The following is a 72089-nucleotide window of genomic DNA, read 5'->3' as shown; positions in this document are numbered from 1 at the left end:
CTTGTTTGTTCTGGTTAGCTTCTGTGAGAGCGGACAGTAGCATGCTGTCAGAGGTCTTCGGGATCTCGTTCCGCACACTGTAAGCTTTGATACTTGGTTGTCAATTGTCGTGACAGACATTCAACATCCAAGTACCAATCTCAAAATCCTAGCTGTCCCCAGCAGCGCAGTTTTTGGGGCTTGTTCTGCTCTCATGTCAATTCCAGATTGATTTGCATTTCATTTCATCTTCCGACCGGATCTCAGCCAGAGACCTAAGGCACGTATATATTAAATGGAGAGAAACTTCCTGAGAACGTGGGCGGTTGATGTCAACACAATTTTTTGAGTCTCATAGATTGTTGGTTCTCAAGGGCTCTTGTCAAAAAACTTGTCACTGCCTTTCTTGATCATTCTCAGGGTATCTACGACAAGAAGGATGGTTTTGGTTTTTAATTGCCACGTTCTATATACCTCAATCTCAAGGTCCTTATATTTCGACGGTTTTTAAAATTCCTTTGCTGAAATGTTTCTATTAGTAAGTACTGTCATATCAATTAACAGGCATGTTTTTGTCTTAGGTCCTTGATGACGATATCTGGTCTGTTATCATTTATTTACCTGTCTGTATGTATCTCATAATTCCATAGGATGGTAACATTCTCTCATTCAGAGATTGGCTCTAGATGATGTTCATACCAGTTCTTAGGGTGCAGGATGTCATAGTGACAGTATACGCTCCAGTGAAAGTATTAGCTAACTCGATCATGCCTGGAATTATATTCTGTAAGGGCAAGGACCGAGCAACCGGCAACAATGTGCTCAATACTCTCAAGTTAGTCATTTCAGAGTCTATACTTTGTGTCTACATCATTGTGTGTGACATTAGCTTGATAGTTCTGAGTGAGGATACTCTGATCTTGTGCCGCTAGGATAAATCCTTATGAGTTCTTTTCATATCTACATCAGCTTCCCCAGTTCGTTTGAGGTATTGTCCATGCAATGGGTTTTCTTTCCACAATCTCGATATTACCTTCAAGCTTTCCTGTTTGGTTTTTGCTTTACTCATTTTTGCTACTTTAGTAGTGGTGTGTCCTCCTTGTAATCATTACAATCAAGGAGGCTAAGCTCTCGCCCCTAATTATATGTCTCCTTTAAAATAGAATGTAGTTTCTTACTCTGCTCATGTTGCCTTACCAGCTGTATTACTCAGTCGGTGTTATTTTGGATGTACACTTGGAGAGTTATCGCTGACGTTTTATAGGACGTTTCAAGTTGGATTACACATCTAACGCCTTCCTTTCGTGGGAGATAGAGCCTATGGACGTCTGATTTTGGGTGGTGCATCCTGTTTATCGTCTGCAGTTTCCTAATCTTTATGTCAATACGCTGGAGTTCACTCAGATTCTAATTGATGACATTAAGGCTATACTGGACAACTGGTACCACAGGGAGTTTTATAGCTGCAATTCTATTCTAAGAGTTCAGCTCAGTATCCAGCATCATTCTGACACATTTTTAATACTTTTTCCTGATATTCTCTTTCATTGATCCGTGTTAAATCCCTTCTCCTTCGAGTACCCCAAGATACTTATAAAAATCTTCTTGATCCAGGTCCTTGATAGATGTTTCATGATCTAGTTGGGTCGTGGTAATAGCTGTCAGTTTACCACGTCTGAACGATGATTTTGCACTCTTGTTAAGGCCAAATTCCATATTGGTGCCATCGCTGAATTTTTTCACTGTTACCTGTAGCCCTTTCAGGTCATTTTCTTCTTTTGCAAATGTTTTCAGATCATCCATGTAGAGCAAGTGTGAGATGATCTTGTCAAACATTTTGTAACCGTGATCTGTTCTATTCAGCTCGTGGAACAAGGGAATGAGGGGGAAACATAAAAGGAGAGGGGAGAGTGAGCCATCCTAGAATATTCCACGATCTATTTTGATGTTCCCTGATACACAGTGCCTTTCTCGTGGTTGAGAAATAATTTTGTGTTCCACAGTCCCATACTGTGCTGTTGAAAACATTCCACGAAAGGAGAGCTCTTGTATATATTTAGTGTCTTTAAGATCCGGCTATGTGGGACACTGTCAAATGCTTTGCAATAGTCAATCCAAGCTGTGCTAAGATTTTTTTTTTTTTCACGAGCAATTTTCGAGTGTCACACGGTTTATTAATAGTTGGTTTTTGCATCCATAGGACTTTCTTTTGCACTATTTTTGTTCAAGGGGAAGAACGTTGTTTTCATCGAGTAATTGGTACATCCTTTCGGTGAGGATGGATGTAAATGTTTTGTACATGGTAGTCAAACAAATGATCGGCCTGTAGCTTTTGGGGTTTCTTGTGTCGCTCGTTTTAGAGAGCAGGTATGTTACCCCTAATGTTAACCAGCTTGGAGTCTTTTCGGAGTTTTTGATGATATTAAAGAAACATTCCATTAACTGACTGTGTGATGTTGAAAGGCTATTAAGTTTAGGATTTCATTATGTCCCAAGACTTCCAGTTACGAGTTTTAGACAGAGCTTAAGCTAGTTCCTGCTTTGTAATATCAGCTTCCTTGTTGAATTCCTTTCTAGCGTTCCATATGCGTTTCCAAAATGTCACTACTTCTCTTATTTCAAGCGGGTCTTTTACTTTGATCGGCCGTTTCCCTAATTCACGGTAGAATTTCTTAGCATTAGTTTTAAATATCGTATTTTCTCTATAAAATGTGTTTTTCTTATCATACCTGCGTAAGCATTGGGCCTTAACCTGCATATTTTGTTTAACTATCTCTTTTGCTCTCAGGGCTTCAGTTATGTTTGTTTATTTATTTATTTATTTATTTATTTATTTATTTATTTATTTATTATCATAATTATTATTGTCCTTATTATTGTGAAGGCGCATGGCTTAGTGGTTGGGGCAATCGACTCACGATTGTAAGGTGGTGAGTTCAATTCCCGGCGACGCCTTGTGTCCTTGAGCAAGACACTTTATTTCACGTTGCTCCAGTCCACTCGGCTGGCAAAAATGAGTTGTACTTGTATTTCAAAGGGTCAGCCTTGTCAAACTCTGTGTCACGCTGAATCTCACTGAGAACTATGTTAGAGGTGCACGTGTCTGTGGATTGCTCAGCCACTTGCACGTTAAATTCACGAGCAAGCTGTTCTGTTGATCGTATCAGTTGGGACCCTCGTCGTCGTAACCGACGGAGTGCTCCTTTTGGAGGTGTACTGGCCCAGTGGTTAGGGCAGCGGATTCGCAGTCGTAGGATAGCGATTTCGATTCCCAGAATGTGAGTGTTTATTGAGCGAAAATACCCAAAGCTCCACGAGGCTCCTGCAGGGGGTAGTAGCGAACCCTGCTGTACTCTTTCACCACAACTTTTTCTCACTCTTTCTTCCTGTTTCTGTTGTACGTGTATTTCAAAGAACAAAGCCTTGTCACACTCCATTCTGATATCAGCACTGAAAGTATACACCGTATCAACGTGGGAACTGACTTGGGCTTCATCTTTACCATAAAGTTTGAGGTCATCCATGAATAACAAATGGTTGACTTTTTGTTGGCGGCTTTTGAATACATACCCAGCTTTTGCTTTCCTCAGAATCAGTGTTAGTGGTATCAAGCACAGTACAAAGATCAGTAGGGACATGCAGTCCCCTTGGAAGATGCCCCTCCTAATTTCGACTGTCCCTAAACTTCTTCCGTATGCTGTCAGGTCCGTCCTCCAATTCGCCATACTTTTTCCAAGCAATCGTTCAACATTCGATGTAATGCCAAATAGGTTCATACACTCCATATTACAAGAGTGTGGGATCATATCGCTCGCCTTACGATGGTCTATCCATGACATGGCTAAGTTACTTTGCCTCCTCTTGCAGTCTCTAAGTACAGTTTTGTCTATCAGGAGTTGATCCTTTGTATCTCTGCACTTACGCTTACAACCCTTCTGCCCATGTGGCAGGACTCCATTTTTTTTACCAGATGTTCGTACATTGACTCTACGAGTATTCCAGTCAATAATTTCCACATAAGTGGCAGGATATTGGCCTGTAATTGTCTACCGTATTGCCTTTTTTTGATGTTTTTCAAGCACAGCACTGTCCTACCCAATGTCAACCACTCTGGTGTTACTTGGTTGGCATTTAACAAGGTGTTGAGTTGCGCAGCTATTCGTGCATGACATTCACCAAATCTTTTGATCCAGTAGTCTTGAACTCCATCTGGTCCCGGGGTCTTCTAGTTGCTCATTTTTTGCTGATTTACTTCACTTCCCTAACTGAAATAACTAGTTCTGCCTGTTTTAGACAGACTACTGTTTGTTTCAGTTCTTGCAATCATTCAGCATCCTTCTTGTGCTCCTTGTCTTTGCTCCAGATATTACACCCAAAACCTTTGACTTTCAATGTTATCTGGTATCAACTTTTCATCTTGTACACTCTCCATTTATTTCTTTATAGAATCTCTTCTGATCTACTCTGAATAACCTATTTTGGTGGTAGCCCTTCATTCTTTGGTCGTATCTTACCATCTTTGCTTTCTTTGCAACGAGGCACTGTTTCAGTTCCTCTATTACTATTTTCAGGCCCTTTCTTTCAATATTATACTTCCTGTTCAGCGCCCTGTATTTTTGTTCGCTTTTAATCTCCCTTTTCTCTTTTCAGTCTAACACAGAGATTTCCTTCGAAAGCACGTCTAACCCTGTCTGGGTTCTTCTTTTCCACCATGGATCTTTTCTTTTGTCACTCTCAATATGTTTCTCTTTCTTGACATCAACACCCACGTTTTCTGCTACAACAATACTTGCTGCCTTGATCAAATTATTTGTTTCTGTGATGTTGTTTGTTCTGATGTATTTCAGAATTATCTTGACATTTTTCGTTTTTTGGTTCAATTTCCATCGAACAACCTTTTTAAGATTGCAAATAATGTCGTTATCGTTCTCCTGTAATCTTAACTTTATTCTGTCGTAGACTGCCTTCTGTTCATCTGTCATGTCGCTATTAATTTTATTGTCTTCTTTTAGATCATCTATTTGTCTCTCATCAAGTAAACTACCACTGCTCCTTTCCTGTGCTATGAAATTACACTTATTAGTAAGAACCGTATTTTCATTGTTATCTCTGCTGCTATTTTCCATGACCCGTCTTTTGATAGCTTCGAGCTCTACTTTTGTGAACCAACAATTTTTTCTTATTGCTCTAGCTTGATCACATATTCTCTATTCCGTGAGTTGAAACAATCCCTTTTCTCTCCAATGATCACACATACGTTGTCGGTAACCCCTAATTTGAGCACCATTTTCATCTACCGGGCTGCTCGGGTAGTAAGACTCCATGACCACAACATTAATTTGCTTGCTCCATGTACACCGTGTGTGGTGGTTCCTTTCTGAATATCGACAGGCTGGAGCCGGACCAGAATCTCAGAGCCTACCGGGTGTAACACTGTCACCATCATTGGCTTCAGTCTCATTACCACCGTTATTCACAATATTTTTGTTTTTTTCACTGTCACTCATACAAGGTAGCGATTATTAGGCTACGCAATTTCCAGTATTTTTACTGTGACACCATCACTAGATGTATCATTAATCAGCCCATGAAGTGGCTCCACTCGTTTCCTTTCATTATTATTATTATCATCATCACTGATATCACTGATATTATTGTTTTTATGTGTAGTAGCAGCAGTGGTTGCAGCAACAGCAACAGTAGCAGAGGTGGGGGTAGTGGTAAGGGTAGTAGTTGGGACTCAGATTCCTGTGCTATCATATTATTATTATTATTATTATTATTATTATTATTATTATTATTATTATTATTATCATCATCATTATTCAGTAGTCTTATTTTTATCACATGCTTTCACTGCACTACCGAGCGCAGCTCTGTGTACCTTGGGTATGTGCTGTGGTTTGTTGTGATGCTCTTATTTTTACTGTATTGAAAGTGTTTTACGTAGGATGTGTGCGGTGCCTAGTAGTGCTATTTTTTGTATGTTATATATACTTGTTGATCCTGGTGTTTTTGTTATGTATTTGTCTGAATATTTGTTATCATACCCAGTGCACCTACTATGATAGGAATTGTTTCTGTTTTTAGGCTCCACATTCGAGTTACCTCTATTTCCAGATCTTTGTATTTTGAAAGTTACTCCGTTTCATTTTGAGTAACATTGTTGTTATTATTATTTTTTATAATTTTCATTAGTATTTTCTTTCAATTCTGTTTCCATTTCTTGCCGAGTGTCTTCCTGACACCTAGGTCAGCGAAACGTACTGTATACATTAGTAGGCCATTAAAATAAACACACTAGATTGTTCATTTACAAAGTCATGTGATAGAGAAGAGGGGAAAGATAGACAGAAAAAGGAAAAAATAAAAATGTAAAATAAAGGGGAAAAAAGGAAAGAAAATTCACAGCGACAATGCTGTATTATTATTATTATTATTATTATTGAGTGAGAGAGCAGTGCATGCCATCAAAGTGACACTGGGGTAAAATATACGAAGCCCAATATATCCATCATGACTACCCGTCTGATAAGGGTACACCAGGCACATGCATCACAACCATATGTGCGCGACATGGTGATCTCATATCAAGATAAACAGCACATGACCTTGCAGGTGGGGCCCAGTTAGAATTTTCTTCAGGTTGAGTAGTCCATCCCGCTCAAATGGTCCCTGAATAAGGATTGTTTAAGGATGTTGAAAGAACCACCCATGTTTCCAGAGGTGAATTATTCAAACCCCAAAGAATCCCTCTCAACACATGGCTATGATGCTCCCCCACTACTTCTGCTCGTGATCAGAGATGCACATATCGTCAGCCACTGAGGGACATGCTCAACTGGTTAAGGTCAAACAACTGACAAGCAAATCTGTGGTATTGAGCAGAATATTTGCTGTAGCTCATCTTTTATAGGAAGACAAAACAATGTACATGATAACACTTCCAATCAGTTAAGATCAGAAGCCATGAGAGCCACTGCCTGGTACTGCATCAGGGCATTTATTATTATTATTATTATTATTATTATTATTATTATTATTATTATTATTATTATTATTATTATTGTTATCGTTGTTGTTTTATTATGTTTTCTGTGTCAACAAGCCCTACTGTACAGATTATTGACCAGCAATAAGCGTCGTTGATTTATTTCTCATCGAAAACCAAATTAATACAATGAATGGGAAAATATATATAAAGTCAAAGCGGTATTTTAAAAATTACTACTACTACTACTACTACTACCACTACTACTACTATTGTGCGAGTGAGCAGTGCATGCCATCAAAATGACGCTGGGGTACAAACATACGAAATCCAGTATACCCATGCATGACTACTCGTCTGATAAGGGTCCACCAGACACATGCGTGACATGGTGATCTCGTATCAAAATAAACAGCGCATGTTAGAATTTCTTCAGGTCGAGTAGCCGATCCCGCTCACAAAGTCCCTGAATAAGGGTTGTTTAAGGATGTTGAACGAAACACCCATGTTGCCAGAGTTGAATTATCCAACCCCAAAGAATTCTCAACACATGGCTATGATGCTCCCCCACTACTTCTGCCCGTGATCACAGATGCACATACCGATTTCTTTATTACCCACAAGGGGCTAAACACAGAGGGGACAAACAAGGACAGACATAGGTATTAGGTCGATTACATCGACTCCAGTGCGTAACTGGTACTTAATTTATCGACCCCGAAAGGATGAAAGGCAAAGTCCACCTCGGCGGAATTTGAACTCACAACGTAACGACAGACGAACTACGGCTACGCATTTCGCCCGGCGTGCTAACGTTTCTGCCAGCTCGCCGCCACATACCGTGAGCCACTAAGGAACATGCTCGACTGATTAAGGTCAAACAACTGACAAGTAAATCTGTGGTATTGAACAAAATATTTGCTGTGGTCCATCTTTTATAACAAGACAAAACAATGTACATAATGACACTTCCAATCAGTCATGAGAGTCAATGCTTGGTGTCTCATCAGGGCGTAATCAGAAGTTATGAGAGCCGCTGTTTGGTACTGCATCAGGGCATTATCAGAAGCCATGAGAGTCACTGTCTAGTACAGCATTAGGGCATGATCAGAAGTCATAGCCACTGCCTGGTACTACTACTACTACTACCACCACCACCACCACCACCACCACCACCACCACCACCATCACCATTACGATCACCATCATCATCATCATCATCATCATCATCATCATCATCATTATTATTATTATTATTATTATTATTATTATTATTGTTATTATTATTATTATTATTATTATTATTATTATTATTATGATGTTATGCCTTCTGTATCAACGTACTCCACTGTACAGGTTATTGACCAGCAGTAAGCATCGTTGAACTATTTATAATCGAAAACCAAATTTATACAAATGAATGGGAAATATATATATATGTTGCTGTTTTGTTATATCTGCTTCGTTTATGCTTTCTTGTATAAAGAAAAGAAAAGAAAAACAAAAAAACGTTACAAAGATTTCATGCAAATATATGACAAAATTTGGAACTACCTATGCGTATGAAAGTGCGGAGTGAATAGGCACAACGAAATAAGTAGACAAAAAGAGAAAACGAAATCTTTTGAATCAGCAGTTAGGTGTGTCAGCGGGATCGTCGATCAACCAGTAGTGGTGACGTGAGGTCAAGAAACTATACTCTCTCAAACGTTGCTATTCCACTACTCTTATACTCTTTTACTTGCTTCAGTCATTTGACTGTGGCCATGCTGGAGCACCGCCTTTAGTCGAGCAAAACGACCCCAGGACTTATTCCTTGTAAGCCTAGTACTTATTCTATCGGTCTCTTTTGCCAAACCGCTAAGTTAGTTACGGGGACGTAAACACACCAGCATCGGTTGTCAAGCGATGCTAGGGGGACAAACACAGACACACAAACACACACACGCATATATATATATATACATATATACGACGGGCTTCTTTCAGTTTCCGTCTACCAAATCCACTCACAAGGATTTGTGGTCTCTTGAGAGAAGAAAAGGGAAAGTACATTAAGTATCGGTCTGAGCTCCCCTGCGTGTGTCTTAATGGTTATGAGTTCGATAAAAGATATATCCGTGGAGAACAACTTTAATTTAATTTTAATTAACACTCAACAAGTGGAAAGCTCTGGGGCCTGTTTCAAGTGCAGAAATACTGAGACACAATAGTTCGTTCTTTTCGGTTTTAAACGTTACGGTGTATTTTATGATAGGTTTAGTTGCCCTCTCTCGCAGGTCGTGAGACCGACTTTTTATGTCTTATCTTACTGTCGTGCCCCCATGGAGACAAACAGTTGCGATATCAGATATGTTGACAATGCAGGTTAAAATGACTCGAGGGAAAATGAATGGAATTTTTGTCGTCAGTATGCAAATGTACACCAGTGAAGAAAGCCGGAGGAAAAAATCTGGCGAAAATTTTTAATACTTCAAGTGGTTGGAAGGATTTTATAAAGATCTACTGGTCGCTCTTATTTAAAGATCTACAAGTCGCACAAGGCCAGTAATTTCGAGGAAGGTGATAAGTCGATTACATCGACCCCCCACTGATCAATTGATACTTATTTTATCAATCCTGAACGGATGAAGAGTAAAGTCAACCTCAGAACGTAAAGACGGAAGAAATACCTATTTCTTTACTACCCACAAGGGGCTAAACACAGAGGAGACAAACAAGGACAGACAGACGGATTAATTTGATTATATCGACCCCAGTGCGTAACTGGTACTTATTTAATAGACCCCGAAAGAATAAAAGGCAAAGTCGACCTCGGCGCAATTTGAACTCAGAACGTAGCGGCAGACGAAATACTGCTAAGAATTTTGTCCGCTGTATAACTGGTTGCTCTTACATTAGAATAGCAAAGAGTATATTTGCTGATTTACGAAAAGTTTTGTCAAACTAGAATAAGCCAATTAAAAGTGAACAAAGTAGCGTTGTATGTAATATAGTTATGTACAGTAATATTTAACATATTCACGTATGGTTATCTTTCGTCAGACTTAATTTTTTGCAGCTTATTTCCTTGACAGAGCCGCAGTCCTGGAAAAAAGGAAGATAGAAACAGAATACCAGGCACCTAAAGTTCATCAGTCGCTCACAGCTGTCTGCCAATAATGTAGTCGGTAAAAGTTCCGCTCTGGCTTTCCATGGATTTTCTACGGGTTAATGGCAGTCAAGAGTGACCACCTTCTCGGTTGGACGTTGATAAAAATTAACTAGATAGTCTGTCCCGAAGGGCATTCGGATCAGAGCGTATGGATAATTTCCAGAAATCCCTAATTTGGCCGTGTTACGGGAAGATGGATGCATCGTCGTCTCGAGATAAACTCTACAGGCATGAAAGTGCCCTCAACTCGGTATGCACACAGAGAAATGAAACTGTTATTCATTCACTCGTCTAAATCTCTAGCATGTCCAATACCTGTTACCTTTTGGGCGGATTCGGTTATCAACTGAGTCTATTAGGAAGATTATTCCACCGCCTTCTTTTCAACCGGGAATGATAGGTAGTTTTCATGTCTAGGGGCTTTAGCGAAACTGTCTGTGTGGTGGGCAAGACTGAAAAGGTCGATGACAGGCATCTTCTTCTTTGACCAAGTGCTCGTCAACTTGTCCGAGTTTCATTTGAAAAGGAAAAGGAATGTTGAAAGGTGGATGAGAGTGACACGCACACACACACACACACGCACACACACACACATACACACGCACACACACACACACACACACACACACACACACACACACACACACTCACGCACGTAACGAATAGCTTCCTAGATTCTTTATCAAGATTCGAAACCGAATCAAGATTTTTCTGCCGGTTCCTTTCGCTTCTTCTTGGCTTTTGCACTCAGAAATTATGGGAGTCAGCTTCCACACTTTTCCTACATTCTTAGGTTAAATACAGTTCAAGAGAGACAAACACATTACTTCTCATTGTTCTCCGACCTAAATCCGGCTTTGAAACAAATATAAATACAGTGCCCGAATTTAGTTCTACCTCTTCCATTTGGCCCCTCGCTAGAAGAGCACATCTGCCTGTCTCTCACTTCATGTATGCCCTGTCTGTGCGTGACAGTATAACTTTCGCCCTCTCTAACCCAGAGGTAGACTCTCTCTAACTCTTTCACTCTCTCCCTAACTCTCTCTCTTTTTCTCCCCAGTCTTCTAGCAGTCAACAAAACATGAATTTAATTACATACAGCTGGATAACAGAACGGCAAATTATCATTGTATAACAATAATTTGAAGAAGTGCTCGTATATTGTAACGATAAATAAAGGGCCATTTCAATCTATATTCTATTAAGACTCGCTACTCGCTTGCTTGCGTGCTTGTCTGTTATTTAATACAACCAAACCGGTGCATAATGGGAAAATACTCTGAATTAAGATACCCCTGAAATGTGAATACAAACGGAATAAAACAACTTTCACGTAAATCGGACAACGGATTCCCAAGATTCGATTTTGATGGGGTGTGGTATACCTTCATAAATACCCAAAACGGTGCATTATGGGAAAATACTCCGAAAGTAACATAATCCTGAAAGGGTTACTCTAACCTTTTGATTAGCGAGAGACATTATGATCAATGTCTTCTGTATTTTGAAGACAAACTTTACGACCTGGACAAAGGTCTTAGTGACTTTAACTTGCCAACGAAAAAATACGAGTTGTTTTTACAATAAATGTTTATATTTTCGCTTATGTTAAACACAACATTTTTATCATTTAGAAATATTTTAAAGTCAATATGATTTGAAAAATACAAGTTGTCTGTGACACATAAAGCATTAACAGGAGAAATTTTAAAGAGATTATATACCAGTATTATTTGGTTTTTATGGAGACTTCTACTTTTTCTTTTGCTTTTGCTTTTGTTTTTAACTTCCGGGTATAAACTTGGCGTTATAAAATTTATCGCTGAAATTTCAATAGAAGGGTAAACAGACTATATATGTATGTATTCAGGTGTTTGTAGCATGTTGGAACATACTTCTAACTTTGCTCTCAATAATATCGAGAGTGTAACTTTACTAGCTAGTACAAGGGTTCGACTAACACAAATATCATTGTGGTATATATAGATTGATTGATTCTAGTTTCAGCTCATGAGCTGTGGCCATGCTGGGGCACCGCCATTTATATATATATATATTCTTATTCGTGCTATCATTATTGTTTTTACGTATTTTTGTATTTTTATTCGTGTAACATCGTCCTTTTTCCTTCCCTGTGTTGTATACATTCGAGGCTTTCTTCCAAGGAATCTAATGCGCTTGGCTTAGATTTCCCTTGGGGGCTGCCCAGATCGGAGCAATCTCAAGATTAATCAGCCGAAATTGCGAAGATGATCCGGTTCTTGACTGATGATTGAGGGCTTCGAATGTCCCGTCCGTGTTTTTTGTGTCGTCTTCTAAATGTTTCACGTTCTTGTCCCAGTTTGTATATTTTTTTTACTTTTACATATATATATATATATATATATATTCGAGGGGGTGCTGAAAAGTTTCTGGCTTTAAGAATCTCGTAAAAGGCATGGTTGGAGGTCCAACCTTCCCAGTTCTTTTAGAAAAACTGAAGGACCGCTGCAGTATGTGTGTGAATCTGAGAGGGGAATATGTTGAATAAAATCGTAATTAACCGATTCTCCTGTATTTAGTCGAGTTAATCGACCCAGAAATTATTCTTTGTAAGCCTAGTACTTATTCTATCGGTCTCTTTTGCCGAACCACTAAGTTATAGGGCCGTACACACACCAACATCGGTTGTCAAGTGATGGCGGGGGAGACAAACACAGACACACAAAGACATACATACATACATACATACATACATACATACATACATACATACATACATACATACATACATGATGGCTGCCCCCTCGTTATCGAGTATGGCCATTGCACGAAGCTTAACTGTTACTGGTACTGTGATCGAATGTGACTTTTTAGCCCAGCCAAAGATCTACAATGTCTTGTACAGAATTGGCAGCTAAAACCTTTACCGGTAATAACCGGCTGTAGTTGTAACTGGGCTTCATGTACCTTTGCATGTCGTTTAAGTCCTCCTGTCGAATTACACTCTCTTCCACATGCCTGACATATATTATTAGTATGGTGTGTAACACCACCACCAGTGGCCAGATTGTCACTCATCTGACTCGCTTTATGACTACGAACATGGCTCTTGAGTCCAGCTTTACTGAGGCAGGGTCTAACACAGACACTGCATGTCAGTATCATAGGAAGACCCTTCCCATCTGGAAGTGTAACAGCGATGCCCTTCCTGACATCCCTCATTACTTTCTTATACATACATACATACATACATACATACATACATACTACATACATACATACATATATATATATATATATATATATATATTATATATATATATATATATATATATATATAATATATATATATATATATATATATATATATATATATATATATTATATATACACATACATATATATTAATAAAAGGAATTCCAACTTTGTCTGATTTTCACGTTTTATTTACAATCTTATAATGATATAATATAATATAATATAATATAATATAATAAAATAAAATAAAATAATAGAATGTTAAATGTTCATTCTGATTTGAACTAGTACTTTCATGCATTAAATTATGCAATCTTCAGGTTCATGTAGTAGTGGTGACAATCATGCTTCACAATTTTTGACTGTCAAAAATGTGAAGCATGACTGTCACCACTACTACATGAACCTGAAGATTGCATAATTTAATGCATGAAAGTACTAGTTCAAATCAGAATGAACATTTAACATTCTATTATTTTATTTTATTATATCATATTATCTTATATTATATCATTATAAGATTGTAAATAAAACGTGAAAATCAGACAAGGTTGGAATTCCTTTTATTAATATATTCTTCTATACACAATCACACACACCCGTATATATATATACATACTAGCAATGTCTCCCGGCGTTGCCCGGGTCTTATGAACTAGAAGCACATTGTATTATTTGGTCCTTTCTTATGGGCAGAATCGGCACAGCTGATATATAGATCGATACTAGGGTTATAATTATGGGTGACAATTTCATACGACACCACAACGGAAAATGGGATTTTTTTCTAGCGGTGTCAAATGAAATTGTCACCCATAATTATAACCCTAGTATCGATCTATTGCATTTCAATCTATTTTAGGGTTAGGTTTAGAGTTATGGTTAGGGTTAGAGTTGGGGGAAGGGTATCTTTTTTTCTTTGCAAATGTAAATAAACCCAATATGTTTCTTAAACGAGTGACATATTCATACAGCACGGAATGTTGTTTACGTCAATGGAGGTCAGCGATTGTTTAAAACTGCCGAAATGCTCGAAATTAAAGTCGAAATATGTTACAACATATAGAATTTTCTCAATAAAGCCAAGAAAAAATGATGTTTTATAAACACATTCTACAAGTATACAAAGTTTAAAAGTGTTTAGTTAACTAGAAATTGTGTTGAAAACTGCCGTTCAAAAGGAAAAGATCCCTGTTAAAAAAGAAACATTATCATGAAACTAGTTAAGAGTTGAATAACAGGTCTGTGATTATATTGAAAGAGCCCCTGAAGCTTTCTACTTTGCCAAGTTTCCGAGTTTGTTATACCAGGATAATATTTTTATTTTCAGATATATTTGCGAGTATTGTGAACGGTGTTAAATGAGTCAAATCTTCATGCTGGTATTACTTGAAAGTGAACGTTGTTGTTTGAAGTCCAAGCCGCAAGTAAACTTTCAATATCCGCGCGTTTCACTGTCGCAGGGGGAGGAAAATTGCATACATAAACTAAGAGATACACGTACATTAACGCACACCTATGTCCTTGTGTATGTCTGTCTCTGCCTTTAGATGCGTGTGTATGTGTGTGTGTCAGTCGACACAAAAATGTATGTATACTGACAGACACATACACCGTGACACACATACTTATCAGTCATCGGTCTAGCGTAGGTAACGAACGTACGAACACGCGCATATAGAAAATGTGACGTCTTTGTCATTATGGTGGTGATATAAAATATCGATAGGTGACTGAAAGAAAAATGATAATGCTAAATTTTTGTAATTCAAATATATGAATGAAAATACAGTTTAGTTGATAGCCCTAACGCGAAAATCGGCAATTCGGTTTTGGAATGCATAAGGAACACACACACACACACACAACCTTCTTATATATATATATATATATATATATATATATATATATATTATATATATATATATATATATATACGGCAGGCTGCTTTCAGTTTCCATCCACCAAATCCACTCACAAGGCTTTGGTCAGCCCGAGGCTATAGTAGAAGACACTTGCCCAAGATGCCACGCAGTGGGACTGAACCCGGAACTATGAGGTTGGGAACCAATTTTCTTACCACACAGCCACGCCTGCGACTATATATGTGTGTGTGTGTGTGTATGTGTGTGTGTGTGTGTGTGTGTGCACGCGCGTATTGAAGGTTGAAAAGTAACACACGAGTTAATATGCTATAAGGGAAATAAGACAAGGTAGAAAATGCTAAAATAATTTTATCGTTAAATACATATTGTACCGGTTTCAGTCTTTTCGACTTTTTCAGCTAAGAGTAAAACAAGAAAAGCAATTAAATCGAAGAAAAAATTAAATAAAATATTTTGCAAATATTTCTATTGTCTTCAAATAGGTAGGACAATTTCCTTTCTTCTGTCTCTTGTATTCTCTTTTGTGAAGGCTCGGTAGATAGTAGCAGATCTGAAAAAAATAGTGCTTATGGGTGCAAGGAAAGGTTGGTTCTGAAGTTTGGTGATTTAAGCAGTAGCAACAGAGAAAGGAGACGGCGAAGGAAGAAAAGAAGAATGAAAATATATATGAAGAGAGAGAGAGATGTGCAAACTGATCGAAAACTTCCAATTTAGAAAGGAGAGATAGATGAAACCCATAGCTTAGTAAAGAGTTATCGTGCCATACACAGTCAAGGTCATTGTTATTACCAATAATAGTACCAGAAATTTTGACAGGAGTGCTCAACTGATCTTATTTTGTCGAACCCAAAAGGATAAAAGGCAAAGTCACCTTCGGCGGAATTTAAATGTAGGACGTAAACAACCGAAAGAAATGTCGCTAAGCATTTTATCCGACGTGCTAAAGATTCTGCCAGCTCACCGCCTTAACGACACTTCTCAAAGGTGAAAGACTTGTAAGGAAAAGTCAGTCTTATGTAGGTTAGGATCTACGGAAGCTTTATTGCCGGTCACTGATGAAGGAAAACTCGTGAGTTGGAGAATGAGGCTGTTATCTGCTGTTTTCATCAACTTTGATGTGTTGAAAGTGTGGGCATTCAGTTAGTAGTTTCAGAGAAATCGCCCTTCTTGTAAATAGCTCATACGCATATTGCATATTTCCAAAGATGGGCGTTAGTGATTAGTAAGGAAGAGTCAGTCTTATACACATTTAAGTGGCGGCTCGTAGATAGAATGAGTCGGGGATGCTGCTTCAGAAAATGTTTAGCCGTTGTTTTAATATTGTGTAAAAGGAAACAAACATATAAAAAGAAAATTTATACATAAACTTGATCGGTTCGCGCTTTAGCCACTGCCGGATAGTCTGTTTAATTTGCGCACTGAACAGCGCCGCAAATCTTCCCTTGTTTTTCAAAAATCCCCCCTAAATCACAAAATTAGGGAGGGAAATGTGCCCTATTTTTCAAATCTTGGTAGCAACACTGAAGCTGGGAACAGGGTAATAATCTAATTCTACACTTTATCACATTCAAGAATATAAACACGTTTTTAAGCACAACACACAAGGAATCAAAAAGAAACACTTCCTTTCACCGGAACACCGGGGTCGATACTGTCGTTCACGCAGTGCTCTCTCTCCTTAGCGTGAAGCTTCCTATCTCGAACATGTGCGCATGCGTACAACAGCCAAACACCGCGTCGCTGGAACTGTGAAACGCACAGTTCTCTACAAGGATTTTTGTATTTTTTTCATAAACTAGGGGATGGGTACTGACATTAAGCTTAAGGATTATACAATGTACAAGTATAAAGGAAGAATTAAAGAAAAACGGACTCATTATATTGAATGTTATCGATAATATCGATTCGCAATGCCTATACACGAGCCGCCACTGGTAGGTTTGGATCTACGGAAGCTTTATTGATGGTCACTGATGAAGGAGAACTCATGAGTTGGAGAATGTGGCTGTTATCTGCTGTTTTCATCGAAAGTGTGGGCGGTAAGTTAGTCGTGTCAGAGAGGTCGCCCTTCTTCTAAATAGCTCATACGCACTTTGCATGTTTCCAAAGACAGGATATATCAATGTAGAAATAGAGAAAGACTGAAGAAATCTCGTGAGAGTAGAGGATATCTCGGGAACGCATCGTTGAAAGATCATGGAAAGGGCACAGTTTGGGCTGGCGGCCATGTTTGTTTGACCGTAGATGTAGGTGGTAGAAAGATTGGTGGAGCGAAATAAAGTTTTTCATGTGCTTTGCTGAGTGTGTGCAACAAAGAGAGGGATGCGAAACGAGTAACAAACGTGGAAGCTTTTCTGCGAGAATACTGTTTTTGGCGCCATGACAGTCGATGAATAATAAGTATGATGGTTATCAAATTGATTGAGATATAAGAGACGGCTGCCTGATAGTTGAGACCATCTCTTTGTTTTGGGCACACCCGATATACCTATGTCTCAACCATTGCTCTCTACAGTTGCAACATTGGCCTCCTATCCACGTTTTTCATTTTTTGCCCTAAAAGCATAAATCAACGAACGTTCACCCTGAAAATCGACCGTAAGTGTAATACTAAGGTCACGGATACTGTTTCCTCTTCGTCGTTATCACCATCATTCAACAGTTTGATTGTAAACGAGTATGAGAAAAAAGTCATTTGCCGCTGGATTCCCCATTCGTTTTTTCACATGCTTAGCAAAAAATAAAAATAAAAAAATTCAATCAAATAGAAGCGAATTTTGTTCAGGGGTTTATTTTCCACATTTTCTGATACTATTACATGTAGCATATGCTCCTTTTATATATTTATTTAGGTTAGTGCTCCCTTTGTTATTATTTTTTTTACGGTAATAGGCGTTGGAGTGGCTGTGTGGTAAGTAGCTTATTTACCAACCACATAGTTCCGAGTTCAGTCCCACTGCGTGGAACCTCGGGCCGACCAAAGCCTTGTGAGTGAATTTGGTAGACGGAAACTGAAAGAGGCTCGTCGTATATATGTGTATATATATGTGTTTGTGTGTCTATGTTTGTCCCCCACCCACATCGCTTGACAACCGATGCTGGTGTGTTTACGTCCCCGTAACTTAGCGGTTCGGCAAAAAAAGACCGAGAGAATAAGTACTAGACTTCCAAAGAATAAGTCCTGGGGTCGATTTGCTCGACTAAAGGCGGTGCTCCAGCATGGCCGCAGTCAAATGACTGAAACAAGTAAAAGAGTAATTGCTAATGGACTCACAATAATGAAATTCCATTGGATTATTGATGTACCCTCAGTTATGCTCCTGCTCACTCATAAAATAAAGTCTTATATTTCAATCCAGACAAAACATTTTGAAAAGACGTTTCAGTTATTCTTCCTGGTTTAAATATTTTAAATATTTTAAAAGAAAAACTATTATCCCTCGAAACATCCACCACCCATTGTGAGTTCACAGCGTCGCCAAGAGACCACCTAGATTAAGAACCACCGCTTTAAAGTGTATGTAAAGTGTTATGATGGGTTTCGAATCGTGTCGCGAGCTCTACCTGTCAAAAACTTGCCAATTTACTGTGCGTGTGGTTGATCGAGCCATTTGAGAAAACAAGAGGTAAAGGTGAGACATTGAGGGTGAACGAAATAAAAATGGATGTTTTCCAAAAGATATATGATGTGGTGTTTATAACGTTTATGGAAGTATTTTGAAATAATTTCATTCATTACACCTTGCACTGTACTTGTTTATAAAATCTGTTATGTTCTACATTACTGCATGTACTTTATATGCACTTTCTGACAAGTTGTGCTGCACCTGAGCACTGTATACAATAATTTCATTATTATTATTATTATTATTCTCTTTCTGGATAATCTGATATTGGAATCTGATATTGGTTTGACACAAGTCAAACCTGAACGAGCAGGCCTATAATGAAACACTCCAACCGTGATCATCCGTGACCACCCAGGCTTATGTGTCCTTTATTTAATACTATAGGGTGTGGTTTATTAGAAATTTGGCTGTTATTTTTAGCAATTTATGTGACCACAAAAAAGCTCCCACATCTTCTATGTGCACGTTATCTTTACTGCTGTAGCTAGGCATTTACTACGGATGCTCGTCTATGTTTCAATAAATTTACATGAAATTATATTTTTCTCTGACATTCCTTCAGAGAAGGTGATCGACCGAATCGTTTGAACACCATGAAAACATTAAAAAAAATATATATATATTACATTATTTATTGTACGGCTATTATGATCGGAGTTAAAGACTAATTTCATCTTTCACCCTTTCTCAGCAGGACTGGTGCCCTTACACTGGACCATACTCCCTTCCCCCCTTATCATTCCCCATATCTAAAGCCTTGTACTTATGCTGACCACCAGCACCACCCTTTCCTCACCCCCACCTGCTTCTTGAAAATAATTCTATTCAAATGTTAACTAAACCGGCTGATCTAGACAGGATGCGTCATGACTCAATCGTTCAAATATTTTAAGAGTCGACTGAATCGTCTGCCCTTTTGTCCGCAAACAAGACAAATGCGTAAAAGTGAGGAGGCAGCGAGGTATAAATATAAACGCCCACAGAGTGGAATTCACTTCGGCAGATTCGATTATTTTTTTAGCGTGACTTTTTTATATACATATAAACTCAACTGCATTTATATTTTATTATATACGGTTTCTGAATTTTGATAAGTGACAGTAAACATATACGTGTATGCAAACAAAAGTGTTGCTCTAATTATACTGAAATATTTTTTATGATCAGATGTATTATCATTTTACGAAAACCTTGCTAACTGCTTGATTAATTTATATATTTGACTCACCAATGAACATCCATAATAAGCTTACTGGAATTCTTTGAAGGTTCTCCATTTACTCGACTACTGTAATTTACATGCCACTATGATTTCTCGCTCTTTGATACTACGTTTCTCGCTCTCCCGCAATGTTTTATTCCCCAGAGTAAATTTATTTCACAAACAATATCACAGCAGGTTTTCAAACGCACCTAAATATCGTCTTTCCTGTCCGGGACCTTGGAATATTTGTAAACAACAGCTTTCACGCAATGCACCGTTTTCAACCGATTCTTCGAAGCAATTTCGACAATTGACCGACCAAGATGTTATTTTCAGACAGGTCAGTAAATTCATAAAATTTTTAATTACAGATACGCATACGCAAAACGTTTTATGCTCTCCCTGTTCTTATTTTCATTTTGTCTTAATGAAAAATATATTATTTTGTATCCGGTTTAGACGTGTTTCTTTTAAATTCATATCAGTCGGGTGACACAATTACTGAAAACGAAAAAAGATTGGTCGTAAGTAAAAAGCTTAAGCTGACCTGGGACGAAACAACTTTTCGAACATTTATGTAGTCGCAAGACTGGTTCGAAATGGTAGCTAAATGTTCATCAAATCACATTCTATCGTTATACGGTTTTAAAAGAAGAAAAGTGAAGGGCACCTTGGTTAACGTGGTGTTCCGGGTACGTACCTCGGAAACCACCCCTCGAAAAAACTGGATGATGAACGACGTGATGTCTTCTATAGGTATCGATTGGAACTAATTTAAATTCAAACAACGGTTTTCGGTTTGTTGACATTTTTATCGTCTGAATGACGCTGGTGATATTACATGAAGGGTCACCCGTAAAAATTAATCCATGCTTCAAAACTTAAACACTGCTTTACCCCATCTGAATAACTTTTATCATTTAAAAAGCATCCAGTTAAAAAGTGAGTCTCAACCAGCTAGAAATTGCACTAACTCTTACTCGAATCACAACCTGGGAAGGGCGTATTGAACAAAGCTGTCGTGGGGGTAATCCTTCATTATAAGTTGCCACTTTCACTTTTACAAAATCTGTGTTTCGCAATGACAGAAGAATTTCTTCTCCCTTTTCTTTCTTTTATTCTTTTCATCATTTGGGTTATTTTAAGGGCAGTTAAGAATTATTTTGGTTAATGTTTACATCTTTACCTATTTTTTTGTAACTGTTGTTGGTTATTTTTTTTTTTCTATTGTGAAATTATGTTATTGTAGATTATTATAGATTACTGCTTTCATTTCCCTACATATCGTTTTGTTATGAAAGCAGCACAGCAGCACTACTGAAAAAAGACATTCGATTCTCTTCATTTTAAGTGATACATGTCAAAGTAATTGCATGCCTAAAATATCAGAAACCAAAGAGATATAGGCCTTTTCCGGCAAGAGTTTACACACACACGTACACACTTCGGTTATAACCAAGTTATTTTACTACATTCCATATTATTGTTACCTCCATTTACTTACCGCACTTACACATTCAAAAATCATAAGATCGCTTGTGTGTATGTTTCCCGCTGTTTTACACCGGCGAAGAATGTAAACAAACTACGAGGAAATCGGCGCTCTTTAAGCGAGGTCCTTTGTGTTGTTTGATCTGAACCGGCTTACAGACACTCCCAGATGATTGTTTCGTTGAAAATCGATAAGCAACGATACTGTTGTTAACCATCCACGATATAGCAACATAAAATGAAACGAGCTAATCGTCTGGTAAACTGGGGATCCCTTTCAGTATATCTACTGCGAACATTTCGGCTGGACAGTTGAGACGTGATTGTTCTTTCATCCAAGTTAGCCCTAAGTGAGCAGAATTTAACTGAAAACATTCCAACTGTGGCCACCACGTCTTTCTCTCTTGCATTGCGTACGTATTTTAGACTGTCCTTATCCAATGCGTACCGTAAAATTTGAGGGTTTTCGATGCCGAGCAATCTCGTAGTAGTTTCTTCATTGGTTCGCCCTTCGTATGGAGGGTTGACCTCAAGAAAAATAGCTGCCAAAACCCCTTCTAACCGTTAAAGTGGGAGTCTTGCTAATGAAAGAAAAAATAAATGAGTATTTTGTCTAATGTAATCTTTTGCATAGCGTGCTCTAGAAAAGAGTAGGACGGTCGTGTCTGGAATATCCTTGATCTTAGATCTACTCAATTACGACTGAAGTTGGATGAAACAAGATCGACACTTGAATTTATAATGCTTAAAGTCCTGTCACAATAAATTAAGAAAAATCAGCTTGAAGTATTTTTTTTTAGCCAGCAGTACTACATGTGTGAGATCTTTTGCTATTTATATTTACTATGCATAATATTCCTCTGAGGTATTTTATCGGCATTCATAATTAACATCTACTGAAGAGATCTAATAAGAGAGAAACATGCCCATTACTTTCACCAGTAAACTATATAATCATGCTTGAATGAATCTATGCTGATGCTTTGGGCTAAAGGTATCCACACTTAACACTACTGTGACCATCTATTAAAAAAAAAAAATAATTTTCCAAAGCTTAAAGATCTTACTATTCTCTATTTTGGAGAACTGCTCTTCCACAAGAGATGCTTTGACTAGAATTTATAGGAGCTATGTTCTGCTTTTTTTTTTCATCAACGTATATTTTGGGGGTTTTATCATTTTGATGCACATAAAGTTAGTTGTTACTTGCCTCTAAATGAGCCCTCAACTGTAACATCTTTTTCCTTGGCACAGTGCATCTAAGACTATATAATTAAATATGTCCTTTTCTAAGAAGGTAGGCTATGAGTTGAGAGAAGTTAGTTATTTCATGCACAGGCTTTCTCACTGACTGATAGAAGTTAATTGTTTTAGTAAATATTTTATTCTCATTCTCACTTAGTCATTATCTGTTTCATATTTAATCAAATAGCAATTTCCTATCTTAAATATATCTACAACTAAATGTAGTCAAAAGAAAATCTTTTTTTTTTTTTCTTTTTCCTGTGTAGTAGTAGACTAATTTTTGTAATAAAGAGAAGTAGACAGTTCAATAAAAACCATATTATTGGTATCATATTTTGTTTACTCGTCCTGGTGGCACGTAAAAAGCACCATCTAAATGTGGCTGATGCCAGCGCCGCCTGACTGGCGTCCGTGTCAGTGACACATAAAAGCACCAACATCCTCTGGCCCCTGTGCACCATCCGACCGTGGCCGTTTGCCAGCCCTGTCTGGCACCTGTGCCAGTGGCACGTAAAAAGCACCCACTACACTCACGGAGTGGTTGGCATTAGGAAGGGCATCCAGCTGTAGAAACACTGCCAGATCAGACTGGAGCCTGGCGCAGCCTCCTGGCTTCCCAGACCCCGCTCGAACCATCCAACCCATGCTAGCATGGAAAACGGACGTTAAATGATGATGATGATGACGATGATTGGAAGAATGAAAGATACAGTTGACCCAGTTAGTTTTTAAACATAAAGCAATACAATAGCAAGTGCATAGTTGTGTGGAGTTCATTCTCACTGTGAAGCACCTTAAGCAAGTGTCCTCTACCATAGCCTTGGGTAGATCAAATCCTTATGTGGAAACTTATAGATGAAAAATGTGTAGAAACCTGTTCTTGTGTGGTAGAATTAACCAGTTGTCTGGTTTTCCACTTATTTAGTCCTTGGGTACCTTTAGTAAAATCTATTCTCTGATAGACATTTGGACCAGGTTTCACGGGTTAAGGATAGCTTCCCTTCCTTGGAGGCCCTGCAAATGAGCTTTGGATAGTGTTCATCTTCTAAGACTGTAAAAATTGATACAGTTAACATTGTTTCTGGCATTAGAAGCCAACAGCATACCTTCTTCAATGATAACTCAACCTGTTAGAATTAGGTGCCAGTTTTTTTTTTCTCAAAACATTCTGTCATTTTAATTAATAAAGGATATATTAGATGATATAATTTTATATATATCTGATAAGATGGGGTTGCTTGGGCTACTGGAATGTTGTTGGTCATAAGTATACTCAGAAATATCGTTAAACCAATAAGATATCTATTGCAATTGCATCGCACTCTTTGTCTTGTCTAATAATAATAAGTTTTAAGTTTTAATTTTATAACTGGGGAAAAGAAAAAAGACAGGGAAAAAAGGGAAAGGAAAAAGAAGACTATATAATCAAACAGTTTTGTATAAATTTGATGATATTCTACTATCATTTTATTCATTCCTTCTGGGCATGATGCTAATAACCCGCAAACGTATTTCTCCTCATGCATTTTGAGTATTAAAAGTGAAGCAGGTTCAGAATATTTTCTGAGAAAATGCATTTTCAAGTCTTTTTCAAAATTGCAGCTGTTTAAAGCAAAATGTTCAGCAAGTTCTGTCGAACTACTGTTATTGTGCCTGATGTCATATCTTTGTCCATTAGATCTTTTGTTTTATTGTTCTGTTGTACAACCAACATAAATCAAGTTGTGTTTTGTGCATTCTGCCACACACACCAAATGGGAATCTCTACATGTCCCACCTTCTGTATAAATCATAACATTTCTGTTACGATTCCTGATGGAAATCACTTGACTTATGTTGCTGCACAATAAACAGGGCTTACCTCACTTGTGGTTGTTTTTCAAGGTACAGCATGCAGATATTCCAATGTTGGTTTTTTTTTTTTGAGTCAGAAATAGAGGTCAATAATTCTCTTATATTTTTATTCTGTTTAAAGGCTACAATAGGCAGCTGAGAAAATATCTGTTTGAAACGAGAATATTTTTGTGCAACATGCTGGTAACTTTCATGCAACTCTTTTTAAATGCCAGCAAAATTTTGGTGCCAGTTAACCACTAAAGGAATTGTGTTGCTAAAATTATGCATGAAGGTTTGACTTTCTTAGCTATCACATTTGCTATTTCCTTTAATCATAATTCACTGTAACAGCATTTGACAGAATAGTGTTCAAAAGTATTTGCATGTTTCCAATAATCCCCTATGTCAATACAAATCCATTTTATCCTCAAAAATTGGGATTTTGGATTTGCCCGAATTATATGATGTGGATGATGAGAGAGTTGTGGTGGAGATAAATGGTGGATGATGTGGGCTTGCAAAATAACCCTGTCACTATTCTGCCTCCAGAAAACTAAACTTTTGTGTTCAAAAATTCAGCGATGTCTCAGTCTTGGAGCCTGGAATGAGTTTCTGCACAAGCACTAAGAATTTTGACAAGAATAAACTGGCTCAAGGGCTATTTCACTTTGTCTGCTGTCACAAGCTGAAGGAATATTTTTTTGGCGCCAATAAGATAAGTAACTAATTAATTATTGGCATCAATGTAATTGACTTACCTGCTTCCTGAAATTGCTGGCTTTGTGCCAAAATTTGAAATCATTATTGTTATTATCAGCTTTAATGTTATAAAATGTTTTTGCTATTAACCTTAGTTGATCCTTAACACCTTCAAATGTATTGTTATATCTTCTCCTTAATGTAATCATCTGGTTACTGTTATCAAAGTGATCACAATCATCGGCTTTCATTACACTACAAAATAATTTCTTTGCAGTTCTCTCTCTCTCTCTCTCAGTTATCAGGAATCTTCTCTACAGCAAGACACCTGTTTCTGTCTCTCTGTCATACTCGAACCTTTCATCACCTCATACAAGGCCACCTCCTCCAATACCTCCTCTCCTCTCAAAGGTTCTTTGTCTTGCAAGTTGCTTGGTGTTCCTGCCAGTGCTGGTGCCACATAAAAAGTATCCAGTTCACACTGTTAAGTGGTTGGCATTTGGAAGGACTGGTTCCACTCCGTCAAAATCATTCAGTCCACTCTGTACAGTAGTTGATGTTAGGAAGGGCAATCTTGCAAAACAGACACAGAAGCCTGGTGTAGTCTTCTGCCTTGCTAGTTCCTGTCGAACCATCCAACCCATGCCAGCATAGAAAGCAGATGTCAAATTTCTTGTATGTTGGAGAACAATTTTCTTTGTTCTCCAACATACATTACTTTTACCATTATTTCTGTATATCTGCAGGCAAACATCATTATTTTTCCTAACCATTCAACCTTAGTATACCTATCATTAAAAAGAAATAAAATCTAAATTTAATTACTGGAGTCATAAGAAAAATACCTACACACACAAAAAAAAATCTAATCTAATCTTTAGATAAATTACTTCTCAGTTGATTATTGATGGGATAAAATGCTGCAGAAAGAAAATTAAATTGGTTTGAAAGACTTAAAGCCACAGGGAACTTGCCAATGAAACTAAAGCTATTAAGAACATGTTGACATGTAAGATTTGGTATTGAATGGAAATGATGAAAACAATCATTCTCAGTTAAGAATTTAGCATTAAGAAAGCCATCCAGCAATAATAAATAATCTGTATAACAGTATGAAAAAATTCCTTTCAGCTATAGGCACAAAGCCTGATATTTTTAGGGGAGGGGCTTTTCAATTTCATCCTCCTGCCCCACAGTATTCAACTGGTACATATTTTATCAACCCTGAAAGGATGAAATGCAAAGTTGACCTTGGTGGTCAACTTTGAATTCAGAACACAAGGACAACATTCTACCTGGTGTGCTAACAATTCTGAAAGTTTGCCACTTTGAAAAAAAAAAAAAAAAATAATAATAATAATAATGATAATAATAATAGTTTCTAACATGACCACAAGGCTAAAAATTTATGAAGGAAGGAATATTTGACTATCGCCTTACTGGCACCTGTGCCGGTGGCATGTGTAAAAAGATTCGAGTGAGGTCGTTACCAGTACCGCCTTACTGGCCCCTGTGCCGCTGGCATGTAAAAGCACCCACTACACTCTCGGAGTGGTTGGCGTTAGGAAGGGCATCCAGCTGTAGAAACTCTGCCAGATCAAGATTGGGGCCTGGTGCAGCCATCTGGTTCGCCAGCCCTCAGTCAAATTGTCCAACCCATGCTAGCATGGAAAGCAGATGTTAAACGATGATGATGATGAAAACTCCCTGTATTTGATTGGTATTTATTTTATTAGTCCCTGGATAATGAAGTGTGTAGTTGAGTTCAACAGTATTTGAACTTGGGATATGATGTAACTAATTATGGCTGGCACTGTACTGATTCTGTCACTTTAGCTCTCCTCTATAAAAATAGAACAAAAAGAAACATGTATTATAACTAATATGTTATGTCCTGCTGGTAGGAACATCAAAGAGGCATTAAGAGAATCAAAATTACAGAGATTTACAGATAGATAAAAGTTGATGAAACCCCTATAACAATGTTTCCCTATTTTTAAACAGGCTGAGGAAATAAAAGAAAACAAAAAGGTACTGGACTTTAAAAATTGGCATAAGTCCAGATTACCCAGCAATTACAGAAACTGGGTTTCCATGAGTGCATTTATATCCTTAAAAAAATTTTGGCCATATGAGGAAGAAATAACCAGATATTTCTTCTCACTCAATACACACAAACACATACAGGTATGGACATGTGCACAGATACAAACATGTAATTACATGATTAAATGCTCTGGGAACATAGCCAAGACTACACTACAATTCAGTAGGACTTGAACAATGAGAACATACAACCTGCAAGTCCATAAAAATAACACCAACAATGCTCTGGCAAGTGCGGAAAATAATTTTGAACATGTTTGAGACTTACTTATTAGACATCTTTAATGGAAGCATAACAATGTCATATGTTACTGAAGTATTTGTGAATGAATCACAAAGTAAATCTATAGAAATATATTTTCCAGTATGCAAGTTGACATAGCATCATCATCATCATCATCATCATCATCGTTTAACGTCCGTTTTCCGCGCCAGCACGGGTTGGACGGTTCGACCGGGGTCTGGGGAGCCAGGGGCTGCCCCAGGCTCCAGTCTGATCTGGCAGTGTTTCTACAGCTGGATGCCCTTCCTAACGCCAACCACTCCGCGAGTGTAGTGTTGTGTAAATATTCAAACACTGTCACTACCTTTCCAAATCTTGTTGCATTTAACATGAAGTTTTTGGTCCTGCAAAGTTGTCTTGGTGTTATAAGTTAATCTACTTTTTTGGTTATAAATTTTGGTCTGAAAAATTCAACTTGTGTACCAATAAATGTGGTGTTTATATTAGAGGAAAGAAATTATTTAAAAATGAAAAAATTCTAATATAGATGTAGCTGTTTATTATGATTGTAATAGTCAGCTAACCACAGCTTTTCCAAAATAAAATTATCATTAGCAATTAAATCTCGGGTATTTATTTTGAAGAATAATAAAATAAATGCACCCTTTTAAAGCCTAGCCAGGCTCATGGGCCCGATTTCCCGGTTTCTATGGCATATGTGTTCCCCAGCTGGACGGGACGCTAGTCCATCGCAGCGTTACTCATTTTTGCCAGCTGAGTGGACTGGAGCAACGTGAAATGAAGTGTTTTGCTCAAGAACACAATGCATCGCTTGGTCCAGGAATCGAAACCACAATCTTAACGATCATGGAGCAGACACCCAAACCACTAAGCCATGTGCCTCCACATTTTTTTTTTTGAAGAATACAATCACTAATTAAAACTTCATGCTAAATAGTGTAACTGATAATCCACACAAACTCAATGAAGGCTGAGCATAGCAATCAGTAAAGTCTGAGACATTAAGAATGCTATTATAATATATCTCAAAAATAAAAAAAAATTAAAAAATAGAGGAAAAAAAACAGCTCTAAAAGGAATAATGATGACAGTTAGTTTAAAAGTTGTTATGGATTCAAAAGCATGTTTGCTCACATAAAACAATGAACAATATCTCTTCAGGTGTTATTTGGCATAACTTAAGCTGTATTTAACATGCCACACCGTTGTGTTTCATTTCATTTATTCATTGCCATTATTACTATCAGTTACCTCTTTGCTGTCATATCATCTGCCTTATCACTATTATTTTCCTGCTTTCTTACAAGTAAACAATATTAGATTATGCTTCAGATAGGATTGTCACTCCTTGTAGACTTCGTTTATAGCTAAGGTGCAGGCATTGCTGTGTGGCATAGCCTATACTTGTACAGTTGTGAAGTTCACTTTGCAACCACGTGATTTCTGGTTCTATCTGACTTTTGGTGTCTTCTGCTATAGCTCCAGGTCAAGCAATATCTTGTGAGCAAAATTGGTTGATGAAAACTATAAGATTTGTTTCCATCTACTAATTTAGTTCACAAGTCATTACTTTGTGTGTGTGTATGTGTGTTTACTCTTTTATTTGTTTTAGTTATTTATTTGACTGTGGCCATGCTGGAGCATCACTTTTAATTGAACAAATCGACCCCAGGACTACTGCATGACAATTTGGGCAAGTGTCTTATGCTATAGCCCCAGACTGACCAATGCCTTCTGAGTGAATTTGGTGAACAGAAACTGAAAGTCTGTGCGTGTGTGTATATATATATATGTTAATGTATGTATATATATATATATATTGTGTGTGTATATATATGTGTGTGTGTGTATGTATATATATATATATATGTGTGTGTGTGTGTCTGTGTATGTATGTATATATATATGTGTGTCTGTGTATGTATATATATATATATATATGTGTGTGTGTGTGTGTATATGTGTGTGTGTATGTGTGTATGTATATATATGTGTGTGTGTGTATATTTGTGTATGTATATATATGTGTGTGTATTTATATATATGTGTGTGTGTATATATGTGTGCGTGTGTGTGTTTGCAGCTGCAATCACTTGTACAAAAGTGCAGTGGGTAGTGGTGTCAGTTTTCTTGTAAACAAATCATCTGGGGCACTTTTTGCCTTCAAAGCCATGTGAAATAAGTGATCCCTTACTTGAAAAACAAATAAGAATTAGTCTCATAAAGGCGGGCATCTGACTGTAAAACAATGCCTCAGATAACACGTTCATCTAGCTCATGCAAGTATGGAAAAATGAAGGGTTTAGTTAATCAAATCACTGCATACCTCTCCTTTTGTCAAACTGCTAAGTTAGGGAGACATATATACAAACCCGCATTGTTGAGACAACCATGAATGCATGTACACACACGCAAAAACATGCACGCACACACACATACACAAACAAACAGTTTCCATCTACCAAATTCACTGAAAAAGCATTAGTCAACCCGGAGCTCTAGTTCAAGACAACAGCTCAAGATGTTGTGCAGTCACACAGAGCATGAGACTATATGGTTGTGAGGTTCACTCCACACACACAGAGACAGACGCACACACATACACACAGACAGACGCGCACTCACACACACACACACAGAGACAGACGCGTGCACACACACACACACACACACACACATTGCACCATTCCTTACATCACATACATACTCATATAAATATTGTGTCTCGGGCTGCAAAGAATATAAAACTTCATGTCTTAAGGCTGCAAGGAATATAAAACTTCCTGTCCTTAGTGCCTACAATGGTGTTGTGTAATTGGTGTGTAGTAACCTCAGATGGCTTGTTTATAAGTTGAGCTTAAATGACAGGTAAAATGTATGTATGTCAGGGTCACAATGCAGTGTGGTGACAGGAAACCAACCTTTTAATCTGTCATTCAACAGGTTAATTTTGTAACAAATCATCAAGCAGAACATTTTCATTTCAAAGTAGAAATACTTTCATTAGTGACATGTGTTGTTTATTAAATTATGCTAATAAACTGGAGAAATATTTTATCTCTCTGTGAGAGATAAGCGTTATTTACTTTATACTGCTTGATAAATCATGTTTGCTTGCTTTATGGGTGTGAGTTCTTACAAATGAATAAGCAATCCATTTATTTGATTAAACATATTATCAATTAAGCTGTCATCGCTAACAGTAGCTTTGAACATTTAAAACAGAACATTCACCCAAAAAGCATTTGGACATTAAAAGATATTCACTAATAGGTGCTGAAGAGGTGGGTATGTCAAAAGGTTGAGAAAATGGTAGTGTGCTAAGGGTTGCTTGTTTTTAGTATTAATTTAGTCCTGATCTTTGATGTTCCAGTCATGACCTTGCTGTCTTTTTCCCTGGCTATATTATCCAATCTGTCCCTTTTTCTTTTTAGCTTCTATTTCCATTAGATTGAATAGCCATGTGGTGGTTCTCCCAGTAAAAGGTATCTGTGTAAGGAGAAAGACCACAGAATTAGTGGTGTGAGATATTAAGATATTAGACTTCTTAGGCAAGATGACACGACTGACAGGAGTGCTTATATGCCATACTGCAGATCCATCCCACCTATTCTAGCATGGAAAAACAAATACAGGAGGATCGGTTATTTTATTCAACATATTCCACTCTCAGATTCACACACTTATTGCAGCAGTCCCTCAGTTTTTCTAAGCCCAGTACAAGAATTTGGAAGGTTGGGCCTCCAACCAGGCCTTACATGATAGATTAAAGCTAGGACCTTTTCAGCACACTCTCGTATTTATGACAAGCTTCTACATAGACCCCATCTACCAAATTCATTCAAGGGGCATTGTAGAAGACACTTTCCCAAAGTGCCACTCATTAGGACTGAACCCCAAACCATTTGGTTACAAACAAGCTTCTTAATTACTCAGCCATGCCAGCACCTGTAGGAGAACATAATCACTATTTCTATTTCCCTCATCCAGCTTATTTTCTGCTCCTTCCCTTCTTTCTGGCTTATAGCAGGAAGATAGGAATTTGGAATTTGCATCACTGGTCTGGGACCCCTATCTTAATTGTCTGGAAACCGTTCAGCGACATGCAACCAAGAGAATACCCTCCATCAGGCATTTGCCATATTCTGAACGCCTTACTTCCCTGGTCATGGACACATTGAAACTCCGTCGTCTGGCAGCTGACTTGGCAGACACCCATAAAATTATTAAACCGTCTTACTAACAATAACTCTGAGCACCTTTTCAAACTCCACCTGTCTAACACCCATGGACATGTTTACAAAGTCAGAAAACAGCACAGCTCCCATGACTTTCGGAAACATTTTTTCACGCTAAGAGTTGCTGAAGTATGGAACAAACTGCCCGCATCAATTGTTAGTTGTCAGAGCACTGCATCCTTCAAAACTCCCATGTTTCCTGAGATTCACCAACACTACACCTGATTTTCTCCCCTCCATACACACACAAGCATGTATCTGACTCATACACTGTTCACTTCCCAGACGTTTGTACATTACTGCATATGCTTTATATGCACTTTTGACAAGTTGTGGTGCACCTGAGCACTGTATACAATAATTTCATTATTATTATTATTATACTTTCTGTTCCAAAATCTGTATTTTCCTTCTATTTGTTCTTTCTTTTAATCCCTAGATCAGTGGTTCTTATGTGGCATGACTTGGCACACTGGTTTTTCCGTGTAGTGTAAATAACTAAGTTGGGAAAGTAATAAAGCCACATTATTTAAACTTAAACTATGTAAAAAAATAAGCTGAAATTCTACATATATATTCCTTTATAGCTTTGCTTTATTTTTTAGATAAAGCCGTAAGAGAGAGGTATATAGATATATATATATATAAATGTTATGTGAATGATGTTTTGTAAACAAAAGAGTTTAATATTTAATTTCATATAAATATTTATACATGCTTGAAACTGACAAACAAAATACAATTTACAATAAAAATTTAAACAAGATTTTTCACTACAGTATATAGTGGTGGACATTTGTTATTTCACAATGAGGTTGCAGTTAGTCAAACAACAGAACATCTCGGTCCTGAATTAACATGTAAGCAGCTGAGCATTCTATAGGCACTTGTATCCTATGCATATTTCTCAAGTGAAATAAGTATGACACAATACGACAGACCATGAGAAGGCTGACTCATAACTGGATGAGATCAATCTGGAAGCATCTGGAGCCCCGTAAGAAAGTTATAATCTTTGAATTACACATGACAGCTTTTTATAGTTTTCATCTTACCCCTTTCACTCAGAAGGCGTGGATAGATGACATTCCTCCAAGATGCTGTTTAGTAGAATTGAGCATGTAGTCTTATGGATTCTGACACGTGCTTTTTCACCATTTGGCTATATTGCATGTACATTTATATATATGTGCTAAAATACCGTAAATACTTTTAGATTTTATACTCAAACTGTGCCAGAAATATTTTTTTGGCCCCCATGTCAGTGGCACGTAAAAAGCACCATCCGACCGTGGCCGTTTGCCAGCCCCGTCTGGCACCTGTGCTGGTGGCACGTAAAAAGCACCCACTACACTCACAGAGTGGTTGGCGTTAGGAAGGGCATCCAGCTGTAGAAACATTGCCAGATCAGACTGGGCCTGGTGCAGCCTCCTGGCTTCCCAGACCCCAGTTGCACTGTCCAACCCATGCTAGCATGGAAAACGGACGCTAAACGATGATGATGATGATGATGATGATTTGTTTATGGATGTGTGGGGAGAAGTTTGCTTCCCAACCACAATGGTTCTAAGTTCAACCTCACTATGTGCCACTTTGAACAAATGTCTTCTATAGATCTGGGCTAAACCCAGGCCTCGTGTGTGGATTTGGTAGACAGAAACTGATAGAAGCCTGTTGTGTGTGTGTACACAGATATATATATATGTGTATGTATATATATATATATATATGTATATACGTGCACACAAACACACATAGATACACATATATATATATAAACACACACACACACATATATACACAGACACACACACACTCATTTGTGTATTTGTATTTGTCCTAAACCAGCACTTGACAATTATTGTTGGTTTGTTTATGTCCCCATAACTTCTATCTATCTATCTACCTACCCATCTACCTATCTATCTACCTATCTATCTACCTATCTATCTATCTACCTATATATCTATCTATCTTTCTACCTACCTACAGAGAGAGAGAGGTATATAGATTGATATATATAAATGTTATGTGAATGATATTTTGTAAACAAAAGAGTTTAATATTTAATTTCATATAAATATTTATGTGTGTGAAACTGACAAACTAAATACAATTTACAATAAAAATTTGCAGTTTTATTTTCATTAAAATACCAGCAAATTTTGAACAAGATTTTTCACTGCAGTTCATCTATCACTCAACTCACTCCAACTGTCACTCGTATCAATCTGTTTATTGTTTTAGTCTTCTATCAGTGTGACTGATGAAATACATGTGTTTTATTATATGTGACATGCACACAATGGGCTTATTTCAGTTTCTATCTGCCAAATCCACTTGCAAAGCTTTGGTGGATACTGGCTCACTGTAGAAGAAGACACTTGCCCAAGGTGATGTCCTGTGGGACTGAACCTGAAACCACATGGTTGGAAAGCAAGCTTCATACTGATTTGAATTAATTTTTATAATTACTATTACTCTTTCACTTGTTTCAGTCATTTGACTGTGGCCATGCTGGAGCACTGCCTTTAGTCGAGCAAATCGGTCCCACAACTTATACTTTGTAAACCTAGTACTTATTCTATCAGATTCTTTTGCCGAACCGCTAAGTTATGGGGATGTAAACATACCAGCATCAGTTGTCAAGTAATGTTGGGGAGACAAACACACACACACATATATATACATATATACGACGGGCTTCTTTCAGTTTCCGTCTACCAAATCCACTCACAAGGCTTTGGCTGGTCTGAGGCTATAGTAGAAGACACTTGCCCAAGGTGCCATGCGGTGGGACTGAACCCGGAACCATGTGGTTGGTAAGCAAGCTACTTACCACACAGCCACTCCTATGCCTATGAAGAGATTCTTATTTACATGAAAGGAAGAAGTGTTGTATGTTATTCCAATCTCTACTTGTTTTATGAGTTTTCTAATATATTACAAATAAATTGCTTAACGAGCTTTAGAAACCTCATCTAGCATAATTTCCTGTTTCTGTTTTGTGATGACAATTTCTATCATCAAACTAAAAATCAGCTCCTTTAACATGTCATCCAATATATTTTCCTTTTCAGCCAACACATTTAGACATTTTATTTTTTTTTCTTGTTTTTCTTTTTCATTCTTTTACTTGTTTCATTTGACTGTAGCCATGCTGGAGCACTACCATTTTAGTCGAACAAATCGACCTCGGGACTTATTTTTTTAAAGTCTAGCACTTGCTCTATTGGTCCCTTTTATGAATGGCTAAGTTATGGGGACAGTAACACATCAACATCGGTTGTCAAGCACTAATGGGTTAAAGGGACAACCATGAAGACACATACGCAGATACATATATATATGTGTGTGTGTGTGTGTATGTTCATATGTATATATGTGTATATACATATGTGTGTGTGTATATATGTACGTGTATATATGTGTATATATGTGTGTATATATATGTGTGAGTGTGTGTGTATATATATATGTGTGTGTGTATGTAAATATGTGTGTGTGTGTGTGTATATATGTATATATATCATCATCATTATCGTTTAAGGTCTGCTTTCCATTAAATGATGATGATATAAATATATATATATATATATATATATATATATGTATATATATATATGCATGACCTTCGAACATTAGGCCTCACCAAGGCAATGACTAGTGACCGGGAGCTTTGGAAATATGCTGTGCTTGAGAAGACTCGGCAAGCTCAAGTGAGACTATAACCTTGTGGCTAAAGCCACAGGTGTAACCAGCCCACTTATGTGTACCTTTCCTTCACTTGACACTAAACTTGCGAAGACCTGTTGAGGCAAGTGAAATTGAAGTCGACATCAAATTTGATGACTGGCATGTGCTAGTGGAGTACTGAAAGTACCATACAAGTGTGATCATTGCCAGAGCAACGAGCTGGCCTCCATGCTGGTGGCACGTAAAAAACACCATTCGAGCGTGATCATTACCTACGTCGCCTTACTGGCACTTGTGCTGGTGGCACATGAAAAAAACATTCGAGCGAGGTTGTTGCCAGTGGCGCTGGACTGGCTGCAGGTGGCACATAAAAAGCACCATCCGATCGTGGCCGATGATGATGGCACGTAAAAAGCACCATCCGACCGTGGCCGTTGCCAGCCTCACCTGGCCCTCGTGCCGGTGGCACGTAAAAAGCACCATCCGTCCGTGGCTGTTTGCCAGCTCTATCTGGCACCTGTGCAGGTGGCACGTAAAAAGCACCCACTACACTCACGGAGTGGTTGGCGTTAGGAAGGGCATCCAGTCGTAGAAACTCTGCCAAATCAGATTGGGGTCTGGTGCAGCCATCTGGTTTGCCAGACCTCAGTCAAATCGTCCAACCCATGCTAGCATGGAAAGCGGATGTTAAACGATGATGATGATGATGATGATATCTATATATATATATATATATATATATATATATACACATACATACGTGTGCGCGCTCACACACACACACATTCATTCCAAGTTGAGGGATAAGAAAGAATCTTATATCCTAATTCTTTATTTTCCAGTCATTTTCTAATCACTGAGAGGTAATATTTATACCCTCTTAAACATGGATGCATTGTTAGAACAGACTACACTGCAGCAGATACCATAAGATTGGCTTTTGTGCAAAATTCATTCTTGTTTATTTCGCCAGTTACCATTTTCATTTATTCCAGACTACTCATATTTCTATAATGTTGTTGGTATTCACATCATGTTTTTTTCCAGACGTAAAAGTTTGTTAACCTCTCTTACAGATTATAAGCAAGGTCATACTATTTTATCTAACCATGTATGTCTTAGGTTGATGTAGGTTTATAGTGGTGATAGAATAACCTTTTTGCAAAGCAATGTTATGTGCTGTTTGAATTCTGCTTATCAGCAGATATTATATTTATCATGTTTATGTTGATGTGCTATGGGATGTCTTAGTAACACGCATATTATATGCTGTGTGAAGTATTGTTTTGGGAACTGAATTCCAGTTCTAGGAATGGCAAATACATAAACACAGCAAGTACATTAACATGGCAGATGCATAAACCTGCTAATGAGTGCATAAACATGGTAGTGAGCACATAAATAGGGTAGCAGACACATAATCACTGTGAAACCATAATTGTGGTAAATATGTAAACACAACAAACCTCAAAGTCATTGAGGAAGCCTCTATGTGGTTGCTCAGCCTACGAGAATAACTGCAAAATCCTCTTCAAATCAGAACTTAGTTCTCTCTATGCCATGAGGTTGCATATATTATGAAGAGAAAGATAATCTAAAATGTATCTGAATAATAATGTATCATATTTTCTGGCATGCAAACTAACATAGCATATGGTGTAAACATTCAAATATCATTATTCTTTCCAATTCCTGCTGTATTTTTACATGGAATTTTTTGTCCCCCATTGTCATCTTGGTACAGAAGTCAACCCTATATTTTTGGGGGATCTTTTCGATTTAAATGGCAGTTTTTTCTAGCGGTGTCATATGAAATTGTCACCCATAATTATGACCCTAGTATCGATCTGTTTGGGGATTAGGGTTGGTTAGGGGTGGGGGGAAGGGTATCTTTTTTTCTTCACAAATGTAAATAAACCCAATCTGTTTCTTAAACGAGGGACATATTCATACGGCACAGAATGTTTTTTTACCTCAATACACGTCACTGATTGGTTGAAATTGCAGAAATTGAAGAAAAATAAACAACAAATATCTTACAAACTATAGAATTTTCTCAATAAAGCCAAGAGAAAAAGATGTTTTATAAACACATTCTACCAGTATACGAAGTTTAAAATTTTTTAGTTACCTAGAAATTATGTTAAAAACTACCGTTCAAACCGTAAAGACCCTTTTTTTGTCCTAATAACTTGACTTGTATGCTGGAAAATATTGTATTTAAGTGGTTTATGAGCAGACTTTTAGGCTACAGCTGGCCACTGTTTTGTGTTAGTGTCATGGCTGTGTATAAAGAATTTTAGTTCATTTCACACCCATGTGGTTCTAAGTTTGATCCCACTGTGTGATATTTTTAGAATCTTAAAATATAGCTTCATGCTCATCAATACCTTGTCAGTATAATTTCATTAATCAAAACTCTGTGGAAATTTGTGTGTGTGCATGTGTGTGTGTGTACTTTTTGCTACTGCATATTGGGGAAAGTTGTGAAGACCAGAAAGAAAACTGATAAAATGGTGTGTTTGAACAAAGATGATATTTGTTCTGCCTGTGTTGTACAGATGTCTCCTATTCACTCGCAACATCATAAATGTAGTAAAGCAGTGATCATCTCATTGGAGACTTGTAACCAATAACACTTCTCTTCACAAAATAAAATAACTGGAAAATAAAATAGTCATGTCAAACTTAACTTATATATGCCATTGAGAGGCAAGATACTGTTGTTTTTAGCCAAGATAAAATCTCTTATAGATATGCTGTATCAAAAATACAACATGTGTATTGGAGAAAGCCAAAAAAGAAAAACCCATCTTGGCAGTGGCTTACGAGGACACCAGATGCACAGATGCATTTCAGCCTTCTTAGGCCTTGATGCGTACTTGCAGTCATATGCCTAGACAAAACTTGTTGTCTCTGATATATAGAAAATAGTGAATAATACACATATATTTTATTCGGCCTGCAGCTATTCACAATGTCAGTGAATGCGTTATTTTTTTTATTCATTTAAGGCTGCTTCAATTGCAAACACTGGATTTTTTTTAGAAAAATAAATTTTACATGGTAGAAAGAGACAGTTGTCTTTAATGACCATATCACCATTTTGAGCATAATTCATATGTGATTTTTTTTTTTTCTTTTTATATGGTTTGATAGCAATTAGTATAATGTTTCTCTTTTCTTTCAGCTCCTTGACTACCGTTCTTATACATACTCCTATATCCTTGCTGATGCTTCTAGCAAAGAGGGTGTCCTTATTGATCCTGTTTTGGACAATGTCAACCGAGACCTTCAAATCATAAAAGACTTAGGAATTAATCTTACAATTGTTGGTAAGATGCTAAATTAATCTTACAATTGTTGCTAAGATGCTAAGTGTGTGTGTTTGTGTGTGTAAATTTCTGTTGCTGTTTGGTGCCAAGAGAGTTTGTTGAATTCCTGTTAGCAGCAGCTGTAAAAGAAGAATTATCTTTGAGTTATTTATTTCCAGACAAAAGGGTAATCTGTAAAGAAGCATGCAACAAAGAATATCTTGAATCTACTTTATTATTCACTCGTCTCTCACTCCACTCTTACACTGTGCTACATGTAAAGGGCATTGTTCTAATTCTAAACATTATGCCCTATTTTCACAGCACTTTTGAGTCTTCTGCTTTTTCTAAACAAGTCAACAAAAACAAAAGATGCCAACTACGACAATCTGTTATAACCATTCCACTCCACCATTCCATTATTCCAGTATAGCAATACTTCTAGGTTAATCAAAACTAAGACTATATCTTTTATAACAATATAATAACAATAGGGATGCATCTAGATGATTGCTTGCCCTGTTAGACATAGTAGCCAAATGTCCTCAAATTACACCCTGCCACCTTTAAAAACAAAATGGGCAAGAAAAGGAGTGGGGATAATGTATTTCAATGTACACTCTACCTGCGAAAAAAAAAAAAAAGATGAGATGGTCATGGCTGGGATGCCTTTGATCATAAATCTGTTTGATCAAGATTGACTTGGGGGCTTAACCAACAACAGTTGCCATTGAATGTCACAGAGATAATCATCCTAGCTGCTAAGAAGAATTCAACTTGTTTCATGATTTAATAACCTGAATTTAAAATGGTATCTTTTTATTATTTTTATTTATTTATTTATTTACTTGCTGAGTCTGGAGGTAAGGGTAGCACCCATTGTCTTTGCAGTCCTTACAAGACCAGTGAGCTTGGTGTTGTTAATGTTATGTATGAACTATACCTAGTTGACACCTGCAAGAAAGACATGGGGAAGAGCAAGATTCCAGAAGGACAATGTTCTGAAGGAGGCTTTGAGGAACAGATGCCATTGCAATAGTAATAAAAAAGATAGAGAAAGAAGACAATATGTCTGTGGGCCAGATGAATGAGTTGAACAACATGGGGGTTGAAAGACTTCTTAGTCTTGTGCAGATCATGACAACCCCTCTGGTGCTGGGTCCATGATAAAATGCACTTCTTACATTCTGCAGAGTGGATGGTGTACTTGAGACTATATTACTCAATGTGGTGAGCTAGCAGAATCATTAGCACGCGGGGCGAAATGCTTAGCGGTATTTCGTCTGCTGTTACGTTCTGAGTTCTAATTCCGCCGAGGTCAACTTTGCCTTTCATCCTTTCGGGGTCGATAAATTGAGTACCAGTTACGCACTGGGGTCGATGTAGTCGACTTAATCCGTTTGTCTGTCCTTGTTTGTCCCCTCTGTATTTAGCCCCTTGTGGGTAGTAAAGAAATATATATTACTCAATGTGTTTTTTTGTTAAGATATTAAGGAGTATAGTTTGTGAGATATCTGGCTGCATTCAACTATAGAAACCAAGACAAAAATGAATACAGTGGCAAGACAGGGTTGTCTTATTTAGTGGGGGTTTTTTTAAATACAGTTTTTGTCCCTATTAATGGAGGTGGCCAGATCTACCTCAATGCCATAGCAACCAAGGTAGGCAAGTGCAGCCTGCCCCAATCTTTGGGATGGCTGGTGCCCATTCACCTTTGCTATCATGAGGCTTTTTTGGAGCTGGATTTTCTATGGGGAGTGAGCCCTGCTTACTCCCAACATAAGTTTCTAGGCATGAGTGGTCCCGAGACCAAGGTCTCTACCACGATTTTTAAGAAATGTGGTGGAAAACTAGCTCAGGAAGGCAGGGATGCTATTCCCTGAGACCCATTCTCTTGGACTGTAACAACATGCTTCCATGGGGTGTAATTTGAGGGAGTGCTGGCTGCTATTTTTAGTAAGTCAAGCAACTACTTAGAGGCTTCTTCCTGCTGATATTAGTTTATTTGTAGTAAGGTGTTCTTGACGTCATTATCATCATCATTTAATATCCATTTTTTGATGCTTGTATGGGTTGGAAGAAATTTGTCGAGGTAGATTTCCTACAGCTGGATGCTCTTCCTGTTGCTAATCCTCATCTGTTTCCAGACAAGGTAATATTCCCCATGACCTTGACATGTTTTCAAGAAGATTGGAAATGAAGGACACCAATTGCATCATGGTGATGTTCATTTTACAACTTTCACATTATGTGAAGGAAAGGGGGAAATAACACACATACACACACACACGTATATATGTATATATACATATTTGTGTGTGTGTGTATAATAATAATAATGATAATAATAATAATAATGAAATTATTGTATACAGTGCTAAGGTGCCCCACAACTTGTCAAAAGTGTGTATATATATATGATGGGCTTCTTTCAGTTTCTATCTACCAAATCCAAATCCACTCACAAGGCTTTGGTTGGCTTAGGGCTGTAGTTGCTCAAATTATCTCACAATGGGACTAAACAAGAGACCATGTGGTTGGGAATCCAACTTCTTACCACGTAACCATGTCTGTGTCTGACACATGATGTATATTCATATTTGGAATTATGCGAAGTTAGATTTGGACTTAACTTTACAGTGTTAATGCTTTATTAAAAACAGAATCCAGTGTTTACATGATTCTTAATCAAATTATATTTTTCAGTCAACACCCATGTCCATGCTGACCACATAACTGGATCAGGCTTCCTGAAACAGAGTCTACCAAACTGCAAAAGCTATACTTCAGTTCAGTCTGGTGCAGTGGCTGATAGAAAGTTTGATCATGGCAGCCATTTAACATTTGGAAAATATGCTCTTGAATGTCGTAGTACTCCTGGACACACAAACGGTACTTGTTTTAATATTCTGTTGTCAGTCATATTATCTCTTTCAGTCTGTCTCTCTGCTTCCTTCTCTCTCTGTCAGAAGTGTACGTATATTTGCAGAAATATTTTTTTTCACTATTATCTTTTAAGAGTGTTGGATTTGCAGAATTTTTAGAATGTTGAGGAGTGGCTGTGTGGTAAGTAGCTTGCTTACCGACCACATGGTTCCGGGTTCAGTCCCACTGCGTGGCACCTTGGGCAAGTGTCTTCTACTATAGCCTTGGGCTGAGTGGATTTGGTAGTAGGAAACTGAAAGAAGCCCGTCATATATATGTATGTATATATATATATATATATGTATGTATGTATATATATATATATATACACACACACGTGTGTGTATATGTTTGTGTGTCTGTGTTTGTATCCCAACATCACTTGACAACCAATGCTGGTATGTTTACGTCCCCATAACTTAGCAGTTTGGCCAAAGAGACCGATAGAATAAGTACTAGGCTTACAAAGAATAAGTCCTGGAGTTGATTTGCTCGACTAAAGGCGGTGCTCCAGCTTGGCCACAGTCAAATGACTGAAACAAGTGAAAGTAAAAGAGTAAAGATACCTTACAGTATCTCTTGTCTCTTTGCATTCTGAGTTCAAATCCCATTTAGGTCAACTTTGCCTAATATCCACCCTCAGGTCATAAAATACCAGTACCAGTGAAGTACTAGGATCAATTTAATCTACTAACCCATCCCAATAAAATTGCCAGTCATGTGCTTAATTTAGAAACAATTATGCTTATAATGGAGAAATATCAAGTTACCTTAAATTTTCCACTATTTTTGTATTTCTGCTTTGTAGCTGTCAGTGTGTGTTTGATACTGTATGACTTTGCATTGTTACCAAGCTTGTGGTTCAGCTTGCCATGATCAGTGGGAAAAAAGTAAAGAAAAGGTAAATTTGATGTCAAGAAGGGAATTCGGTCATAGAATTTTCCTCTCACCCATACCAGCATGGGAAAAAAAACAACAAAAAAACAAATGTTAAAAAAATTATATCATCATCCTCATCATTTAATGCCCATTTTCTATGCTGGCATGGGTCAGATTGTTCCATAGGAGCTGGCCAGCTGTAGAGCTGCTCAGGCACTGATTGTTTGTTTTGGTATGGTTTCTATGGTGGGATGCCCTTCCTAATGCCTACCACTTTACAGAGTATAAACGTGTGCTTTTTATATGGCATTGACATGGGTGCTTTATATGAGGCACCAGCACGGGCACTTTATATGTGGCACCAGCATGGGCACTTTATGTGACACAAGCATGGGCACTTTATATGTGACACCAGCACGGGCACTTTATATGTGACACCAGCACGGGCACTTTATATGTGGCACAAGCACGGGCACTTTATATGTGGCACAAGCATGGGCACTTTATATGTGACACCAGCACGGGCACTTTATAGGTGGCATCAGCACGGGCACTGTATATGTGACACCAGCACGGGCACTTTATATGTGGCACAAGCATGGGCACTTTATATGTGACACCAGCACGGGCACTTTATAGGTGGCATCAGCACGGGCACTGTATATGTGACACCAGCATGGGCACTTTATATGAGGCACCAGCATGGGCACTTTATATGTGACACCAGCATGGGCACTTTATATGTGGCACCAGCACGGGCACTTTATATGTGGAATCAGCATGGGCACTTTATGAGGTACCAGCATGGGCACTTTATATGTGGCACCAGCATGGGCACTTTATATGTGGAACCAGCATGGGCACTTCATATGTGGCACCAGCATGGGCACTTCATATGTGGCACCAGCATGGGCACTTTATATGAGGTACCAGCATGGGCACTTTATGAGGTACCAGCATGGGCACTTTATATGTGACACCAGCATGGGCACTTTATATGTGACACCAGCATGGGCACTTTATATGACACCAGCACGGGCACTTTATAGGTGGCATCAGCACGGGCACTGTATATGTGACACCAGCATGGGCACTTTATGAGGTACCAGCATGGGCACTTTATATGTGACACCAGCATGGGCACTTTATATGTGACACCAGCATGGGCACTTTATATGAGGCACCAGCATGGGCACTTTATATGTGACACCAGCATGGGCACTTTATGTGGCACCAGCATGGGCACTTTATATGTGACACCAGCATGGGCATGTAGCACCAGCACAGGCACCTTATATGTGGAACCAGCATGGGCACTTTATGTGTGACACATTTATGGGTACTTTATATGTGGCACCAGCATGGGCACTTTATATGTGGCACTTTATATGTAGCACCAGCATGGGCACTGTATATGTGGAACCAGCACAGGCACCTTATATGTGGAACCAGCATGGGCACTTTATGTGTGACACCAGCATGGGTACTTTATATGTGGCACCAGGACGGGCATTTTATATGTGGCACAAGTATGGGTACTTTATATGTGGAACCAGCATGGGTGCTTTTTATGTGAAACCAAAACAGGTACTTTTTATGTGGCACTAGCACCTGCAAGCTTGCATGGCACCAGCACTTACAAGCATAATTAGGGTGGAAAACTGGCAGAGTTATTAGAATATCAGGCAAAATTCCTAGCATTGTTTCTTCTGATTCTTTACAGTCTGCGGTCAACTTAACCTTTCATCCCTCCAGGGTCAATAAAATAAAGTACCAGTCAAGTACTGGGGTTGATTTAACTGATTTGCTCCATCTCTTTTTTTCTTCTTTTTTTACTTGTTTTAGTCATTTGACTGTGGCCATGCTGAAGCACTGCCTTTAGTCGAGCAAATTGACCCCAGGACTTATTCTTTGTAAGCCTAGTACTTATTCTATCGGTCTCTTTTGCCGGACCACTAAGTTACAGGGACGTAAACACACCAGCATCGGTTGTCAAGTGATGTTTGGGGGGACAAATACAGACACACAAATATATACACACACACACATATATATATATATATACGACGGGCTTCCTTCAGTTTCCGTCTACCAAATCCACTCACAAGGCATTGGTTGGCCCAAAGCTATAGTAGAAGACACTCGCCCAAGGTGTCACACAGTGGGACTGAACCCGGAACCATGTGGTTGGTAAGCAAGCTACTTAGCACGCAGCCACTCCTACACCTAACTGTTAATTTTTAGAATGATATTTTAGGGTTGGTATGTGAGGTCAAATCTAGCCAGTTTGAACATAAAAACAGGATATGAACTGGTTGGTTTAAATGCCATAATACTGAATGCTTGATTTTAAATTTTAAACTTCCAGCTACAAAATGTTCTGTTTATATTTTCTTTTTTTTTAACTTCTTTCTCTATTTTTGTAGGATGTTACTCATTTGTCTGGCATGAAAACAGTATGGTATTTACTGGAGATGCTGTCTTAATTCGTGGTTGTGGACGAACAGATTTTCAGCAAGGTAATTTGAGTTATTCGGATCTTTTCAGTTTGAATGGCAGTTTTTTTTTAAATAATTTCCACCTAACTAAACACTTTTAAACTTCGTATACTGGTAGAATGTGTTTATAAAACATCTTTTTCTCTTGGCTTTATTGAGAAAATTCTATAGTTTGTAAGATATTTGTTGCTTTTTTTCTTCAATTTCAACCAATCAATGACGTCTATTGAGGTGAAAACATTGTGTCATATGAATATGTCCCTCGTTTAAGAAACAGATTGGGTTTATTTACATTTTTGAAAAAAAAAAAGATACCCTCCCCCCACCCCTAAAACAGATTGAAATGCAATAGATCGATACTAGGGTCATAATTATGGGTGACAATTTCACATGACACTGCTAGAAAAAGCTGCCGTTCAAACTGAAAAGATCCAGTTATTCTACACTTAGTAAAATGTTAACAAGGGTTTGTTTCACATATTTTCGTCCTAAATATTTATCAATGTCATGATGACCTCAAAAACTGAAGTGAAGATACAAATTGTTTTGTTGTTAATTACATGTTTGTTGTTGTATTATTATTTTCTTTCTTTTAAACCTGTCAGACTGGCAGAATCATTAGAGTGTCGAATAAAATGACTTGTGGTAATTCTTCCAGCTCTTTCCATTCTGAGTTCAAATCCTGCTGAGGTCAACTTCGCCTTTTGGAGTCAACTAGTTAGTAACCTAACCCTTCCTCTCAAATTTTAGGCTTTACACCTGCTGTGTTACAAGCAATTATTTCTGCTGTCAATGAATGGCAGGCAAAAAGTGTCAGAAAATATATATTGTGGTGCAGGCGGCGAGCTGGCAGAAACGTTAGCATGCCGGCGAAGTGCGTAGCTGTATTTCGTCTGCCGTTACGTTCTGGGTTCAAATTCCGCCGTGGTCGACTTTGCCTTTCATCCTTTCGGGGTCGATAAATTAAGTGCCAGTTATGCACTGGGGTCGATATAATCGACTTAATCCATTTGTCCCCTTGTGGGTAGTAAAGAAATATATATTGTGGTGCTTTAGTGACGAGTTTAAATACCACCAAATTTTCCAGAAATTATTGTAAAAAAAAAAAAAAACCAAATGAATAAGTGCCACTTATTCTGTTGTTTCAATGCTAGACACTGGAGCTTTGCACCAGTATAATTGAAACCATGGTTTATAAAGGCACCATTTTCAGAGATATACAACTCAAGCGTTTAAACAATATCAAAGTCAGTAAAGTGTGAATATAATGTTTTTGAAGTTCAATACTTTATATCGGAGTAGTGTAACACAATAGACTACATATGCATTGTCTGGGTTCAAATTCCGCTGAGGTAAACTTTCATCCTTTTGGGGTTGATGTAATTGACTTACTCCCTCCCCCAAAATTTCAGGCCTTGTACCTTTAGTAGAAGGGATTATTATTATTAAGGTATACAGGGTTGATTAAACCCAGAACTATGTGGTTGTGAAGCAAACTCAACATCTGCACTTAAGCTAAATTCTCAATTCTATAAATTAATCCTGATACCTATTAATAATTTTCAATGCTGTTTTAATCAGTCAGTAATGTTAAGTTCTTACTCCAATTAAAATTTATGCATTCTTTGTCTTGTTTTTATATACCTCTAACTTCCTAAGTGTACACACACACAGAAATGTTCTTAATTGGAACCCGTAATGTCAAGAAGCTATTAAAAGAAATGAATTTATACCCTTTTTCATTTAGGTTGTTCAGAAACGCTTTATGAATCTGTTCATCGAGAAATATTCAGTCTTCCAGGTCACTACCGAATCTATCCAGCACATGATTACACAGGTAAGTTTCATCATAGCCTTTAGGATACATTAACCCTTTTGATACCAACCTGGCTGAAACCACCTCTGGCTCTGTTGTACAAATGTCTTGGTTTCATAAGCTTTGAATTAAAATGTTCCACCAAACCTTATTCATAATTTATGTTCCTAACACTAGCTGAATGATAACTAAGTTATTTTACTAAATTCTTCATTATAAGTAATTGAAAGAAACACAGAGTATCTCAAAATAAATACAGTAATGAAAGGGTTAACCCTCTTGGGATACCCAGGCTGATTGATACAAACTGAAAAGACTTTGAGGCTGATCCATCGACCTGCTGCAACAAATGTGAATGGTTGGTTTTGAAGTGTAATGGCTAATCAATAGATCTCAATGGAAAAAAATTTTGGTATTTTCAGCTACATATACCAAAACACCGTCTCTCAAAAGGGTTTAAAAAGAGTAAGGATAAAAATATAAATTCTCTGGAATTCACCTTTTTGAAAGAAAAACCATCTGTAAATTACTAATTTACATGTTTGCCTATGCTTGCATGGGTCTTAGCACCACATCTTACCATTTGTAACAGCTCTTTATCATCTTTAGGTTCCTTTCATATGGATTGCTTGGCACTTTGTCATCTTTCTAGTACACTGCTTCACAGAATTCCTTTGTCTTGTGCACCCGCTCCCAGCTAATTTGCATTGTTCAACAATACACGTTCAATATTGATAAAAATATGCACCTCTTGTGATAGTTTTACAATTACTTTTTAGGAAATACAGTTAGTACTATTGACGAAGAAAAACAATTGAACCCTCGTTTAAGACGAACAAAGGAAGAATTTTTGGAAATTATGGCCAATCTGAAACTACCATACCCAAATCAAATTGGTGAGCTCCATTTGTATTATACTAATTGTTGAGGTTAAAACTAAATCTATCTTAAATTGCTAAAAATTCTCTTGTAAGTGCTATCTTAGAAACTCAGCTATTGCAATTAAATCTATTGCTCCAGAAGCAGTTTAACTGAAATGTCTAATTCAACATTCCTTTTTGAGTTTAGTTTTCTTCACCATTCTGTATTTGTTTCTTTTTCAGACAAAGCATTACCTGCTAACTTATTGTGTGGACTTCAACCAGACCTGCCTTAAAACAGCCATTATATATTTATATTTTATTAGTATGTGTACTTGAAAAATAAAATTAATTAATTTCTGTGAATGTATTTTATTGACTTTTGAATGAAAATGATGAAAATAGAAAACATTTTACAGTTGCATGGCTATGGTGCATGATAAAGTTAAAAACGTCCACTTCGGCCTTCTCTCTCTCTAGAACGAGATCGCCTTTGATTCCTTTCTCGACTTCTTGAACGGGATCGTCTCCTTTCTCGGCTACGACTTCTATTGCCACGACGTGGTTGCTCTTGGCTTCGGCTGCGACTCCTGCTACGGCGTGTTGGAGGTGAACGGGATCTTGACCTGTGGGGAAACATTACACAAGAAAAATTAGCTTACAAGTTAAGTGCCGACATTTTAAACAAAAAAAAAAAAAAAAAAGCTGTGTAAATTTCAACTTACTTTCGCCGGCGCCGAGTTCTACCATATAATTCTCTGCGAAGTTCACGAGAAATAGGTTTCAAATGCATAAAATTGCAAAATCCTCCACGAGTGCACTCTCTGAAAAAATAAAACCACTTGATTAAAACCAGCTAATGAGCAAAATAACAAATATTAAATATGAAGATATTTAAGCTACCTTACCCCATTTCATATTGACGGCAACAAGCTTCCCTAAAGTCAGTGACTGGAGATAATTCTGCATGAATTGGGCGGCCATTAAACCAACGATTATTTAAATCTTTAACAGCCTTTTCAGCATCTTCTTCATAACGAAACTGAAATGAAATGATTAAGAAGTATAGCACTAACTTTCTCAAATAGTGACTGGATTAATGAATCATCATCATTTAGCGTCTGCTTTCCATGCTAGCATGGGTTGGACGGTTCAACTGGGGTCTGTGAAGCCAGAAGGCTGCATCAGGCCCAGTCTGATCTGGCAGTGTTTCTACAGCTGGATGCCCTTCCTAACGCCAACCACTCCGTGAGTGTAGTGGAACACTTTCAGACAGATTTAAAACATTTACAATTTTTCACATAACCAGAAAATAGGGAAAATGATTATCAAGTAACCAGATCAATAACTCCAAATTCTGTTCATTTACATGATTAATTAAAATTTTCCAGTAGCGTGAAAAAAATGAATTTTGTAAAGTTGTTTAGTTATGCTAGATTTGGTAACCTAAAAACTGCTATAAACTAAGAAGTAAATTTTATTTATTAAATCAATAAAAAAAATGGTTTAATAACTGAGATATGCAGCTTACATGCTAGGTGAGCTATTGGTTAGATGAAGAACTAAAATAATGGATTCACAAAGCTACATAATTTAACGTCCATGTTCCATGCTAGGAGCTAGCCAGGCTAAAGCCTGCACTGGATTTGTGGATTTTTACAACGGGATCCCTTTCCTAACACCAACCACTCAGCAGAATGGACTTAGTGCTTTTTACATCGCACACACACACACACACAGGAGGTCAGTATTGGAAAGGTTTTTTTACAGCTGGATAATAACACAATTTCTTTCAGATACTGGATGCAGTAAATAAGGCAAACTAAACATATACAGAAATATTTCCCCCAGAAAACTTTATGCTTGATATTAAATCAAATACGAGGCCTGATCAATAAGTATCCAGACTGTTGCCATAGTAATGCGCACATTTCAAGTAACCCTATTTGCCTTAAGCTTCAAAAAATTTTTAAATCTCTCTCTCTCAGTAGTTTATTTCAAAATATTCCATTTTCCATTTCATAGGACTCCTTGCACTGATAGGAACTTGCAAGAAAGATATGCAAAAACAGTGAGGTAGAAATAAAAACATACATGGTTGGTTAGAACAGTTAACACCTTACTTTGCAATCTCTTTATCAAACCCATTAAAAAGGCTGGTCTAGAGAGAATTAACATTTTGCTAGAATGTAAATAAAACATTTAGATTGTATGAATGGATATAGAGTATGTGATATACAAAGCAAATATTAAACCTACAAAACTAAAATTCTTATGGAAAAAAAAAAAGCTTACCTTAACATATACATTGCCAACAAGATGATCACCCAGGTTATCGCATACATTCATCTCTTCTATTTCACCATACTATAAAAAAGGGGGAATATTTTCATTAACAAACACAAAAGACATTACATTATAGTCAACAATTTAAATATCAAAAAGAAAAAAAAGACACTATATGAAACCAAACTTCTTAATGTCATTAACTTGAGACTTTCTTACATATCAAAATGTAGAGATTGACATAATTTACAATTGCTTCTTACAAGTTTTAATGCTTTATGAAATTAACTCAAACGGTTATTATCATGAGATTATTTCAATATTTTTAATTGGTTGCATACAGTTACTTTAGAATATTGACAGATAAAAACAGTTAAGAACATAGACTAAAGGGAACAAAATGCCAATATATGTATTGATAAATTTATATATGAACATTAGCCGAACCAATTAAAATCTTGTATATGTAGCATGTTGATTGAGCAAGCCAACTTTAAACATTTGCTCATTTTATGTTTGACATCAGTTCATGCACTAAAATTTGAATTTTACTTGAATATTTGATATAAAATCACAACAGCACATTTAGTAGCTGAATTGACAAAAGACAATATTCCAGGAATTAGAACATAAGTGAAGCATAATAAGCACTCCTTTGTGGTCAAAAGTCTGGCACAAAGACTTCAATCAATCAACAAAAATGTTCTGGTGAAATACATTTAGTACATCATCAAAGCAATTTTTTTTAGATTAGTCTTGTTGCATGCTGATACTTTCAACATGATTTTAAAGATTTTTTTTTCTAATTAAAATAACTGTAAAAGATATTTGGAAAAAAAAAATAATTTGTTTCATCATGGATGACTGACAATGATATTTTTAAATAATTCTTTAGTTTGTTTTAGCAACCAGAACAAAGTGATGGGCAAAGTGATATTGGACAGGGTTTCCACTATAAAGAGATGTAACCAAGTACCACAAAGTAGTTATATATGCCAAAACACACTCAAAAGTGGTTTGATTTGAGCAGGAGACTTTGAGGTGCTACATTATGATAGAAAACTACAATATTTTTTGATTTCTACTAGAAATAACTTTCTAAATATATTTGGAAATAAATTTTCAAAAGGTCCTATATATTTTAGGACAAATTTACTTTCTTGTGACATCTTCATATAACTCTGAAAACAATCCTCAGTATGATAAGCTTCTATGAAGTAACAATTTGAAGCAAGATCATCTTTCAGAAAATGTAAGTTTAGGTAAAAATTGTCTCAGTAGGAAATTTAAATTAGAAATCAAAATAGTAAAAAAATTTGTCATTCCATAAGCTATAAATTTTTAAATGCTTATATATGATTCAAACTGGAGTATAATCATCAGGAAATTGGCATTTTAAGTTCCCTTAGATGTCTAAAAAACAACAACAAAAAGTGCCCAGTCTAAACTGTTTAGGAAAACTTGGCACTAATGTTCAGGAATATTTTAAGAAAACATTGTTGAGGAAATTATGAACTGGAAAATGGAAACTGATTCCAAGTACACAATACAGTGCTTCAAAACAGAAAGAAGACACGTATCAGGTAACAGAATGGCAAAAATTAGCAAAAGAGAAAATTATTTCAAAATTATAAGACATGGAGAATAGGACTAATCTTGTCTGTTACTGCAACATGCTTGATAAAGAATCAATATATTGGCAGTAATTGAACTAAACTCATCTTTAACAGAATGCCATGAGATGTATATCAAAATAAAATTATTGCATGACTTATTCATAATGAAATTGCAGCTTTGCAACTATGACAAAATACTGATTGTATATTTGTCAAGCAGATACAAGCAAGAATAGTCCAGCTAATGTTGGTTACATTCAACAGTTACACCTTTCATAATAGTCATGAAATAGACGTTCTCATAAGAAAATTATCTAGAACATCCTCTGTATGAATTTAAGATGAATTTCTGAATTTATTCCTATGGCTCATAATTCAAATAAACATATACAAAAGTGAAAATATTTATAAATATAAATACAAAAGTTACAGGAAATGAGAAGTTAAGAATATGCAAAGCCCTGGTCCAACAGCAAAAGTATATTTAATTTTTTTTAGTTTGTTGTTAGATATCAAGAGTCATTATCGATACAAGCAGAAATGAAGCAATAAAAAAAATTAGATTCATTATAATAAAGTAATGAGAACTATTTCTTTATTAAAATCTATCAAAAGCATGACATTTTAATTATTGATGCTTAAAATATCAAGCATTAGAACACAATCTGAATGCCATCATTTTCAAGCATTGCCCTTGCGCTTCAGTTAGAAAACAAAATTTATAATCAAAGCTGTATTATTATACATCAACTATACAAAATAAGCTAATAGAAAGTATCATTTTAAAGAAAAGTGCTATTCTAATTAAACAAACAGTTTGATTCCATTAACTTGTGTGATAAGAACTTTGTCTTTCATTTTAATAGGTATTTATCCACTGATACACACACATTGGTGTACTCATATATGCTAGAACAGGTCAGCAATATTGCTTAAGCATTGACTAAATAGAATTGTGAGTAATGAAGAAAAAGAATGTTAAAAAACTGCTTTTAGATAAATAAAACTTCAAAGTAATAGTCAACATTTAGGGTAGACATTTGTAAATTATAAACTACCACAAAACCAATAATATTGTCTATATTTTCAGATTATTTATCGCTAGATCATAAAAATAGCAGTACTAATCAATAACTTAATATCTTATTTCCAAATAAACAAAGTTTGACCAAAATACTATTCAGAAATTGTAGAGCAATATACACATATATAAGACTATAACTTTACATTTTGACATAATTGAATTCTTATGTCTTCAATACATTATGGAACAATGTACTAGCAGACAAAACTATAAACTAACAGTAGAGAGAATGTTAACATTTAGAAATGAACAAAGACATTGTAACCATTTCATAAAATAATAGGCCTTGTCCTGAGAGGACATGAAAAACTTTAAAAATATACTGACAAAAAAGATAAATTTAGTGTTATAAACACTAAATATTAATAAAGAATTTTCAAAGAATACACAATCAAAAATATACACAAACAGTAATAAACCAAAAAAATTAACAAAGCTAGGTAAGAGTCGGAGCCCATCTGGCTCTCTCAATGTTTTATTTTTACACTTGCTCATTTATGAAGACTGACATGTGCACACACAAGCTATGACCAAATTTTTATTTAGACTTGAAAAGAATCTTAATTTTTAACATTAACCTTACATAATTATTGTCAAATTTTTAAGCATCCATCTTCCTCTTTGTAGCATGGATTTACAAATTTGAACATTTTCACACTGTTGGACTAGTTTCTATTAACAGCAAAAACATCAGTCCTAATAAAGTAGGAATGGAGCTTTTCAACTCAGCTGAAGCACATATATTTGCCCAGGGGGACACAATATGATGGCTAAAATAAGGTTTGAATTTGCTATCATGTGCTTCATAATTATTAACATATTAATGGAAGTTACTACAGAAAAAGAAACATTCATACAGATTAGTACAAATCAGAACTTAAATAGCATGTGTACTAGTGCTTAGTTTAACAGTAATTAAATGGTAATAAATATCAAAGAAGTTTTAGTGAAGCTGTTAGTATAAGTCATCAGCATCAAAGGTTAGTCAAGATCAAAAACAAAATACAACAGTATTTTTTTTAGATTAATTTTGAAAACAAACTTAAATTTATTAGTAATTATTGTTTGTGGCAGCAACATCAAAGCTTAATATTGCAACAGAAAAACAAGGTTACCTTTTCCATTTCTACATAAACCTCTTCAAAGAATTCATCATAGTGCTGTTGGATCTCAAGCTCTCCCATTTGGACTAAACGAAAACAGAGCACCAGCAGATATAGAATAGTGGGATAACAATTATAATACCTATAACCAACAGGCTAGGAGGAGCACTACACTAGGAATTAGAGTACAAAATAACTATTTTAACAGCTTCAAGTCAACAAACTGAAAAATAATGTAAGAAGGAAACAAAAGCTGTAAAATGAAGTGCATTAGTTTGGACTGAAAAATGTAGGCTAGATGAGTGGAAATGGTATTATGAATTGTTTAAGTATTTTTATTACAAAATAATGTGAAACAAGTGCTTTATTGCAATCTTTAGAATGATTACAATAAGAAATATCATTTCCACTCAAACTGATCAAATAATCCAATGTTTATCTGCAAATGAAAATAAAAATGAGTTATTTGAAAAATATTTTTACCAGAGAATGGTGAAAATGATGTACTGGCTGTAAAAGTTGTAAAGCATGATTTGAAAGGTTATTAATTAGAAAACAGAATAAAAAAGAAAAAATTTTTTTATATCAGCCAAAAGTACTAACTATCACCATTCTCTGGTAATAGAAATCCCAAAATTTACAACATGGAAACAATAAGGAAAGGAAGGAAATGAATGATATATATTTAATTTAAATATTTTTGCAAAGAATATCTTGTTTCCATGACACAAATTCTGGACTGAAATATTTAGAGCAAGAACAATGAGAAAAAAAAACATTGCAAAATAATTGTTTGTTTGTCCTGTGCTAGCGCTGAAAGGAAAGCAAGAAAGGAGGGTTACCTTGTCCTCTATTTCACAAAATACCTCCTCGAAAAAATCATCAAAATCCTGTTGCGCTTCAACATCGTCCATTGTCACTGAAAAGAAGTAACAAACATGAAGATATTCCTTCATGGCACAACAGGGAAGGAATGTCATAGTGGCAGTTAAAATTTAGATAGAATAATGGGACAAGAAGCTTGTAGTTGATTTATAGTGACTAAAGTAACAGGAGGATAACTTGGGACTTGTGAAGATTTCCCCTCATTTATACAATCCTTGCAGCGTCATATTAGTGCACAGAATTTAATTAATAACTCAAGATCCAAGCAGCGTTAAGGAATTACAGATTATTAAATTTATCGAGATCCACTGTGCAGCATTAATGGAATATGTATTTATACAGAATGGAAATAGTAAGGTATTTATCACAACATCTTAAAGTCCAGTTAAAATACTAATTCAACTTAGATTCCTCTGCAGTGCTCAAGAAGAGAGGTTCATTAGGTATGTCGAGTAATAACAAAACAAAAATAGTGAACCACTAAAAGATTTTTTCTAGACTTTTATACCTTAGCTTAACATGCATTTCAACTATATACATTGCCAAACACAGTTTGAGGTTTTAAACAGGTAGAAATGTTTAGTATAATTCTTTTTAAAAATCCACACTATTTTCATGATAAAAAAAAAGGAATGAAATGATAACTAAGAATAAAAAAAAAAAACGAGTGATGAGGTGCGGATATATTCATGAATATTGAAGTGATTTTTCTCAAAAGAGAATGGAAATCAGTTTTCAATTTCGTATTGTCACGACGACAAAACTTGTCAAAGTAAATGAAGATTAGAAATAGTAATATATATATATTTAAATGGTTGCATTCAAGAGGGGTCAAATAGTCATATATATATTATAATATATAAAAGACAAGAGTTTGCTTTTGAATCAGTTCTGATCAAGGTTACCTTAATATTTTTGTACTAATTATTTTAATATTCCATTGACGAGAACAAGCTGCTAAAATAAGTGCTACTGGCTGCAAGATATTTTTCTCGTTGCCCCAGAGCTAACTTGAATGAATGTGTTCAAGGATTACAATAGTGAAGAAATCTTAAGTTAAGGAGACAGCTAAGCTAAGTTGATAAAATACCAGAAGAAAAGCTGCTTTAGGGAGCAGTGAACATTTACCTTGCTGTCAATCACTGAGCAAGTTAAGCATACAAAGAAAAATGACAAATTGATGATTTTTTTAATACAAAAAATGAAAACATTGTATTATGGACAATTGTACTATTTAAAAAAATAAATAAATAAATAAAGGAAAGCATAAAAATCAACAAAATACAAGAAGCAAATAATATAAGGATCATATGTAATATGATTTCATAACAGCATGGCAATCTTAAGATTTGGCTGTCTAAGAAAGAAAATGGTCAAAACCATTTTATAGATAATAGTTATATATTTAAAATAATTTTCAATCAAGTTAGGAAGGAGTGTTGTGTGCGTAAGTATGTGTTTTAGAAACTTCAATTTGATTAGAAACCAGTTGCTGGTACTCCTTCCAAAGGATCACATTGTAACTTAAATAATGATATTGCAACAAATCTGATATTGGTGGTCTTCAAGTAATGAATTCAATGTTTTAGTAGAAAACATCTTTAACAATGATTCTGAATATAAAGTTACAAATCAAATGAAATGACTGCCAGGCTCTTATGAACACTGCTAAAGCAATAAAAAGAATAAAGCTAATGATAAAGAACACTATGTGGACAAATACAACAATGAAGAATAACAAATAGAAAGTGACAGATCCAAAGACATGGAGACAAAGAAGCTGTGTGAAAGTGTTGAAATGGTCACAACAACTAGTAAAACACAAAGACACAGCTTCAAAATTTAGAAGCCATTAATGTACACAAACATGTGGAAAGATAAATGGATAGATCAACTAACAATTTGAAATAAACAGAAGAAAACACAAAATACAATTTAAACAAATTAAAATCACAACAATAAAAGTGACAACTCAATATATAATTATTTTGGCTCAGAAATTTTTATGGAGTTTATTTTTAACAATTGGATAACTTAGATTTCAATATTTTGTTAGCTGGAATAATCAAATTGGTTAATAAAATACCAAACAAGTTGATATATTGTTTTGTCACTGTGAAAAACATTCAAAAGGGTTAGTATACTGTGCTTAAATGAGATATATACAGAAAACTTTTGAAACAAAAATTTTAAAACGTTTTAAATAATTTAATAAGTAGTATGATTTCTTAAATAAGCTGAATTAAAAGTATTAATATACTCTACAAGTAGTTTTTCTTTTAATGTGATAGGTTAATGATTTTCAAATTTTTGCATATAATATTGTTTTTGACAAGCGAATATCATTAGAAATAAAGAATATTGTATAATTAATCCACATAATATAGCCAGAATAAAGTATTTAATACTGATTTTTTATACTAACACAGGGTCACAAATTAGTTAAGAGAGAGACACGGGTCATTTAATTAATAGGATTTGAACTTAGAATATAGAAACCATGAAGACATTTCGTTTGGTACTTAAGAATTTCTATCACTCTCCTTCCTAATAATAATTTGCAAGGGAATGAGGCAGGAAGTGGCCCAGCAATGCTAATGAAGATGTTCACCAGTACACAAAGGACAGCTTTATGAGCATGGTATGGTAACAATTCATCATTTAAGCAGGTAGTGAAATCTGTTAAAAAATTTATTTTAAAAACTGCAGACATAAGATTTAGTAGGACTACAGTCGGTGTAGAGCACACAGCATCATGATTAACAGTCAGCTTAAGTGGTAGGTGTTACAAATGTAGTTAGACCTACTTTCTTCTATCTCAGGAACTAGTTAGTTAGTTAATTTTTTGGCTCAAAAAGCAAAAAGCAAGGCCATGTAGGGGGACATGGAGTTATGTACAGGGTGGTGTTCATGTAGAGTCCAGGCCACTTGTGGTCAAGGGAGACTTTGAACCGAGCGGTCGTCGGCATCTTCACCATCTCGTCCGGTAGCTTATTCCACGGATCCGCAACCCGGACGGAGAAAGCCTCTCTCCTTCGATTGAAATGAAATCGTTGCAGATAGAGCTTTTCGGAATGACCCTGCAGCCGACGCTCTGGAGCAGGAGTGAAGAACAGCTCTTTCGAGAGGTTACACTTTCTGCTTATGATGTTGTGAGCAAGAATGAGATCACCATGGCGGCGGCGTTTTTCTAGAGAATAAAGGTCGAGCGTCTTCAGCCTTTCTTCATAAGACAAATTCTTGAGACATGGCTATCTAGCTGCACTTTAAGATAAATCAAATTCTTGAATATTACTCATATTCCAGCAATTCAAGGACGATATATATTCATTTGCAATTATGATTTCATATATAAAAAAAACTCCTTTATTCATATGACCAATTTATATCTAATTCTTAGTCTTGCATTTTGTTTTTAAGATTATGATGTTTAAATAAAAAAAGAAAACAGACTATGTTCATATTTCTTTGTTATTATGTAAAACCTTGAGCACTTCTCATTTATCACAGTATAAACATATATATATACACACATATATATATACATCATATATAACCCCACACAAAATTCTCTTAAATACAAACACAGCATGCAAGAAGACAATATTGCAAACAAAAATAAAAACCAATGAAAAATCCCCCAAAAGTTACATCATAAAAAATCAACTAATTGTCAACATTAAAAAACATAAAACACAATCCTGTGTAATGCCTTGGATGAATTGTGAAGAAATCAAAGAGAAAATTGTTATAATAAAAGAAGTAGCATAGATACTTTGTATGTAAAGCATGGAAAAGAGGAAACAATTTGTTGAAACTATAGAAAAATAGGTGTAAAGTTGTTTAAGTAAATACAATACTAGTATATGAAAAAAACAGGAGCTTAGAAATAGTTTAAGTAATATGCTAAGAAATATTTAAATTAAAAGATAAAGATGTAAAAATAGAAAATAAAAAATTAGCACTTTTTTTTAAAGTAACATTTTGTAAAATCAGGAACATGTAAGTATATATTGTAGTTTAAGAACAAAAACTTTGTAATTATTAAATAATTAAAAGTTGACAAAATAGAACTGTCTTATGGGATGGCAGAAGGGAGAGAAAATATATTAAGGGGGTGAGCTATTTTTAAAATAAAGATTTGAATTAAAAGCAATATTTTAAATTAAGTATTATTCCAGTTCAGATACTTTTTAAAAGAAATAACTTCTAAAAATAATTTTTCTTATTAATTTCTTTCAAAATGACATAACTCTAAGTAACTGCTAAAAGTTATGGAATAAAAAAAAATCAATTAAAAAAATGTCAACTAAACAAATTTGCTACACAAATTCTTGCTAGAAGAACTAAAGAATAAGATTTTCATATACACATACACTAATATTAAATTAATTTGACCCAAATTGTACTGTTTACATTTAAAGAGGTTTTAGATCTTTCAATATTTCAATCGTAAACAGTCTATAAATAATCGAAATATCTGCTTAACTTCCAACACTGGAATTTTATAGTTTGATATTACATGTGTTCTATGATTTAAGATAGAACATACTTCAATTATAGGCACCCCTTTGTCTCAATATGTCATGCAAACAGCACAAATTGGTCTGGCTGGCAGGGAGATAGTGGATCATCTAATTATTGGAATAATCAAGAGTAGATAAATATAACCAGCACAAGATGTCTTGTCAAAAGACACATTTTCAGTAAAAATTTAATTTACATTCCCTGAGTGTACTAATGTATTAATTTATGTATTACTGACTAAATGTTCAAAACACTGTAAAACTAGTGAAGTGATTTGAACATTGAGTACCTCATTTTTCCTGGACACTCTCCCTTAATGTGGTATTTTGACCCTTTTTTAAAGATGGAGTTAAAAATCATGTTAGTTCATAAGTGAGTGCACCAGCCATTTGAAACATTAAATGTCCCGGTTCTTTAGTGATTTGCAGAGTGCATGGGCCAAAAGTTGCACATGTAACATAGGGCCATTGAAACAAAGTTCTAAAATCCACCCCTCTAGTTTGCTTTCCATTTTGGCATACACTGCGAATAAAGCCGTTTTTTTCCCCTTCTTTTTCATAAACTGTAATAAGGAACTTTTCAGCCTGTCTTCTTTTTGATCTCCAGTTGCTCACCATTTCTATTACTGTCACACCAAACTCATTTGGCTGCACTTTCTTTTTGTATGCTTGATTACGTTCAGTGTGAATTTCGCATAGTTCTGCTTTCTCTTCTGTGACACGATGTTTGAATATATTTACAGTTTTATAAACTGATGAGCAAGAATGATTTTATTTTTATTGACTAACAAAGAATGCTAACTTAATGTGTAAAAACTTGTTACACAATCTTTTTATTGTATCTTAATTGCCATATTTAATATCAAATTAATCTATCAGCCAATTAGAACACACCTAAGTTTCACCACACATCCACTTATTGATGCATTGTTATGTCAGCCAATTAACATCAAGGGAATGGGGGGTCTGAAGCCATATTGTTAGTATGTCCAGTTTGCATTACTCACTAACATCAAACGTTAATCCAAAAAGAGGCAGAGTTTGCTCAATTTAATCAGATAATGAAATACAGGAGATTGCAAACTGGAGAGAAACCAAAATAAAGGAAAGGAAAAAAAAAAAAAAAAGAAACTCATTAAAACATATATTCTTTTTAATGTTTATCTGATTTGTCTTGTAATGGATCAGAGACTGCCACTTACCTGTTTCTAATTCCGGTCCAAAATTGAATGTTTAAATGCAGTCGATCAAAAACAAACAAAAATGCCTATTAATTCATTTGATTTCATATTTTCCGCAATAAAATTTAAAAAATACTTATGTAAGAAAATATTAATCTTGGGTATCAATTGAAAGTACATTTCACTAATTAAACAGCTATCATGAGCACTGTCATTTCACCAAGGGACAATGAATTTAAAGCTCAAATGGCTGGTGCACTTGCTTTATGAACTGACATAATTTTTTAAAATCCCTTAAAAGAAATATCTGATAACTAGGTCTTGTGTATATGACAGCCCCAGTTGATTTTTAACCCTCAACCTGATGGAAAAATCAAATGGTAAGGTTGATATACTGAATGGAGTACGTAAAATTTTCTTTATAGAAATTTGCCTTTTAGTTAGGAAAGAAAGCAAAAACCTAGCAGTAATTGTTAGCAACTCTTAAGAATAGGTAAGATAATTGCAAGAAATAAAAATAAAATAAAAAATTTTTAAAAATAAGAAAAAAACATGCTTACAAGAAAATTTTTCTATGTCAAAAGGAAACAAGTCAGTAATTTGAAATGTAAAGTATGCCTATTTTGGATAAACATACAATTTTAACATCAATGTAAAATGTAAACAGTGGTTTACACCAAAGGCTCTTGTCACTGTGGAAAGAAAAAGCAGGATTATCTAACTAGTTTCTAGTTTTCTTAACCTTAATCAGAGAAAGTATCCATCTGTCCACAAAGAGGATTAGGAGCTTAGAGCTATTTATAGTGTATGGAAATTAGGGATTCAATTAAACTGGTCCTGCTCATTTACATAAGAGTTCATGACCTGATATGCTTAATAATGTACTATGCAGCATTTTAGATAATTTTGTAATGTATACCATTTTGTTTTGATAACCATAATAGTAAAGTAATAACCCTGTTATCAGCATATGCTTTATTAACATCAATCAAACAAACCAGTCGAACTGCCTTCTAGTTTCTATACCCTAAAGTTATAAGCAATCACTCTTTATGCGAATAGATGAGTATATTTTCTGTTTATGGTCTAAGACTCAAAACTAACCAGATCAATCCCATTTTTTGTCTACAGAAAGATCAAAACCAAATGCAACCACTATTTTTTACAGTAATGCTGAAATTGTATGTTTATCAGAAAGAGGTTTGCCATATATTTCAAATTATCCAAAATACTATGCAGTGCATTATTAAATAATTCATCTAGTGGCTTGTCGTCAGAAAGTGTCCAATTCTAAACTATTTTAAATCCTCTTAAAGTTTTTGATTACATTTCACACAATTAACTAGGAAGGGACCTCACTTCACATAAAGTAAAAGATCTCACATTTCCTATTCTTTTAAGACAAAACTTCTTTAACTGCTAATCTGCCAAAACTTAGAAATAAAGTCATAACCTTTTTAAACTTTTAAAATTTCTGTCACATCAGTTAAAAGTAATTTTTCTTAAATGTTTTAAAATGATTCTAAACTTTATTTCTAATTAAGGATTTTTATCAAATATACTATGAAGAATAATATAATTTCCAAAAGAAAATAGTTTTGAATATTATTTAAAACACTTTTTTCAAATTTTCATTACTCTGCAATTATTTTGATAACGTTTAGATTTACAAAAATAAAATAATGCATTTGTCATATAACTTAAGCTGCATTTTAACGAAAATAAGTCAAATTGTAGTCATAAATAGAAAAAAAAAAAAAAAAAATACAAATCAAATATTTCAAAAAAATAATTTGGTAGTTTCAGTTTAAGACAGAAAGAAACCTAATTTTACATACTATTATTATTATATACCTATCATTAGGTCTACTAAGCCCCTGTAAAATGATAGTATTTACACTAACTGTGCTTATGAGATTAAAGAAAAAAAAGGGCTATTTACTAATTGGCACAAACTTCCATAGGCTTCCAGGATAGGATGATGAATGACTTACCAGGAACTGCAAAAGAAAAAAAAAAATTACTTTATGAGGGTTTCGCAATTTTGATTTCTTACACAGACATGATACACTATTAAAATAACATCCATATAAACATTATTCAATATATAACTTTTATATAACAGAGTTGAAGGAATACTCTGAACTGAAATTATTTGTATATGGAAATATTTTATAATTAAAGAAAATTGTAGTGTTGCTATCATAAAATGTAACAAAAGGTTTATCACCAATACTTACTATGAGAGCCATCAGCTGTAAGTGCAGCATTTTGAGGGTTTAGGTATAGATTCTGTAGCAGTACTGTCTATATAAAGAAAGAAAAACAAGAAACAATTAAGATGCTTATAACTAATTCTTCATTTATAAAACACATCAACAATGCTCATGCTTTAAATTACTCTTGTACTGCTTTCTCTATCACTACATCTAAACTACATTGAAAATATTCAGCCAAAAAGCAGAGTAGCTACGAGGTTAAAGTAGTGAACAATACTGGCTGCTTGATCATGAACTTAACTACTGTGCCAATTAAAATGTTATGGCTCTAGTAAAGGCATATAGCCATTTGCTAAATATTCATGGTTGATAAATAGCACTACATCAACTTCATGATAAAATACAAGTAGAATCCAACAAAAATACTTGCTTCATAATGACTTGTGACATACAAACAAAGCCACGATGTAAGATGGGGAGGTAAAACAGGCAGGCATGGCTGTGTGGTTAAAAAGTGCAACCACATGGGTTCAGGTCAGTCTCATTGCTTGGTACCTTGAGCAAGTGTCTTCTACTATAGCCAGTGTCCAACCAATATCTTGAATATGGTAGATGGAAGACTGTATGGAAGCCCTTATATATGTCTATCTTTTGTGCTTGTCCCTCTCACTGCTTGACAACCAGTTACAACCCACTGGCAAAAGAAGCAGATAGAGTTAGGAAAGGAAAGAATAAAATTTTTTTAAAAAAGTACTAGTGTTTATTTGTTTGACTAAACTCTTTGAGGCAGCACCCTTGCATGGCCAGTTCGATAATGACTAAAACAAGTAAAAGATGAAAGATAACCTAACAGTAAAGAATATTGCAAATCTAAGTTTTAAAAGCATTCAAATGTTTAATATTTATTTCTTCTTCTATAAACATCAAGTTAATAATTGAAAAGGGATTATATATTCAGACAAAATGATGCCAGGGTATTTCAGGTGCCTATTTTATCCTTCAGAGATAAAAGGCCAAGTTGAGCCCTAAAGAATTCAGATCCAGAAAGAGAAACAGCATTAAATGCTGTAAGTTATCTAATCTGATACCATACTGTTTCTGCCAAATTACAGTCAGTATATTTTAAATATTTCCATATGGAATCATATTATGATTAATCATTCATGTTTTAATGTCTGTTAATTAGAACCATGTGGAGAGCCAACCATGATTATAATTGTGATAATATATTGCAGAATAAAGGCGGCAAGCTGGCAGAAATGTTAGCATGCTGAGCTGTCTTTATGTTCGGAGTTCAAATTCCACCGAGGTCAACATTGCCTTTCGGTCACTCCGAAAAGCTCTACCTGCGACGATTTCATCTCAATCGAAGGAGAGGAGCTTTCTCCGTCCAGGTTGCGGATCCGTGGAACAAGCTGCCAGACGAGATGGTGAAGATGCCGACGACCGCTTTGTTCAAAGCCTCCCTGGACCTCAAGTGGCCTGAACTCTTTACGTGAACACCACCCTGTACTTAACTCCATGTCCCCCTACATGGCCTTGCTATTTGCTTTTGAGCCAAATTAACTAACTAACTAACTAAATGAAATACCAATTGCATACTGGAGTCGAACTAATCAACTGCCCCGCCTCCCACCAAATTTCAAGTCTTGTGTCTGGAGTAGAAAATAATATATTGCAGAATAGCCTAAAGTAACTGTCAGGTGGAACAAAGAATTTACAGTGTCACTCAATCAGTTAATCACAACATAAGGTTCACACACACCAACAAAATTTACAGAAAATTGAATACATTAAAAAAAAAAAGGTATAGGCTTGACTGTGTAGTAAAAAGTTTGCTTCCCAAGCACATGGTTCTAAGTTCAGTCCCACTGCATAACACAAAGGGCAAATGTCTTCTATGATAGCATTGGGTCAACAAAGCCTTTGAGTGACTGAAAGAAGACGACCAAATATATGCGAGTGTTTACGTCCCCGTAATTTAGCAGTTCAGCAAAAGAGACTGGATAGGATAAGTATCAGGCTTAACCCTTTTGATACTAACCTGGCTGTAGCTGGCCAAAAATTTATTTGGTTCATAAGACCAACCCGCCATAGCCAGCCGAGAGTACCCATTGTTATTTAAATGTGAATTTAAGCGCAAATCTCGTTAGTACATTTGTGAAAATATGATTTCACTTTGTAAATAGTTGGGTTATAGTATCCGACACTGCTTGACGTGATATCAACTCAGTGAATTTTGTGAGATTTTTTCCACATTTTTTCGGCATCAATTTTGTTTCCAACTTTGAAAATGGATAGGAGTTTTATGCTATCAAGCAGTGATTCCGAATTTAAAGGTTTTTCAACAGAAAATATAGAGCTATTGAGAAAAAGTATGAATGAGGTAAAAAACACGTGGTGTATGAGAATGAATAGGATATTTCTGTATCCGAAAGCAGCGATTCTGAAGAAACTGAAAGCAGCGATAGCGACAGTAAAGACGATTTTACATTGGAATGAAGTAAAAACTTTTAAATGTTTTATTAGCATTGGAATGAAGTAAAAACTTTAAAAATGTTTTATTAGCAATTTTTCCAGTCTTTCTTCGGAAGCAAAACCATTAGACTTTTACTTTTTTCAGTATGCTTGTTTGAAGTGATCACTGCGGAAACAAACTGTTACGCAGAATGTAAACAAACGGTATATGCCAGGAAAGCCCACGAAATGTGGGATCAAAGTTTGGAAAATTTGTGAGGCAAATAGTCGGTACTGCTGTGGATTTAGTTTTTATACAGGGAAAATAATGTTAGTCAGCATGACCTAGGGTACGATGTGGTCTGGAATTTATTACTTCATGCCATAACCATTATTTTTTTACCGATTTTTTTAGTTCAGTCAAACTTGTGGTGGATTCTAGTATTTCAATTTATTTCACCTTTATGGTACACCTGTTCTGTTGTGCTTTAAATTCAACTGATGATCTAGTGATGTGCACAATTCTTCTATATAAAAATTTTGTTGCATACCCAATTGAATATTAGCTGATGATTCATTTTCTATGGTGATGCTTAAACAAAATTTTAATATTTTTACCTTTTGCTCAGTTTACCTGGATTTACCTGTAATTAGAGTCACTTTGAGACAAAAGTTATGCAATAGAACTGATTAAGAACCCTTTAATCATGTTCCAAACATCACATTAATATGTTGACAAATAATAAAGTTACAGTTGTTTAATGAAACTAGTCTAAATTCATGATTATTTTAGAATTTAATTGAAACTCATGAGGGGGTGTATTTTGGTCAGAAACATAGAAACGAAAGGGTTAAGAAAGAAAAGTACTGGAGTTAATTCATTCAACTGAATGTTTCAAAATGATGTTCATGTTGAAATAGTGCAACAGCTTGGGTAGGTTGAAAAAAATGAGAAAATAGCAAAAATTTACATACCTGACTGAAAGTGGGTTTGTTGTGCAGGCGAGAACATCTTTCTCCATGCCTACAAGCTCCAATTTTGAAGTAAAAGGAACAGTTAACCCTTAAAAGGAAAGTGAAACAGCTTTCAAATTAGCATAAAAAATGATTACCACTGAAATTTCTTACTAGAATTTCTTTTGTGAACATTAAAATCATAATCATTCACTATAATTAACATATTTTTACTAAAATTGTATACATGTTGGTACTATGAAAAGCAAAACAGTTTCATAGCATGATTAAGAAATCATACAATATAGGAACTGCACTCTGCCACAAGAAAACGGTATGTCATTTGGAGTACAACAATGTTATTAGGTGGAGTCAAGGTTTCAGAATAAAGCTATTAAGATTTTATACCAGTGTATCAAGAATGGCAAAAGAGAATGTCAGCTTTTATTTCATGAATGCAAAAAGGGAAAAACATAATCCTTAATTATAAAACAGTAGCCAATAAGATGGAATGTACATGGAATTCAAAAAGGTATAGCCTTTTCATGTAGTTTCATGTAAATTCAACTTGGGGATTATGGCAAGAATATGTCTGTGGAATGCTCAGCTATTTGTATCTAATAACTGAATCCCCACTGGCAAACAACAGAAATCCACCACTGCTCCTGTACACTGTAACCGTGATGGACTAACTAGCCTTCTGATCAGGGAGAATGTTGGCCAGCTTGCCTAGCCAGCAGGATGGCATCATTTGAGAGCTAAAACAATGCAAAGCACATTGTGACCAGTGACATAACAACACCCAAGAGTCTGGTTAATACTGTATTAATGCATACATACACAGACACACACACACACATATATATATATATATATATATATATATATATACTGCATTTTAGGTTGTTTGGAAAATATTGGTCTGCAATAGATATTTAGTAAATCAAATAGAATCTAGGGTTTTATTATTATAAGGAGGCGAGCTGGCAGAGTTGTTAGCACACCAGGCGAAATGCTTTGCAGTATTTCATGTCGCTATGTTCTGAGTTCAAATTCTGCCAAGGTTGGCTTTGCCTTTTATTCTTTCGAGAGTTGATAAATTAAGTATCAGTGAGACACTGGGATCTATGTAATCAACTAGTCCCTTCCCACTAAATTTCAGGCCTTGTGCCTTTAGTAGAAAAAATTACTATTATTACTGACAGTAGAGATGAGGAGGTATGCAAGGGAAAGATGGTACTCCTTTATTGAAAAAAAAAAATAAAAATCCAGGAGTTGAATTTTTATAGCCTATGATTTCAATCCTGAACCTCAACATACCTTAGTTCCAAAAACCCATTTCCATCACTGATTATTGGATGTGGTCTGAAGGAGGGAGCTAAGCCTGTGGCCCTAGCCAGCCCACTGATGTTTATGCCATTAATGTTATTGAACAGTTAGTTTTGATTAGAAAACAAAGAGTATTGAATTAAGCATATCACCATCATTATTTAATATCCCACGTAAGAGCATTTCGTAGATGGAAACTGAAAGGAACCCATTGTATACCATCATCATTTAACACCCCTTTTTCCATTCTGGCAGGGGTGGATGATTTCATAGAATACAGCAAGCTACAGGGCTATGCCAAGCTGATTTCTATGTCAGAATGCTCTTCTTAAAGCCAACCACCTTACAGTGTGTAGTGGGTACTTTTTGTGTTATTGGTATTAGTGACGTCACCAAGTGGCTTGCAAGACGTAGGAAAGTCTCTGTAGAGGTCACAGGAGGTGTGACGAAAGATTTTCAGACAATGGACACCAAAGTAAGAACAATAATAAATCTGAAGTGAAGAACGAGCATATAGTGCGTAGGTTTATTTGGAAAAAGAGAAAGACCATCCAGAAATATAACAATATCTGTTTCAACACACGATTTCACATCGGGAATATTGTAAAACAAATACATAAAAATAAAAAGAAATTGAGAGGAAATGGGGAGGAGAGGAAGTCTTTCCCTCAATACTTCTGTCGAGTACAAATTTATTATTCTTATACAAGAATGTTGTTGACGGTAATGGCTCACCTTTCTGCAACGATTTCTTTCTGAGTAATTTCCCGCAGGAATATGACAAAGTGAAATTAAAGTGTTCATTCATATCGTGTGTGCAAACACATTTTACTTGTGGCAATAATGCCGTTTGTTTTTAAAAAATCCATAATTTTCTCTGGAGCAAGCTGCTTCAATATTTTCTCAAATGAACACTTTAATTTCACTTTGTCATACTATCTTGCGGGAAATTACTCTGAAAGAAATTTTTGCAGAAAGGTGAATAGATTGATTACATATTCCTTTCATTATGTCATCGCAGTTTTGTGAGATTTGGCTGTTATTTCTAGCATGTGAATAGCCTGCTTGAAGGCCAAGGCCGTAAAATCGAGAGTAGAGGAGCAATTGAAATTTTGAAAACATTTTTTTCAGAATCGGATCCTCCATAAACAAAAATGGAGGATTCCGTAAAAAAACAAAAGAAAATCAATATATATCCCCAGACACAACAGAATATATATCCATTTTACCCGAAGTTATGACGGAAAAATTGAATCTTGTGAATTTTCCGAAAGTCCCTTCCCCACTCCACGGGTCGGCAGCGCACATTTCTTTTTTTTTTTTCATATTCGTTTTCCACACCAGGCTGGTTATTTATTATTATTATTATTTTGTTCCTGGGTGAAGGTCTTTATATTGACCATCTATTCTGCCAGTCGAATGAATAACATAGCATTTAACATTTTTTATTCTTGCAAGTGATGCCCTAGATTACCTCATAAAAATCCAAAATTTACACTGCGCCATCCCACAAATATATATATATATATATAACTGTCCGACGAACAGGAACGTGAAACTCCGAGTAACAGCTTTTGTTAAATTTCTGCTGCTTTTAAATAAAGTATATATTATATATATATATATGTATATGTACACCCACACATATCTGAAAGCTAATCGCAATTAATTCAAATGTCTAATACTAATAAATTGTGAGTTTACTAACAAAATCATTTTCCCTATCTCCCTCTAAAATTAGCAAGCTACTGTGACGAACATTGAAAATAACTTGTAATTAAATTATCATAAATTAAGCCATTTCGTTTTATTCCTTATGACTTTAATCCTATACGAATGTCGCTATGTTCTGTGTGACTGACTGAAAAGAAAGTCAATATTAGCCGACATAATTTATTCACATAATTATCATCGATTATTTTCATGAAAATGGCCTTTAACACATAAAAACTAATATTTTAAAAAATAAAACGTAATGCTTTTGATTAAAGGATGCCAAACAACATAGAGGGAATCATTTTCATTCAATATTTATAACAAAGAGATTGCTTTTTCCCGTGAAAATATTTCTCGACAGAAAAATCAAATAAATTTGATAAATGGAAGCGGGTAAAAACTACTACACGGCATACGATGAAGGAAATATGAACAAAGCTTCTTCCATATATATCAATAACAAATAGAAATTGGTATAAATAACAGAAAGATACATAAGGATAAACATTTGAGATATAAAATAAATTTGTATAAATGAATTACTTGTCCTTTTCTGTGCCAAAAATTGACGCAAGATACTCAGCCATCTTCCCAACGTCTTCAGATGAGCTGAATTGTATTATGGGAAAATATTTTGACAATTTTTGTTATGTCTTTTCTCAAACAAACATTTTTACTTTAATATAAACGGGATTAAATTTAAAATCTAAAATCAGATAAAGAATAATTTTCTAAAACATACTTTTATGAAATAAATATCATCGGCTAAACCCGTAAATTAATGTTGATTAGCAAGGGAAGTAATCCGCTAGCTTTTAGTAACAGTTTTATGTTAATTAAAAAAAGAGGCTTTTACTAACGTAGTCGCTTCAAGCTCATTAGAATAATTACTTTGGTGTATTACTACTTTGAGATTAAATCCTGATGTTGTTAACCTTGCCTTGCTTTTCCTTCATTCGGGCGCAATAAATAATTTTAGTACTATAATGGGTCTGTGATAACGTTTTCATAATTCTGCAAAAATTTTTATCGAACTTTAACTACCATTAACCCTTGAACGGTGGGAAAGGGTTGCATGAATGTGTGTGCTAAACGGGCAAAAAATAAAAATAAATAAAAGAATATTTCTTTTAATAAAAATTTTTAAAAGTATTTATTTTCACTTTTAAAAAGTACAAAAGCTATAATCTCTTGTACAAATAAAATTTACAATCTCCATATCGAAAAGTGCCTTAAAATATTCACTTTTTTTGTGGTGATTGCTATATACATGTACAATTTTTTAAACATTCGCCGTTGTAGGGTTAAGAAGAGCCAGAAGAGAGCTAAATAGGATCTCGCTAAATAAAATCCTTTCGGTAATATACCAATTGGATTGACATAGTGGCAACGTCTTGTTTTTGCGAGGAATCGAGAACTGCTTTCTCCAAACGTGCACCTACTGCATTTAAGAAAAACATGAAGAGAATAATTTTGTAACTTCAATTGGCACAAATAAATTTTATCTTCGGTGTCACAGGTCTGGTAATAATACAACAAAATCCCTCAAATCTCTATGAATGCAATGGCATGCAATATCTGAAGATTTCTCATAGTGACCAGATTGATATGCTTAACTACAATTTAAAGCATATTTGTCACCCTCGACTTCAGCAAAGCTTTCGATGTATGGCATGCGAATCTCTTATCTAAATCAATGTGTTTTATCCGTCTCTCATCTCTCGGATCAGTAGCATCTCTATCATATCGCAATACTGTCGCATGTGTTTTTACGTTTCGAGTTTAAATTCCGCCGAGGTCACCTTTGCCTTTCATTTTTTCGGGGTCGATAAAATAAGTACCAGTCGAGCACTGGGTCGATGTAATCGACCTACTCCAGCCCACGAAATTACTGGTCTTGTTCCAAAATGGGAAACTAATATCACCGCATGGTGTCAATGGAGACCGTTCTCTCCCCCATCCTATCAATTTCGGTGTGTCTGAGAATTTTATACCCACTATATTCTCTCTATACATTAATGATCCTCTGCACACCCTACAACACTCACTCTTGCAAAGATGACAATACTTCATCCCTCCCTAACATTCTCCATCTATACATCACCCCGGGCTCGCAACCAAGAAACTTCACGCCAAACTCGCAATGACACCTTGAACAGAGGTCTCGAAAGCAACCCTCCAGTGAGGATACAGCAATCATGTCTCTTTCAACAAGAAAATACAAACGCTAGTCGTATCAAGAGATCATCATTACACCATATCCTCTCAGTCATGAGTAAACCTCAAATAGAACTTTCGAAGACTGCTTGAGTGTTTTTTATAACTGAGACCCAACAGTTAGGTTTCTCATTACCGTTGGGGGCCCTCTTTTGGTAAAAAAAAGACACTCCTTTACAGCGCAGAAGATACTTCAATTCCCAAATAGCAGTCAATATGCAACAAAATTGATGTTAGGCCTATAATAGATTCCTGCCCTCACACTCATACACATATCCTTGACCATATCTAGAAAAGAGCCATCCAACTGACTGGAATAGTCACTTAGAAACACACTCCTATCACTATGTCACAGGCGCTTTTACCATCGTTCTTTCTGTTTTTCTACCTTTACTACTAACTCTTCTGAGTCGGGTGGGCTCCACTCCAGCACTCCCATTCTACTCGTCATTTTTCCTCTCATCACTTTTGTTATGTCTAATCCCCATCCCACACACTAAACACAATATTCAGTCTTTCTTTCCAGAACGTCGGTCTTTCTGGATCTTTTCCTGTTTATACCTTTCCAGCAGGTGTTGTCTTACCT

General features: G+C 35.8%; 2 protein-coding genes and 1 long non-coding RNA gene across 7 annotated transcripts; 2 read left to right on the top strand and 1 right to left on the bottom strand.

The window, feature by feature from the left end:
* Window positions 1-19530: 19530 nt before the first annotated feature.
* Window positions 19531-48290, top strand: LOC115212093 (persulfide dioxygenase ETHE1, mitochondrial). Its single transcript, XM_029780930.2, has 7 exons — window positions 19531-20423; window positions 38829-38973; window positions 41659-41844; window positions 45183-45275; window positions 47002-47091; window positions 47850-47966; window positions 48174-48290. Exons 1-7 carry the CDS (start codon window positions 20187-20189, stop codon window positions 48224-48226), a joined length of 921 nt encoding a protein of 306 aa, XP_029636790.1. The 5' UTR covers window positions 19531-20186; the 3' UTR covers window positions 48227-48290.
* LOC118763626 lies at window positions 41858-44553 on the top strand. Its single transcript, XR_004999387.1, has 3 exons — window positions 41858-42007; window positions 42435-43682; window positions 43859-44553. It is a non-coding gene; the product is annotated as an uncharacterized LOC118763626 (long non-coding RNA).
* Window positions 48283-69984, bottom strand: LOC115212094 (splicing factor U2AF 35 kDa subunit). Of its 5 annotated transcripts, none has more exons than XM_036503319.1 (10): window positions 69830-69984; window positions 66263-66350; window positions 62852-62918; window positions 62606-62611; window positions 60633-60638; window positions 54862-54938; window positions 50226-50297; window positions 48839-48972; window positions 48656-48754; window positions 48283-48556 (listed from the first exon to the last, which is right to left on the bottom strand). In XM_036503319.1, the coding sequence occupies exons 1-10, from the start codon at window positions 69871-69873 to the stop codon at window positions 48376-48378; spliced, it is 774 nt and encodes a 257-aa protein (XP_036359212.1). In that variant the 5' UTR covers window positions 69874-69984; the 3' UTR covers window positions 48283-48375. The 5 variants fall into 5 exon arrangements, with proteins under 5 accessions (XP_036359212.1, XP_029636791.1, XP_029636792.1 ...); XM_029780931.2 differs by lacking the exon at window positions 54862-54938 and adding an exon at window positions 54032-54105; XM_029780932.2 differs by lacking the exon at window positions 60633-60638.
* Between the last annotated feature and the right edge of the window lie 2105 nt (window positions 69985-72089).

The sequence above is a fragment of the Octopus sinensis genome, linkage group LG5 (genome assembly GCF_006345805.1).
Source record: "Octopus sinensis linkage group LG5, ASM634580v1, whole genome shotgun sequence".
In the NCBI taxonomy this organism is placed as follows: Eukaryota; Metazoa; Mollusca; class Cephalopoda; order Octopoda; family Octopodidae; genus Octopus; species Octopus sinensis.
The sequence above is the reverse complement of the archived record's forward strand: the minus strand, read 5'-3'. Positions and strand labels throughout refer to the sequence as shown.

What these genes read in the sequence shown, in the direction of transcription:
- LOC115212093 (XM_029780930.2), top strand. Translation starts at nt 20,187, where the DNA reads ATGATTTCTCGCTCTTTGATACTACGTTTCTCGCTCTCCCGCAATGTT. An exon ending in AATTAATCTTACAATTGTTG is followed by an intron (nt 38,974 to 41,658) that starts GTAAGATGCTAA and finishes TATATTTTTCAG; the next exon opens with TCAACACCCATGTCCATGCT. An exon ending in ACCATACCCAAATCAAATTG is followed by an intron (nt 47,967 to 48,173) that starts GTGAGCTCCATT and finishes TTTCTTTTTCAG; the next exon opens with ACAAAGCATTACCTGCTAAC.
- LOC115212094 (XM_036503319.1), bottom strand. Translation starts at nt 69,873, where the DNA reads ATGGCTGAGTATCTTGCGTCAATTTTTGGCACAGAAAAGGACAA. An exon ending in TTTGTGAAATAGAGGACAAG is followed by an intron (nt 50,298 to 54,861) that starts GTAACCCTCCTT and finishes CCTTTTTTATAG; the next exon opens with TATGGTGAAATAGAAGAGAT. An exon ending in AGAACTCGGCGCCGGCGAAA is followed by an intron (nt 48,557 to 48,655) that starts GTAAGTTGAAAT and finishes GTTTCCCCACAG; the next exon opens with GTCAAGATCCCGTTCACCTC.